At 40.5% G+C, this 72,089-nt stretch overlaps 1 protein-coding gene across 2 annotated transcripts; it reads right to left on the bottom strand.

Annotated features, from left to right (window-relative positions):
* Positions 1-12,915: 12,915 nt before the first annotated feature.
* On the bottom strand, positions 12,916-26,743 carry fzd4 (frizzled class receptor 4). 2 transcript variants are annotated; one of them, XM_031297220.2, is made up of 7 exons: positions 26,739-26,743; positions 22,885-23,185; positions 18,810-18,947; positions 18,217-18,603; positions 17,841-17,986; positions 16,922-17,169; positions 15,436-15,854 (listed from the first exon to the last, which is right to left on the bottom strand). In XM_031297220.2, the coding sequence occupies exons 2-7, from the start codon at positions 23,146-23,148 to the stop codon at positions 15,436-15,438; spliced, it is 1,602 nt and encodes a 533-aa protein (XP_031153080.1). In that variant the 5' UTR covers positions 23,149-23,185; positions 26,739-26,743. The 2 variants fall into 2 exon arrangements, with proteins under 2 accessions (XP_031153079.1, XP_031153080.1); XM_031297219.2 differs by lacking the exon at positions 26,739-26,743 and having other exon boundaries at positions 12,916-15,854; positions 22,885-23,148.
* Positions 26,744-72,089: the final 45,346 nt, after the last annotated feature.

Raw genomic sequence — 72,089 nt, 5'->3', positions numbered from 1 at the left:
CTTGTGTGTGTGTGTGTGTGTGTGTGTGTGTGTGTGTGTGTGTGTGTGTGTGTGTGGTTTTCCATTCAACTGCAAGTCTGTGTCTATATACTTCTCCTGTTACAATAATTTCTCTCAGACTCGGCTGTGTGGTTTTAATCATTGTAAATCCCCATGTGGAGAACATACCAGTGATGAACTAATGTTCACACTACCTGCTTGCTCTGCAGAATCCTGCAAAGACTTCCTAAATCCCCCAGTTTCATCCAGAACTATTCTTGCACAGAGAGAAGAGATAATATTTGCTTAACATTTGTGAGGTGAAGGATGAGGGCAGTTTCTACAGTGAACAGGGCAGTGCAGCCTTACGTAAAAAAAAAAAACGTAACGTAATGTTGAACCTAACAATATGAAGTGGCTGAGGGAATTTGGTGCATCATTTCTCTGGGGGGGGGGGGAAAGCCAGAGGTGGCAGCCAGTCCAGAACACATCTATTGTTCTGACACATTGTGGTTTATAAGTGCAATTAGTGCCAGAAGTCCTTGGGCTGCTGATTAACTCTGTAGTTGTTAAACGAGACCTGAAGGCATATGTTTTGGACATCAGCATGGATCATTGTAAAAAATGTGCAGCGCTGCCCACTGATCACCCTCTGGTGGTGACTCAGTCCAGACAGCAGGGAGGCTGCCCGCCAGGACCCAGGCTCAATCTTAGAAGTAATGAGCATTTACACATAATAATAATAACTTTATTTGTATAGCACCTTTTAAAAACAATAGTTTACAAAGTGTTTTGACAGTGGAAACAAAAGCACATACAAAGCAATACCCGTATATACACATCATTGAAATAAAAAATGAAAGCTTGGGCAGCCTCAAAGGACAGAAGAAATGTACTATTCAATAAACAAAATGAAAATGTCTGATGCTAAATGATTTCATCATCTATGCATTTCTGGTAGCAGACACTGTGATGCTGTATATCTGAAAGGTGCTAAACAAATTGTATAGACCTGGGGTCCGTTTCAGAAAGCAGGTTTAGTGAAAACTCTGAGTTTGTTAACCCTGAGATGAGGGAAACTCTGGGTTTTCTGTTTCAGAAAGAGAGGTTAATCAAACCTGAGAGAGAGGGGTAACTCCAGCCCGTTTCAGAAAGAGAGGTAACTTAACTTCAGAGTCAGTAACTATGGTAACTGAGTCTGTGAACCTAACCTGGTCGGGTTTATCTGCATGAATAAAAAAACGTATTGGTTTATGGCAGATTATGAAACGTTTTTTTTTGTCAAACATTACATGTCCTTTTGTCGACGATCCCGTTGATGAAAAGCTGTATTACTTCAGAGTTTACGTCGGGAGGTGATATTGAGTCCCGATTAGATGTATTTTCATTTCCACATAACCGATTTGAGAGGTATTTTCTTCACAGTCGATCATATACCTTATCCGTCCTCATATTACTAACATCCACCATCGCGGACATGCTTTTACCAGCAGATTCTTTGTGTCGTATTACGTTTTTTGCAAACGGTAGTTTTCTTTACAACATTGGTGATGCGGATCATATTAGTAAAGCCACTTTATGAAGAGCCGTCAGAAGAGTGAGACTCGCTCTGAAACGTTTTTTAAACGTTTTTGTAGTGTTCCCTGGACACAAACCAGAATTAAATGATTATAAATTATATTTCTGTTAATGATCATGGTACTGCAAGCTCAGAATGGGATTAGTAGTAGCTTACTTTTTCGCCCGCAGGATTGCACCTAAATGAAATTATAGGTGTAATACCATTCCAGTTTTCACCAGTAATATTATAGGTTACCTGTGATTAAATATGAAATTAATACACAGTCAATGCTTATGCATTGACTCGAGCAGCAATGTTCTACCACACCAATTCTCTCAGCCGCTATGTTCCTTTTTTTTTTAACGAAATACATGTTCAAACTCGCTGTATGTGTGCATGAGTATTTCCGCCGACCAGTTTGTTTGTGGTTGTTACCATGGTGAATCGTAGTATCATGGCTCCATTCATGTTGCGTTTTTATAGTGGTGGTGCACACGCTTAGCTCAGTGGTGTAGTGGTCCCTGGAGAAGTGGGTATACTCTCAGTTTTCCAGTAGTCCAGAAAAAAGCCCTGTTTTAGAAACAGTGACATGTAAGACTATGATTTAGTTTACCCAAAAATCTGTCATTTCTACTTGCTCACTATTATAAAATGATCATGACTTGATTAGGAGCAGTTTGTAGTTACTACTGGTCACACAAGCAGCCTGGATGAATGTAAAATGTATTTATCATGAGGCAAACATGGTGTTATCTCTTCTCCTCTAAATGTGCAGTCATATTGCCACTGGCAATTTGCCAGTAGTTTAAAATAATGATTGATTTGGAAACCACCTTAAAACTTACCTCAGAATTATGTCTTCCATCAACTGGGGTGGCACACCGCCGCTTGTGTTATTTCTTCAGCTGTTGTTTGGTCTGCTGCCGTTATCGTAGTCAAGTGGCACCTGAGGCTTTTTTTTGTTTTTTTTCACTGGCACCTGAGGTATTAGCGATATTTTCCTCGGCATGACCCGCCCTACTCTGCCTCTGATTGGCTCATCAGTCCTCATGCCTAAAGTTAACCAATCTAATCAGTGAAAGCAGCGAGTACCAGCCAATTAGAGGCAGAGGAGGGTGGGTCATGGCTTCACTATCCTTGAGGAAAAAATGGGCAATCTGGCTCACAGATATTACTGAATGGTGCGCATCAGGGGGGATTTAGAAGTGGGTATACGCAATGCTGACTGAAAAATAAGTAGGTATACGCCGTATACCAGCGTATACCCTGGACTACACCACTGGCTTAGCTCGGAGTCAACCTACTCCGAGTTGATTGAACCAACTCAAATCAGCTGTTCTGGAACCGAAAACTCAGTTTCCCATCTCAGGGTAAATCAAACCAGATATAAATCAATATATAATCTACTGACAAACACAAATGATTGTTAGAGCTGAAACAATTACGCTATTGTTCGATTGATTTAGTTGACTGACAGAAACTTCATCTGCAACAATTTTGATAATTGATTAATTCATTTTAGTAACTTTTTAAGCAAAGATGCCTAATATTCATTTTTTTCCAGCTTCTGATATGTGAATTTTTTGCTGTTTTTCTGGTTTCCTATGATGGTAAACTGAATCTTTTTGACATTTAAATATGTCAACTTCTGCTCTGCTAGATATGACATTTTATAGACCAAACAATTAATTGATTAATGAAAAGAAATCATTGGCAGTCTAATGGATAAAAAAAAAAAATTGTTAGCTGCAGCCCAGTGGTGGAATGTAACTAAGTACATTTACTCAAGTACTGTACTTAAGTACAAATTTAGTGGTATTAGTATTTAATGGGTATAACAATAATACAACGAATAACATACGCAATACGTTTGCTGATTGTTTGTCTGGCCATTTTTGCTGACTAAATTTAGTGCGTGTGCAATGCAAATTGCATGGCTGAGTTTCATATTTGCAGCAGCATCTGTCACTATGTATGTGGCTTTTTCCCTGATGCCCCCCTCCTCTATGACAGATGCTCTTATTTGGCAGTATGGCTCTTTGGCAATTCTCACACTCCCAAAACAAAACTGTTTAATTTACGGTCAACAGGAAAACAGCAGGTATGCATCCAGTGGTGTAGGATTTGGTGTGCCCCATTAGAGAATTATTGATTGTTCATTTAAAACATTGAATGTTTTGTCTATTTTATCCACCGCACTAACGCATACTGTATGTGCACATGCCTTCTGTAGGTAACACAATTAGGTTTCCAGTTTGTGCACTCCTCATCTTTTACAGCCGTAGGTCTGCAACTAAATGTAAACATAGCAGTCTCCTTCCTTTATGTTTTGCTCAAAACAAATCCATTCTTCCATTTCCTGCTGAATTGCGACCATACCTCAGCATCATTTCCACTGACAGTAAAAGAAGAGATTAGCCCTCACCTGGCCACACTGGCCCAGCTGGCTTCTGGCTGACAATGTAGCATATTTTGGTGCTTTTTCTAGCCTGCTAATAAGAATGTTACCAGCTGTGATATTTGCAGAAAGCTGCCAGCTACCGCTATTGTACCACAAATTTGATAAATCATGATCACAAGCAAGGGCACATGACCAAACAGAGACGAGGAGGGAGAAGCCCCAGTAATACACAAACAGATTTCAAGAATTAATGTTTTAAGAAAGGAAAGAATATACAGTTTGTCTATGTGAGAATCTACTGTAATCACCTATTAGGTGCTTTTGTGACGACACTATTGTGCTAGCATCAGCTGTCATTGTCATGATTTTAGATATATTTACTCAATTCTGTCATCAATAGAGATTTAAAGTTCTTATCAGTTAAAGCTGTTGGTTTTGATACCTGTCCTGGTGGTAACTGGCATTACTTTGAAACGCAAATTTGTGAAATCATCCATCAGCAGCGGAAACCAGCTTTTGTTCTCAATTCAGGCTTTGTGTCATCATCGTCATTATCGTTAGAAATACCCCGAGAGCAAAACATTTTCTCACCATGTGTGATGTACTGTAAACACATTATAATGCAACTACTTCATGCTTCCTAAGGCCAAAGCTGAATGGGTACACACACTTACACACACTCACATGTGCACAGTTATAATATTGTGGTGTGTGTACTTCATTTTATTTTATTTTTTTCTTCATTTTATCTCTGTGTAAAGCTTATCCAGGGAAGGGTTACAGCTAATGAACGAAGCGGTATTGATCATCTTGACAACGGCCCCACAGAGGTTGAATAGCTGGGTTTCCCTACCATTCAATCACAACTGAAGAAGTCTCTCGGATGAGAGACGAAAACGTCTTCGAAGCACCTTTAACCAAGTCCAGTTTCCCTGGATTGTAACCCTTCCGTATTTTTAATTTTATCCAGTTCTGTAGCTGTTTCAAATGAAAGCTGCCTCTAATACTTTCACTACATTTCCTGAGGCAGTTTTTCTGAGACTTATCAAAAATGGCCTTTTGGATATGTGCCACAGGTTAAAAATAAGTCTAACAAATGTCCCCAATCCTAAACCATTGTTTCACTCAGTATCCATGTGTTGAAGCTGATAATGTCACGTGGGATAACAATTAAGGATGGGCAATTCAATTTTTTATCAATCCCTTTACAAATCCCTGCTTGATAAATGTTTGGGTTTAAAAATCATATAAGGTTGATTTAGTCATTTTTCTCCAAACTAATTAAATCTCCAACCTTTTCATTAATGATTGCACTAGATAAAGTTCCTCGTAATAGTTTTAAGTAGGTTATCAACAATCTGTAATGGATTCTGTTGAGTATTAGTCCTTTTACGTAGAGCACAAACATAAACGAAATCTTTTTCCCTCCAGGCCTCTCTTCCTCCCCTGCTCTCCATCTCTTTCCTCGTATTCTGCCTGCATTTCTATTTCTTATCTGATGACTTTTGATTTGTTAGTGTGTGTGTGTGTGTGTGTGTGTATTTGTGTGTGTTTGTTTGTGTTTGCGTGTGTTTTTGTGTATGTATGTGTCTCACAGCTTGTGCACCTAATTTCCATATCGGTGTGACAGGGTGCACCCTGCTGAGGTGTGTTGGAGCAGTTCTAATACATAGGGCACAGTGAGTCCTGGATCATAGGCTTTAGCTAATTGTCTCATTGTTATTCAGGCTTCCAAAGTTTAAAAATGGCAGTGCAAAGTCACTGACCCATGAGGGAACAAAAACACACTTACACAACCACAAACACTGTCAAACATGAGATGGTAAATAACGTGCCAAAACAACATACAGACACACAGCTGTCTAGATGTTGCACAATGTTATAGGAGAGACACTGAGTGTCTCATTACATTTTGGGATTTAAAGTTTTACATCTATAAAGAGTCAGTCATCTAAGTAATAGGATATCTATAAATACTAAGTCGAAGCAACTGGTTTGTGTTATTAGCCACGCAACCGCCATGGCTCTAGGGATTAAATTTAGTTCAGACATTGTCACAAGAGGATGAATCCTACTGACTCTGGTAATCCTGTGACTTAACCTTTAGTCAGTTGCATTAGTTAACATTGCGAAATAGGGCATTTGTGTGGTGTCGGAATAATCAGAAAAAATTGGTTCCAGACTGGGAAAATTCCCACTGCATTAACATTGTGAGGTATGAGGTCTGCGCTCTCGGAGTACCCTTCTAGTTATTTGATGTTTTTTTGTGATTGTTGTTATTGTGATTCAGATTTTTATCACAATATATTTTCCCATTTTGATCGATATCGATATTTATCACACTATAATTTTTTTGCTGATACTGCCCGTTCAAAGTGCGTCCTGACTGAAGCCGGAAGAAACCAGAGGTTTAATTACACTTTAGCATATAGTTTATTAACATACAAAAAAAGCCTTTACAATATTCAGCACAATGTTTTTATTGAGGACTCACATGATTACACATTCACATTATGAGATGCCCCACTGCTCAACAGAGCAGTAGTGCCCTCTGCTGGCAAAAGAAAATATAGCCCTGTTTTCCTCGTACAGTCATGTTACTATTACGTTTTCCTTTTATGTGTCTGTGTCGTGGACCAAGCAGTCAAGGAAAACCGAACACAGGTTTAAAGTTCAAAAGGTTGGGTTTATTTCCCCCCAAACAAAGATTCACATGTAAATAACGCAAAGAGTTATAGGGCCCTTTTAAAAAAGGTCAACAAAACATAACTCTACTTAAAAATAAGATTAACATAATCAAAATGTTAACTCAATTAACAGATCTTTCAAATGAGACGTGAGGGACACTTATATACAAACTGACCAAACCAATAAACACACAAAGGGGAGGACAACATGAACAATTAAATTAAAATTTGCAGGAAGAAACCCTGATCCCCCCTTGCTGTCAGATCTTTTGGAAAGGTCCAGGACTGGGGCCTCTGCATAAAATCAGGCTCCACCCTCTGCCCTTTCTTTTGTTCACCAGGAAGAGAACTGCAGCCAGGTAACTCAAAGACAAATTAATTAATATAAAATTAAACTTAATTGCAACATGACAAACAATGTAAACTGTGTGAGCCAGTGTATTATCTATGTGTTAATAAAGTAATTATAAACCAAACAACCTAATGTCTTTTATGTATCGTTATGTGACTGCAACTTAAAGTAACTGAACATGTGGTGATGTTGGAGTGTGTACAACCTTAAACCTTCAATTGTGTGGCTGTGACCACCAAAATCCACAAGTGCCAACTAAATAAGTAGTCTGTTTTGGCTACATTTGTTTTTGATTTAGTAAACAACCTAAAACTACTTAAAAGCAACATTAAATGTAAACTCCTGCCAAGAAAGCATCTCAAATGTTTGTAGAGGTAGCACAAAACCAAAGTAAACAAGTACATGTGTCTTTCGCAATACAATAAGAAATAGCGCTCGTAATATTTTTGCTTCTTTTTGAATGTTTTTCATGTGGGCCAATGGCCGCAAAAGACCACACGAATGATTGTTTTGGTACAGCAGCTACAGCCCAGCTATTACTAGCGCTGTTAACAGCAGACAAACTAACGTTACTACTTTTAACTGTGTGTGAGGACTCGGGCCAGCATGAGCCTGCATTTTCATACTCTGTGGTCACTGGGATGGTACCTGTTCAGGTGACGTCGTGTAACCCTTTTTATCAGCAATGTCTTCAGCTTGAGAGGATAACGCAAATTCATATTCATGCCCACCATCACTTTCTTTGCCCTTGGCTCCGTTTTTGTTGTAGGAGGGCTACACTAAACACAGGAGGGGACCACACTTACACACAACACCGGCAACAGACAAATGCTCACAATAGGAAGTGGGCGTGCCCGGCAACCTGAAAAGCCAGACTCTTGACAGTTGTGTTATCGGGTAAATATGTCCAAAGCTTATCGTTATTGACCTGAATTTAATCGTGATCCCATTTCGAGATAGTTTTATCTCCCAGCCCTAATTCTTGTAACTTTTTATTTATTCCTTTTTTTATTGTGTAGTTGTTTCTGTCTTGCGGATTGTGTTTTTGTGAATGTTTCTTGTTCTTAGGTCTCTCTTGGAAAATAAATCTTAATCTCAATGAGACTACCTGATTAAATAAATTTTAGCATTTAGCTCAAAGCACCGCTGCACCTAAGTACAGCCTCACAGTGACACTAGCTTAAGACTCGTTTTACCTCTCATTCAAGTAGCATCTTGATTTCTCCTGATTAGTACAGAGTCCCAGGCATTTTAGCTTCATCTGGAATGTTCACATGCTGATGTCTTTTGAGGGGTAATAAGGTCACGCTGAAGAAACAAACAAAGCACAACAGAAAATCCAGTTGCATTTGAGTTTTTCTGTATTTACTATTATAGAAATAAAAATGGAGAATTAAAGAAAATATATGCACACATTTGATTTGTTTATAAGTGAAACAGACAGAAAATAAGGAAAAACCGAGAAACAGAATAAAAAAAATATTAAACTGGCCAACATTTAATAATCTTTTTTTTTTTTTTAAAGGTATCAAATGTGTAATGGCAAAGTAACAGCGACAAGTGAAAATGTTTCCATAAGGGCTCAGGGTTAGGTTGACGGCTGGCAGTCGGGAGTAGTGATAAGACCAACTGACTTGTTTCTGTTCAAACCACAAACAAGCAGAACATCGAGACCACATGGCATCAACAACCTGACCTACCAGAGCAGCCAGGTCTTTCTGTGCCTTCTATTTCTGTACTCTGAGCACAGACACACAGAGAAAACTAGTATGAAACAAACCCAGACAGGCTCTTGGAGATAGATTGTTTGCATGAGTCATTTCCAGTCATTTGGCTTGCCAACCTGGCTTTCTGATTGAGGAAAACAATGGAATAATTTATGTTCCGCTTGTTACTCTTCCCTCAATCTTTCTCCCTGACTTTTCTCCAAAACCACACAACACCGCCACTCTTATTTTCTTTCTCATTTCCCCCTTAATTCCCTTGTCTTTCCTTTCCTCCCCCATTCCCTCTGTCTCCCACCTAATTTTTTGTTGAAGCGACTGTATTGACCGGTTGACATTTCTAAAGTTGACAAATGTCGTGCTGAAATAACATGGAATCACTTAGCCTTTCTCCCACATGGTTCCACATTTATTCATTGTAACACATTTGCTTCACCTCCAACAGTACAGCCTCGATAGTCTATACACAAAAGATTGCACCCCCTGGTTGTTCTTTTATGTACCATAAGATAGATGAACATGCCCACACCCATAGTCCACCCACATGTATGCTACCTAAGACCTCTTTTCAGCACTGTGTGGGCATGTACAAACTGTGCATGATTGACATTCCCCTGTTGATTTTTTTGTACCTACAGGACCACTTACACAATAGTAAAAACAAATCTAAGATGTGGTGAAGTAGCATCACAGATAAATACTTATGTAGATACCTCAAAATTGTACCTAAGTACAGTACTTGAGTAAATATACTGGATTCCAAAATGCCAAACAATGATTTTGTCTTTTATCTAAAATACATTGTCAGTTGTTGAAATTATTTCGAATTGAGATTGAGTAGGTAAAATGGGGGTTTGTTATCACAGTGTTGTGATGATCTCAGTAAAAAAGGCTTCCTGGAAATTTGTTGGATTTATGTCTGTGGTCAATTAATATTTGAGCATACATCTAGGATAGAGGGTAACAAAACGGGGAGTCTGGACAAGGAGTGACATCTAGTGGTGACCAAGGGACAAGGTGCTGTTCTATTGTGGTGTAACTATGATATCAATAGCAGAGTTCACATATTAACATCAAATTGTCAAATGTGAAGTGCAGGTTCAGTACAATGTTGTTTTTTTCAGAGACAGTTTATGAGATAATACAGCTTTGTGAGGAATATATAGAGCAAATGTACTATGAAGACATTAAGCACATTTTGTTGCTTTCCTTACACCACAGACCAACACACATTAAAAGCATGTAGACAGGTATTTCTATGTAAAGCCAGAGAACTACCTGATTGGTCTAAATCAGCGTTTCTTAGCATTTCCTTGATGTTCAGTGCAGTTCCAATATTGTTCCACCATATCAAAACATAATATGCTTTTTAGGCAGTAACATTTACAGTTTTAGGCAGTAACATTTACAGATTGTTCTTTAACATTTCAATAATATGCATTTTTAATCTGACCTGACCTTAAACATACAGTGCATCTTTGTCTGCCATGAAATCAATCCAATCCTTCACACCCACTGCCATGTACTGTATATAGAGCTCTCTGTTTCAGCTTGATGGTGAATAATTCTCCAATCTCTCTTTTGGCCGAGCTTTTGGATTTCAGTCTCAACTCGTTAGCTTGTTTGGCCGGAGAACCCGGGATTTACAAATCCTTCTTGCACCAAATTGGCTCTCTAGCCAAGACGACTACGTCACCCAGAATCCCTAGTGGTGGCCAGTACTCAGAACTATTCATACAGCGTAGACGCTGAGCAGAATGGGGAAACGATTTCAACATTGCTGAGAGGGAACAGCTGCAGCATTCTGCTGTTGGAGGATGACAATTTTCCTTTTCACTCTTCCTCGCACTCAATCCCTCTCACTTTGTCCACTCTCTTTTTGTCTCCATATTTTCTTTCACTTCTTTCCTTTTTCCTGATTTTCTCTGTGTCAATATCCCCTGCTTTCTCTTCCAATGTCTTTCTTCCCTTCACACACACACACACACACACACACACACACTAACACACACAGACCTATACACACAATTACACACAAGGGAACCCAACTCTGAAAATACATTCCCAGGAATATTAGTCAAAGGAATTTGGACCCTTTGGAATTGGGCCCTTTCACATTTCAGCTTAGTAAAAAAATAACATGCTGTTAACGACCAGAGTGGAACAAAGTGTGTGGTACTGAGTGTGCATGTGTGTTTTTACAGTATCAACTGGTTATGTCCAAGTGTCACCGCAAGAGTGGATATCTAGAGGCTAAACTGTAAAATCTGTCATTTGTGAGTAAGAAAGTTAGAAGTGTAGTTTTCTGTTATTTTAAAGTTTGGAAAATCAGCATTTAGGGTGAGCTGTTGTCTGTTAAAGATTTGTACTTAATAACCAGATAAACGTTAAAAGTGCTGCCTAGAAAGAGAAGCCTGGAGATAAAATGACCTGTGGTATCCAGGGTTAGGGTTACACACACACACACACACACACACACACACACACACACACACACACACACACACACACACACACACCTCTTTCTGTCTGTGTTTGTGTGAATGTGCATGTCAGTTTGTTTGTGTGTGTGTGTGTGTGTGTGTGTGTGTGGAGCCACATCTGGAAACAATAGAGCAGTAGATGCTGTCACTTTCCCCTTACCTCAGGCTTTTGAGTGAGTTCTTAAACAAACACTCAATTCACTCACAGTAAATTACAGGAAGGCAATCTGAGCTGAAGACTTAGATATTTGGACTCTCTCTCTCTCTCTTTCTCTCTCTCTTGCCGACACACACACACACACACACACACACACACACACACACACACACACACACACACACACACACACACTCACACTCAAGTATGCCCAGAATTAATCTGTTTCTCTAGATTTCTCAAATTTTTCCCATGCACTGTTAAATTACAGCCTAGCGTGCATTAAGTGTAATTGTAAAAAACAAACAAATTACAACAAAATTCGAAGTGAGAGGTGTGTGTGCTTCTGTGAGTGTTTCAGTGTGTACTGTAAGTGAGCGTGTGTGTTGGGGGAGGTTGTAAGTTCATAGCTGATGAGATGTGATTGATGGTACAGTGATGTTTACACAGTATAATCACTCTGTTTCCACTGTGGATTCAAAACAAATTTAGTGGTTATGGAGCATTTCTCATCCTAAACTAAATTAACTGTTGAAGATGCAAGATAGATCAAAACAGAGTCGCTGCTGTATAGATGTGTAGAGTTAGTTAGTGCCTGATGAAACACACTTAATTTGTCTCATCAGACAAGAGGTGGCAGCATTGTTCAACCCATTAAGTGAATACAAATGAGAAAAAAAGGAGTTTCAGATGTAACATGGACCCAGAACACGACTTATTCATTCACTCATAACCTGTGGCTTTTAGAATATGACGACACACTGCAGCAGGATTACTCATTTACCTCTAATCTGTGATGCCTTCTCTGAATTTATGACTCTGGATGTTAATTCTATTTAGAGCTGAAGCAATTAGTCGATTAAGTAATTAATAGTCGGTTGACAGAGTTGATCAGCATCTGTTTTGATAAGCTGTTTTACTCGTTTTAATCGTTTTACATGCAAAGATACCAAACAAATGTGAGAATTTGCTGTTTTACTTTGTCTAATGTGACAGTTAACAGAACAGACATTTTAGAGATGTCACCCTGGGCTTTAGGAAATTGGAACAGACTTATTTTTTTGTATTCATTAAAAGTAAATCATGAAAAAATCTGCAGATTCATCCAAAAAAAAAAAAAAAATCATTAGTTGCAGCCCATATACATGCATACAAAAACCAAGCAGCAACTTCCAAGCGTGAAAAAGTGAAGCCAATGCGGAAGTGTCTTAAGATGCATTCTATCTAATTTCCAGCAGGGAGTTACTCCACTGGCTCCAAAAAGAAGTCGAATTACAAAAAAGTCTATAGGGAAATGACCCTATTTCTCACTTGATTTATTACCTCATTAAACATTTTCTTAATGAGTATGGTCTCAGTTGCTACTTTCAAGTCTTCTACATTACAGTGTGATGTTCATTTGTTAAATTATGGTCCCATTTATTTTAAAATATACAATAAAGTAGGGCATGCTTTAGGGTGTGGCCACACGTCAATCTGTCAATCAGGACAGAGGATTAGCAATGCTAACCATGACACTATGTACATTGAAGATTTTTACAGTCTATGACAAAAACACATAAAATTGCATCTGCATATTGGAAACCAAAAGGTTTTTATTCATCATCTTCTGATACAAAAGTGTTTTTAAATAACAAACAAGTTTTACATTTTTTTCACTTTTATACAAGGATAAATTAGCAATTTCTTTATAATACATTGATGACATCATCAAGACAATGAGTTTTCTACAAAAATGAACAGTCTGAACCTTAAAGGCTGCGATTAGTGATGGTAACTGAACGGGATTCTCAAAAAGCATTTACAAATCCGTATAACTAGTGGTTCTCAATCTTCATTAGGCTGTGGCACACACTCAACATGTTTCAAGCCACAACTGTTAAGTGATTGTTTGGAAAGGTCACCTGAAGCTTGACGCGGTCATACCAGAGTAGACCGCGAAAACGTTTCAGAGGAAAACTGCATTAGCTCAGAGAGGGAGGTAGTCTGAGGTTAATTTAATTCACTTTAACTCAATGTAATGTTTGTTTGACTTTGGAAATGTAATAAGTGTGCCCTGGTATGCTGGTTTGAGAAGCACTGGTTTTCAGGGTTCTAGGTTTAACCAAAAACCACCAAAGGATCTTTGAATGCACTAAGGGTCCTCTTACATTACATTTTAGAAAAAGGCAGCCCACGCTTTAAAGTTATTTTTTGTGCTATTCTAAACATCATGGTAAAAAATACCTATGACAGGCTGTGTGAGGCACTATCTGGTTTCAAATGACACACAGGGGAGCAAAGATCCAAACCATTCAAGCCCTTATACATTTAAACAGACCAGAATCAAATGTTTTTGACTCTACTAAAATGTACAAGGCATAATGTGACACACACCCCACATATTATACATTCAAAGACTCACTGAAACGCAAGAGCTTTGCTAGATAGATTGTCAGGCAAATACACAGTGCACAGGAGCAGTTGCGCAATTTGGTGAGTGCAGCAGTAGGACCCGGAATAACTTATTGTAAGTAGAGCTTATAGTACATTCTATAAGCAGCTATAGAGAGGAAATGCAAGATTACAATGTTGTAAGATGCCGATTATCAACAAAATGCATCGCTAGAAACAATGAATTGAAATCTTGTCTCTATCATCCATGAAATTCTGAAACGTAATGTACAATAATCTTTTCCAGGGACAACTTGATTGTCTGGGAAATGTGCCATGATGCAGTAGACAAGTTTAAAGAGAAACAGGCAGGCAGTGGGTCTATGAGAGCATCAGACACACAGACAGATATGCAGGCAGAACAGACACGCTAATTAATAGTGCCACTTTCATTGTGCTTCTGTGACGGCCTTTTTGAACTTAAAGGATTTAATAAGAAATACATACAAACTGACTCTTATTTAGTGATCATAACTGCTGGTGGATGAGATTCGTGGGAACTGATTCCTATGTGTGTATTCCTGCTGCATATATGTGCACATGCATTTGTCTGTGACAGTTCTGTTATTGCATACGGTGTCTTTTGTCAAGTGATTGTCTAATAACCTCTAATTCTTCAACATGCCTCGGGTCCGATGTTTTCATAATAAGCGCATAGTAAAAATAATCTCTCATTGTTTTTCTCTGTCAGCTCTTGCCTTCACAATATTTGTTAGAAAGGTGATTGTGAATTTAACCGCATTCAAGTTATTTATTCTGCAGTGTTCACAATGAAAACTGACCAAACTGTTTAAGGTTCTCTGCATATTAATATAATGTGTTAGAATTTTTTATTACATCACTGCCGTCCCTGGTAATGCACTTGTGACAAGCACAGACACTTCACATATTGTATAGAATTATAGTGCATTATTACAGCTTAGAGCTGGTTTCCCAAAACAATCTGAGAAATAAAATCACCTGCTCTTTTATATTGTACAAAGAGTAATCATTTACAAAAATATTTTATATGTTTTCATCAGATTTTAATTACTTTTGGTCTAGAATTTCATTAAAATTTTCCCGTGTGGACATAAAAACCAGTTGTCAGATGCTTTTGGGAAACGTCAGTCTACATCTGTATATTGTCTGCACCAGGACCCTCCAGTGTAAAATTCAAAACTTTAAAAGACCCTCAACGGTATGAGGGTTACTGTATCCAGCAGGTTCAGTCTCTTCTGCTGAGGGCTCTGGAGAAAAGAGAGGCAGAGAGGTAGACGTGGTGCTACACAGCTTATTGATGTGTCTGGTCTGCATATTGATGCTCCTTTTCCGTCTCTTTTTCTCCTTCATTTTTCACTTTCTCTATCTCTCTGGGCAAAGCAAGTCAAACAGAGGAAGAGAGGCTACTGTTGCTACTTATGCACGACCAAAATTCTCCACTTTTCTCCTCCTTAGCCCCTGTTAGAGGCAGTTAGAGGGGGTGAGGCATGCTTGCAGACTCTCAGCAAGCTTTTACGATGCCATTACATCCAGTGGCTTCCTTAAGAAACTCCTGCTAGTCCCTCTCGTCGCTTTTCTCAGTCCTCTCCATCTTTCCTTTGGCAGAGTGAGTTTTTGTAAGTGACAGAGAAGCAGGTAGAAGTCCATTCCTGTCCGTTCTCTCTCTCTCCTTCTTTTCACACCACCGTCTCGTTACCTTTTCCTGGTTTGATCCAGCCCTCGCCCGGTGCCCTCTTGCCCCCTCGGCTCGCCCTGCTATCCCTGAGCAGGCGGGCAGAGCAGCGCTGCCAGGTGTGGAGGGTTTTTGCTGACCAGATCCACATGCCTGATGTTATGCCTACGAGCAGTGACATAAAGATTCGAAGCATCTCTGATGCCACGTATGAGTCCCGGGTGCTGGCCCTGAACTCCCCCCAGTGAGAGAGCTGGTAGAGGTAACAGCCAATGACGGTGGATGCCGGAACGGTGTAGAGAACAGAAAACACTCCGATCTTCACCATTAAACGCTCCAGCTTGTCTGTTTTGGCACCGTCCTTTTGCAGATTGGAGCGGATCTTGAAAAGAGCCACTAGGCCAGCACAGATAAACAGAGTGCCTGAGGTTCAGAAAGGGAAACAATAGTCATATAAGGAGCATCAGATAGAGAAAACACAATGACAGCTCCATAAAGCAGTTAAAGCAATGAGGATTATGCATGTCAATGAATGAATATGGCGTCTTATGGCATCGAGAAACGGTTCCAACTTGGAATCGTTGCAAAAATTACGATTCCAATGCAATCGTTTTGTTTTGTGGAATTGTTTGGAAAATTTTGTTTTGAATCCAATCAGTGGCTCCAAATTTTACATGCGCAAGTTTTGGTTTCCATAGTTGCCACTAGAGATGTTCTATAGGCTCCGATACTGCCTAAAACGCTGGTATCGGTATCGGGAAGTACTGGAGTTTATGCACCGATCCGATACCATGTAAGAAAGCCCTAAAGAAAATCTACGTTAAAGTAGTTTATTTATGTTCTTTTTCCGTTATAACTATAACTATGACTGTCAAACTGGATAATAAAAGAAAGTTCTGTGGCATTCATGTTTCACAAAGAGTTTAACCTGAGCCAGACCGACAACAAAGATAGAAATAATATCACATCCATACAGATGATAGTATTCAGCTGTTAAAACATGGTAAAATATATGACACACTGGTATCGGATCGGTACTCGGTATCGGCCGATACGCAAGTTCAGGTATCGGAATCGGTATCGGGAAGCAAAAAAATGGTATTCGACCAGCTCTAGTTGCCACCATACTTCCAGGCTCTTGTTGTGTTGCAGCCATGGAGCACAGTAAGCGTCGCTCGCGCTGAGAACTGATTTTGTCCGCGAGACCGGTAAAACTGTAAATCACCAATGAATAAGAATAACATGTTCCTCTTAGCTGTGAAATAAGCATGTGACCCGTTTCAACTCCACCTGTTAAAAAATTGGAATCTAGAATCCATAAGAACTGTAATCGAAAGGAGGAATCGGAATTGGAATCAAAATTTTTAAAATCAAAACGATGTCCAACCCTACGCCTGAGTGCATAAAATATAGGCACAAGCAGTTTTACTAGAAAAAGAAAATCCCATTCATCGATCAACTGATTGCACTATCATCTTGTAAGGAATTACCTATTAGAAGGTATGTGGCCAGTGGTGCTACCACAAAGCCTGTGAGTGCCTCCTGCTGCTGGTTGCCAACATAGCACAGTCCAGTTAGGTCGTCTGCATCGACCAGTCGCATAATGAGGATGACTATAGTTTTAACGGCCGGGATGGCCCAGGCTGCTATGTGAAAGTAAGAGCTGTGCATTTCAATAGCCTCATGGCCCCACTTCAGTCCAGCAGCCAAGAACCAAGTGAGGGTCAGGATCACCCACCTGAAAAAGAGAGAGTGAGAGCAAGAAGAGTGAGAGAAGAGGCAAAACACTGCTCATATGTTCAGTTATCAGATTGTCTTTCTGATCTGGCATTCATTTTTCGTAGTGAATAGCAATCACATGTTTCCTGAAAACAAGGCTGAGGCACCATCGGGCTGCTGTTTACTGCTAGAGACTTGCTCGAAACTTAACTTTGCCCTCTATGTAACTTTTCCACAAGAATCCCTCCGTTGTAATTAGCTCATCATGAGATAGTAATGAGTTACATAACAGAGGGTTAAGATCATGTTTTCGGAGAGTGAGGTCCTTGGGCTTTTCAGTCTGCTGCTCTTCCAAAAGCAAAGAGTGAAGTCTAACAGGAAAACAAGGGCAAATGAGGGCAACGTGAAAAGGAAGAAAAGAGCTGTGACAGCAGTGTGCTTCCACTGCAACTGAAGTGCAGCATGCACTCAAAAGTGGAATTTTTACAAAAGCTGCCTTTGTATGTGGAAATGAATCCATCTAGTACAGAGGTTATGAGACAGGATAGTTAGACTTTAAAGAAAACAGGATGCATGTCTCGTGTTCCAACTGTTCCCCCAAAGTCCATTCACAACGGCTGATGACAATGGGACAAAGAGATGAAACACTGATATGATAAAAAGTGTGCGCCTGCGTTTGTTTGTACGAACCAGAGTGAGGAAGCCATGCCAAAGAAGTAGAGCAGGAGGAAGACTACGGCACAGCCGGTGCTCTTTAACCCTTCTTGTACTAGAATTGGTACTGCGGTGGCATCTATGTCACAGGAAACACGCTCCCTGCCCAGAGTCAAGCGTACCTGCAGGAAAGGACAGAAAGTGGCAGGGGAAAGAAAAAATAATTTTTTATTAATAAAAGAAAAATACATTAAGTATACCGTAATCTGTCATTCTCATTAAACCAGACTGAAAATGTGACTTTTCCATCTCCGTATACAAATATGCAAAATAATAAATATTCACAAAATATTTATTCTCCCCAAACAAATGAACTTCAACGGGACAGTGTAATACTGAATCTCCCACTTACCAGGTAGGCAACGCTGTACAGATTACAACACATAGATAGAAAGATGATGGGCCTCTCAGGGTAGGAGAAGCGCTGTGAATCCAACAAAAAGGTTAGGACGGTCAGAGTGGTCGACAGGAAGCACAGCACGGCCCACACCGCCATCCATGCGTCTGTGAAGACTTTGGCCCCTCGTCGGTAGAGCCCACTGTCGTAGCCACACTGGAGAGTACAGCTTTCGGTCTGTTTTAACCAAGTATACTGGTCAGGTTCAGATCCCAATGCCTGACACTCCTCCTGGTGGGGAGGATGGCGGACAGGCTGATAGGGCGGGTCCTCGTCCCCCGGGCCCTCCATGCACATGTGGTTGTGGTCGTTTTGAGGTGGGAAGAGGCTGCAGTTGAGCACCTGGAGAAAAGACATGATGGGAAATGGCATTTTGGTAGCTTATTATGGCTGTGATACATCCTGTTAATATGTTGTGCTCATTTACGTAAGACTTTTTCCTAAAAGAGAGCCCTTTGTCTTAAGACTTTGGTTTCAAATATACAATTTTTCCAATTCACTCAACCACATCCTAAAGTTATATACATGCACGTGATGATGTGACTCACCTCAGGCCATATAAAGCCAAACTCATGGAGCACCGGGAGGCATTTTCTCTTGACGGATAGACACATGCTACCACACGGACCAATAGGGATGGGAACCTTGTCTGTGCACATTGGCACATAGACTGAGCACAGGAAAAACTGGAGAAAAATAGAGATACAAGTTGAACATTTTGCTCTCAGTACGTTTTACAACATCATGCCACGTATGTATTATTTAATTAGATTTAATAGCATACAGTGAAGAGCGACTGCAGAGCAAAAGTTATTAAATGAGCTTAAACTGATGATACTGCAGATGTGTTGTGTGTATATATTCATATAAGAGCTTTTCTATTTTTATGGAGAGAAAAAAAGAACAAAAACATATTTAGGAGTGATGCAAGAGTGAAAAATGACTATATACCAAAACAAAAAAATTCTGGTGAAGGTGCAGTAAGAATGCAACAGTAATCCATTATTGTGTCATATTTCAGTACACTGCTTTGTAGGCTTTGATCCAGTGAAGTTAAAGCAAACTGTGAGGCAGAAGGTAAATCATCTAAAGAAGTGGAAAGTGATCTTTCTATATATTACAAAAGGATTACACCTTCTACTCCCACATGTGGATCCTCCATCTACTTGCATATATCACTCACTATCCTACTGCTTTCTCTGCCTTTACTTTCAATATATTGCATCACCTCTTCTAATGTTGGATCTCTTTTGGAAACTCCACGACTTGGGTCAAGTCTCTGCTCCAAGGTTGCATCGTAAACGGTAATAACGAGACCGAATAAGAACAAAAATTTTGGTTCCTCATTTCGGTGCCTGACTTTTTTTTTCAGAAGCATCGCTGCACTGGATGCTACGTTACCGTTAGCTATTAGCTGGATTAAACACAATGGTTAAAATGCTGACATCTTGCGTTAAGCGGTGTAAAGTGTGACTGTATTTCCCTGTAGAGGATTCCAACAACGGGACGTAACAGTCCGCAACTGCCGTTGTCGGAAAAACAACACAGACGGTGCGTTTACTTGAAACTCGCCAGCCTTGTGGTGCATTTTAAGTTATTGTTTTTGTCATTTACCAGCAATTTGCTGGTGCACCGTTTAGGCGCCGGCACCGTTTTAAAAGTATCGATTTAGCACCGGTATCGAAACCCAAACGATACCCAACCCTATTGCACACACAACTCAACGTCTTTAAAAACAATCTGTGGACTTGACAACACTGAGAGCATGTGCCATGTAATGCTCTATAATCCCCCCTAATCCAAGGCTCAGTTTTCTCTGTCCCATGGCAATGGTTTTGAAATAGATATCCATGTCAGGGTTATAAAGATAGTGAACAGTCTGAAGTCACATTTGACTCTTTGAGGGGGCAAAGATGTGAAGGATAAGTACTCTGGGGTATAAAAGGTTGCAATTTTAGGTGATTTCATGCCTTCACAGTAGGGATGCACAATATATCCTTTTTCTTTATCATCATTGCGATACCAACTGGCACAATAACCATATCGCGAACGGCTGCGAAATATCGCGAAAGACACTCAGAGATTTTTTTTGTTAGTTAAAAGAAAATATCAGAAACTGCATCAAAACTGCACTTTAAAATGTATCCGCCATTCTTTTTTTAGTGAACTGTCACTTGTTTTTAGTGTAGCCTTTCATATTCAATTTAGTGTTCAATTTGTTCAATAAAAGAATGTTAGAAATGATTTCCTTTCATTCAACAAGCAATACATTGTATTTTAGCAGAATACTAAAAGCAGCAGAAAGGCAGGACTAGTACACTTTAATATCTGTTTATTTATCACAAGTAATATCGTTATCGCGATATTCAACAACGTTATCGCATATTTTCCTCATATCGCGCAGTCCTACTTCACAGTGAATTGTGTTTGAAGCCGGAGTGTGAAAAAGCGTGATATGAAAATACACAGAAGTTTCTCTTCAGGTAAAGGAATCAAACACACTCCATGATTTTGGATGGGGAGATAGCTGACTTAAATACTTGTTAGAGTGGAGGGGTTGCTACCATTTTTCATTTCAGAAATACCAAAATATTTAACTGCCCATAATGATAACAAAATGTTTTGGGCTTGCAGCCTTGATTCAGTGATAGTGAAATCCAAGCTTGAAATCAGCCCTTGCACAGAGCCCAAATTAAATCCAAGAAGGATTGGGAAATAAATACACACAGAAACATTACAACTCTTTTTCTCTGAGAATTTATTTGCTAAGTAAACATAACAATTGTGAATCTGTGCACCACGTTAATCTTATACAATAAAATTTACAATGATGAATAATTTGTATAAGAATAAAAAAATTAGACTAGATTAGCTAATCATGTTTCTACATTTGCATTATGAGTCTAAACCATAATAGAATGACCCCCTCATTGTGTTACTAAAGTATGTGATGTCAAAATCAGTTCTGAGTCAGAGAGAACAACCTTTAAACTGAATTTGTTACACTGTTCTCTGATCAGTGTCTGGGTTGTGTAGCAGCTTTTTATCTGCAGATAGAACAGATTGGCTGATCTGAAGACGGTATTAAGTTCTTCCCTGCAAATAGAGAATCTTTCTTCTCAAACTGAACCACGCGTATTAGAGTTGTCCTGAGTAATTTGCTGTTCGATTAAATACAATTTTAAAAGTTAACAATATAACAAAGATGCCCTATGTGTGAGTGTGAGTGTGAGTGGAGGTTTTGTTTTGTGTGATTGTACTTGATTCAATTAAAAAAAAAAGTGTATAAAAGCAGAAAATATTAAACTAGCTACAATACCATTCTGGATATTTCTCACGGTGAATTATACCGACGACAGTAATATAACACATTCTGGGTGTTTCCCCCCCGACCGTTGGTAACCTGAGGCTGTCACTTGGCTGCTAAAAACTGCTCCGGTTACTTGTCAGGAAGCCTCCCATTAGAGCAAATGCTAGGAGATACGGTTTCCCCTTTCCTCTCTCTTTAGCGCGCCTGTGTGTGTTGAAGAGAAGGGGGGGGGGGGGGCGGCTAATTTTACAGAACAATTTTCAGTTGGAGGAGGACAGTTTTATGCTGCAGTTCCTCTTTGTTCTGTCTGACTGTCTCACACATGCACACAAATATCTCTTAAGCATTTATTAATTTGCCATGTCAACATATTTGTACCCCTATTCCCAAACAATCACTGAAAAAGAGAATTAAGTAATACAATTAGTAGGTAGAAAGCACACACATATCCAGACAGGATAGTGGACACTTTTTTAAATTAATAACACAAAGGAGCATCTGGGAAACTGTTTGTTTTCATGTCTATGTATTCAGATGTCTAGGTACTGTATGTTCATATGTATGTGTACATGTGTGAGAAATGGCATCTCCAAATAAAGAGATGTAATACATGTAAAGTCAGAAAAAGTGAACTCTGTTCATCTGCAATTTAATTTTTGCTGTGTCTAGTCTTACAATTGTAGTCTAAAGTAAAATCTTAAAGACGAGGAAGAGGACCAAACTAATTTTTTCTTACACGGTGCATGAGGCAAACAAGCAGCATTTGTCTTAGGACACTGAGGGTACCATTGTTAACAAGGAGAGAGTACAGTATATAGCACTGAAGACTCAGCTGTTGCTGTGTGGGGCATGAACTCAGAATGTCAACAGACAGAGGGGGCATTTTCATTGAAATTAGCATGACAGCCTGGCACAACAGAAAGGAAGGCAGGGACCCCTCCACTTATTTTTACTCTGTGGGCCAACCTTTATGATGCCCCTTATTATCACTGGCACCATCAGTCTGAACAGTTCACTATTGCTGGTTGCTCCTCTATGGTTGCTCCCTGTCATGTGCTCTGGGACCACACTGTGTTCCCCTCTCTCAACACACACACACACACACACACACACACACACACACACACACACACACACACACACACACACACACACACACACACACACACCAGACTATATAGACTCAGCCATGCCTTTTTTAAGTCCAGGATCAGTGTTCCTAAATTTGTGCACCAGCCTCAGTGCGTGCTTTTAATAACATGCTGTCTATTCTATTCTAATATCAGTATATATTTCTCACATTATCCCAGTACCTTAAGTTGACTGGAGCAGCCGTACTGTATGAGCGGTGTGAACGTGGTCAGCTGCAGCTCGGCGTCCGACTGCAGCACGTTGCCGACCAGATTGGGCATCTTGGTGACGTTGTAACCGAGACCCTGGCACATGCTGATTCGGATCGGGTCGCAGGTCATTTCCTCCACCTCATCGCCGAAAGCCTGCACCACGCAGAGCGGACCGACCAGCCCGGACAAGACGAGCAGTGCTGCCCCGCTGAACGACATCATCATCCCGGGCATGGTCACCGCGACACTGAGCGGCTGCCGCCTGTAAAGTCTGCACAGTTGATATCCCCCTCAACGAAAAAGTTACGTTGGGTCGCCCTGGAAACCGCTGCGGGTATAGTCCAGCAGGATTGGAGCGCGTGTAGTCCGTGCGTTTTTGGATGCTATAGTATCCAACTCAGAGCCATTCAGTAGAGTAAAATATCCAGTAAGCAGCCGTGAATCATTGCGTAATCTGTGCGTAATCAAAAGAGTTTTTTTTAAAAGTTTAAATAACGTCTGCAGTTTAAAAAAAGAAACCTACATTAGGATACATCCCGCAGTCCTTGCGTTGTTTCCCGTTAATAATTCCGTGTGGAGAAGCGCAACGATACAGAGCTCTGCTTTTGCGCCTACTGCCTGCAAGATCCAGCTCTAAACTTTATTGTGTCTGTGAGGAGAGACAGTTTTGCCCGTCCAGAGGGGAGCCGACCAATCCGTGCACGAGATTCTGGTTTCCCTGGCCAACCCCTGACCAGGAGGGCGGGATCTAAGAGAAAAATAGAAGAGCAAGCATCTCCTCCCCTCTCCCTCTTTCCCCTCTCATTCTTCATAATTTTCTCTTCTTCTGTCTTCTTGTTTCATTTCTTGTTTCATCCTATTCTGTTCTTTCCTCACTGTGTTCCCTCCTCTCCTCCTGCAAAGAAAATCAGCAAGCGTTCCCCAACTAATTCTGACTATATCCAGAACCTGTATTTAAACTGGCTGATGTGGCTTACATGTTTTTATTGGCCGTATTTTTAGAAAGTAAGCATCTGAAAAGTTGATTTTTCAGTTTGAGTGTGTTTTTATTTTATATTTAAAGTCCCTTAAGGTTTTTAAGCCTGTCTGGAACTTCACCACAGGTTCCACTCTCCCTCTTTAAAGGCCCGTCAGCTCTAAGTGCTCATGACATTGTAATTGAAAGTAGGGCCTTAAGTGATGCTGAAGCATTGGAAATCTGTTTTGCATTGCAATGAATGCACATACTTGACAGGTTTTTTGTTTGCTCATGGCACCCTGGGAGAAGACTTCTCTTTTACAGCATGAAACTAGCAGTGAAGAGTGTTGTTTTGGCTTTTCAGTGTTGTAAAAGGGTGGGTGAAAAAGTGTTTGGATTTGTTGCAAATATTTCAGAAAGAGGAAAGCTCAAGACATCTTTAATTTGTGTATTCTACCAAGTCATTTGTACAATTCTGAGGCTGTTAAAGCATGTCTTGTGTAATTAAACTCAATTTAAGAGCTGCACAGACCTTTCCAAATACCACACATACCTGAAACCGTATTCTAATGTCACTTTGCCCAGAGTTTAAATGGAACAAGATTCAAATACGATTCAACCAACAGAGACTTAAAGTAAGTGATGCTTTATTTTATTTTAGCTACCATATTTAACAACAGCATTATTTACTTAAGTTTCGAGTATTAACCTCAAAACAACTAAATTTGGGCGAGATCATTTGGTATTGACACACTTGACTCAGAAACACACGCACACATTCATGCACACAAACACAATGAGGAAGTGCAGCTGGGCCCCAAATATGTGCCTTTTTTTAAATCTCAAACCCATTTATCTTCTTCTGCACAACGCAGAGAAACACGAGGAACCAATACATAGGGATTTGTAGGCAGACAAGAAAAATGAGCAGGCTTGCAGAGAAACAAAGTATTTTGTCCATCGGTACTAATCCTTTCCTTAACTCTTATTTCTTCACCTGGCATGTTTGTGTCAGGTATTTCTAGGGAGTCGCTGTTGATAAGAGACTCACATCACAAGAAGGCTTAAAACATGAAAACATCAGCAGCAGTCTGGTTGGCTGGTCTCGTGCTGCTGCGTTTTCCCTCCTGGATTATACTGTGATGATTAGGTGAATCCGGTGTGACAATTGATTGGCAGCAGCAATGACCTCGCCACCCCCGACCCCCAGCACACACACTCTTCATTCTGCTCACACACACACACACACACACACACACACACACACACACATGTATGTATATATATATATATATATATATATATAGACGCACACACACACACCATCCCCCTCTGCTGCTCTTTGACTGAACCTGGGGTCAAGACCTGAAGTAATTAGCACTGAGCTGAAACAATAGAGTGTGCCCTGGAGCTGATGGTTATCAGGGGCGTGGTGTTTGTGTGTTGTGTGTGTGTTGTGTGTGTGTGTGCATGCAAAAGAAAGAAGTGAATGGATGGGAACATGAAATACAATACAACCAAATCACAGCTCAATCTCAATTTGAGCCAAGAGAAGAGAAAAACAAATTACCAGTGATAGTTTGTCCACTTTTACACACTTGAGCAAGTCAATTAATTGAGGCAGTTCATTTAACAGTAGATACAGAGAAGAAGAGTCAGACAAACAGAGTGATAAAGGAGGGTGAGGTAAGGATCTGCAGCAGCACATTATCAGCCCGATCCACCAGCACACTCCGTTACCTCTGTTTACTTTCACAGTAGAGTGTGAATAGCAGGAGTGAGCAGACAACGTGTTGGAATTGACAGACTAATGGCCATCACACTGAGTGGATAATGACCACAGTTACCCTTTAAGCCATTAAACCACTGAGTTAATAATCAAACAGGCCATTAAAATTGATGTTTAACTAAGTAGGCCTAAGGTAGGTAAGGTAAGCAAAGAAAGAGGGGACTGCTGGTTTTAAAACCGTTTGTACATTGGTACATCTAAGGTCACAGGTCATATGTGTACATGTCTTAAAAGATATGAATAAAACTGATATAAACTGGTTATGAATCCACAAGGAGTTTATTTTCTGGCCATTCTACTTCTATGCACAACTCTCTTTCTGACCAAAACAGCAATCAGCTGCAGGAGGAAATCCGGCTGCCAATATTCGAGTTAGTGCAAGCAGTACATACACATTTACAGTATGCTGATTAGTTAATTGGAGGTGACTATATATAAAAAAAATAGTTGTTGCAGAGGTGAGCACTGGACACAGTAAACATTCAATCAAAATGTATTAAAAACATGGTGTGGATAGTGGGAAGTGGGAAGTTAAGGAGGGTTTAGGAATGTCAACTGTGCATGTTAGTGATGGCAGCAATTGGACCAGCTACAATGACAATATGTAAATGTGTGCAGTATTTTAAAACTGTTCTACACATTTTTATGGATCTATCTCTGAGCCCCTTTTACACAAGGCGGGAATGTTGCGGCGTTATTCCGCTTCGCTGTTCTGTATAAAAGGTACAGACACAGAATGGGGGGACAGTTACGCCATTAAGGCTGCATTTCCACCAAGTCAGGCGTTGCAGCGGAAGCACTTATGCAGTAGAAATGAGAATTCTTTTTTAGAAATTGGTGGCTTCTAGGCCGAGAAAAGCCAGAAAATATGTTTTTGGCATAGGCAGTATATAATGGACCAACAGATCCCGTTGCTCTGGATGGAGCTGCGCAGCCTCCAACTGAGAGAGACGACGTAAATGTGACGTGAGCAACCTGGCTGAAAGTTGTAAGTCTTCTGGTAGCTGTGCCAAGAGAAATCTCAATCATTCCCAATCTTGCAGAGACGGAGAGCATAGGTATATGTAAGGAGATAACATAGGCACAGGCTATGTATTGCTAACTAAAATGCTAGTTAACATTAGTAATTAAACAGCTAATGTAATTCGAAACTGCCTGTGAGCTTCTCCTGTACTATACGGTAATTCCTCTACTATGTGACAGTAAGTCGCGTGGTTATGACACAATCGTTAGCCTATTTTTATAAAAACGTATACTACGGAGCCATAACGTGAGATACAAGGTAATGGAGCCTTTAAACATTGTCGTGTTTCTCTAGAAATAAACAATGGACAAATAAAGTCTTTAAACACTTCAGATGTCAAAGACGACAGTCCAACCCCCTATGGGCCGGTTAAAAACATGCGGAAGTAGCTCCTACTACTGGCTGTAGTCCATTGCCTCTGGTCAAAAAATCTTCCGATGACGCAAAAATCGTCATTTTCCGTCATCGGAAGATTTTTTCCAGACCCACAATACAGAGATCTCTCGTCTCAGGGGGACATGAGCACGGCCATTTGAAAATACTACCGTGTTTCTACTGATACAAAGCTTAATGCTAAATCGGTGAAGTATCCCTTTAAATATGGGTAGTGTGCTGTAGGCTGCAGCGGTGGGGACCGCAGGGGATGCCGGGAAAAAAAACTTAGCCGACTCTGGCGAAAAGTTGAAACAGATTCAACTTTTGAAGTTCAATGACTTTTTTGTCAATCAGACAAAACACAATGAAGTGGGGAACACAATGGAGACACAAATGGGCCACTTATATGACACTTAAACACGACCGTACAATCCTGTGCTAATCGCTGCAATGCCTGAGTCAGTGTGAATGCAGCCTGAGCTAGCAGTGGAGGCAGTCACAGAGCCAAATTGACGTAAAAAAGCAAAAGCAGCCGTAATGGCGGATGTTCTTTTCGGCAGTATTGCTGAACCTCTGTAAACAAGGCTTTTGTTAGAGCATAGAGGGCTGACACTTTCAGATTATTAAACTAGATCGTAAAATGTAACAGGACATGCAGTGTGACATTTGTGTGAGACTTTGTTTTGCAGTCCACTAAGGCTAATTTCCACTGCTGTAGGCCAAGCAAAAAAAATTGTCAGAGCTTTGTAATTATCTAATCCATACAGTTTCCTCCAACACAGCATTCATGTGATTCTTTCATCATGTTGATGCCAACAGAAAGGACTCAATGGTGTGGTTTTCCTTCCCAAATTACCCACCCTTGCTAACATGTTGATGGTTTAATGCTTAAGAGCCCTGCCTTTGGAAGGGCATGTGCCCTGGCTGGTCTTGGATCAAACCTCCCCACAGTCTTAACTTCGCTAATCCCTACTCTGCATCACTGCCACTTTTGTTACTTTAACAAAAATTATACAGTATGTGCAGAATTATAGGTACCACATGAGGTACACTGGCTGGGCAAATATAATTAGTGAACCCCAACTTTATTGTTTAATTCAGCTTTAGTCTTCAGTTATAAAGGGACAATTTTGGGGGGGTGAGGCTAGTTAATGAAATATTTGTTGTGTTTTAGGATTGAAATATCAGTCAATCCTGAAATAAGACTGTGTTGAAATGTTTATGCATTGATTTATGATTATTAATAATGCAGTCTAACTTGAGCCGACAGCTGTAATGCTCAGTGGTGCTAAAATCAGCTACAGTACTGATATGGTAAGGGACTGCATCTATCCTTAATGATTTAATACCTGCTGTTCAAAATTAATGTGGATTTTGGAACTAACTTTCTCTATTTTTGGCAGTGCTATGACTATATAATATCACATATTCATTTTGTTTGACTCATTTTTTTAATGAAATAATAAAAAACAAAATTGCAAGGAAAGTTGCTTTAGTCACATAAAAAAAAGAGTCTCCCGTTTAACTTTGGCATAAAGGGATAGTTCAGGTTTTTTGAAGGGGTTGTATAAGGTACCATAGTCAGTGTATTACCTACACTAGACGGCGCTCGGCACGCCCCCAGTTTGGAGAAGGAAGCAGAAGTCCCGACACGGAAGCTAAGTAATGTACTGCTGTGGATGGGGGCAACAGCTAAACGTATTTTAGCCACCTAAAAAAATGTGTTAACATATTGTGGTTTTATCTGGCCAATGTTAGCTTGCTTGCTCGCTAACCAGTCAGCTACCACCACAAATAGAATCGAACTAACTAACTAAATAAATAAGTGGGAAACACTGCAGCTATTTCATTAGTGACATGACATGAATAAACGTTACTAAACGTAATGTGAATTTAACTTTTAACTCGTCCGTGAACAGATACATTTCCATCTGCAATGGTCATAGTTTACCAATGAAGACAACTCCCATGATCCCACACATCTTCACAACATCATCAAAATGTCAGTGTTTCGATTGAGAGACCCATATTGAGACCCCTAGCAGCAGAATATTACATATTGTAAGTTTAAGGCCAACTTGGTCTTACTGTGGGAATGTAACCAGTCTAACCTTTCAGCTTGGCAGGCAGAGTGAAAGGCAGTACCCTGAGGACAGAAAGAGAGACACAAGTGTGTATCAGTCACCAGATAGCATCTTATGGCTCGATGCCCAATCCCTTAGTCCTTGAAGTGTGGTATTAATAGGCCTGCCAACTCTTTGGAATGGTGTAAGTGTGCAAATATTCTGGAAATGTGTGTCTAAAGCTGTGTGGTTTTATTTGCATGAATTTGGTATTTTTAAGCTTCTGTGTATGTGAATGCAGGTGTTTGTTGGGGGGGCAGCATGTGTGGGAGTAGGTGCTTATGTCATTATGGGGGTTGGGATAGTTTGATAGTAAAGAGTGTGTGTGTGTGTGTGTGTGTGTGTGTGTGCGTGCATGTGTGCGTGCGTGGGGCTACAGGTGATCTGTCCCCTCTGGGACTGCAGGCTCACATTACCCTGCTGTAGAGTATCCGCACACACTCATTACTCTCCCACTCTCACTCCATCTCAGACCTCTCTCATTACCACCCCCACCGTGCCTTTTTAAAGCAGTCAGTGAACAGGTAATCATGTAAGAACAGGGCCAGTCATCTGCTCCTCTTCTCTTTCTAACTGTAGTTTTGCAGCTTGCAGAGTCCAAATTGTAAACTGCAAGTAAGACATTCTTTACTAGCCATTCTGGGGCTCTATTTTTGTTCATGCAGGCATAAAGCTGTCTGCTACAAAAAAGGTTAGGGCCTAGAAATTGATGCCCTACTCTACCAAAGTAAGCCTCGTTGTTCAGCTTGTAAGATGCTTTAAGAAAGTTCTCTCATTGGATCACTGTCTCTACTTAAGTCTATTCATTTTTATTGTGACAGTTTCATCATAAATGCTTATGCCCTGTTCTATACATTGCTTCAACTTTAAACATACCAAGCAGCACCTCTGGCATTTCCAGTCCGTTACCCTTATTTAGCCTTTCATGAACTTTAAGTGTCCTATTTATTCATTTTTGAACTCGTTACCACATATTTTAGACTTTGGCAGCAATGTGTCATCCGTGAACCTCTTACTAACACCTATTTACCAGAAATAAGCTCCACCAACAGTCATAGGGTTTGATGTGAAATTCAGTAGTCACTATAGTGTCACTGTATGGGATTGTGAGTATTCTAATAGTTTCCCCACCTAGACATTTTTCCAGAATCTCAAGATGTGTGACAAGTCAATGTTAAAAGTGATAACAAGTTTATTGCTTAAGATGGATTAATATAAGCTACTATTACTGATGTAGTCTGCATTATTTTATGTTTTGTTCTGAACAAAACCCAGGAAAAGACACTTAATGCAGAGTTTCTTTTCAGAAAAGTACAGGGGCCATGTTCATTGTAAGGAAGTAACATGTCAACCAGTGCAACTGTATGGCTCTTTTACGTTTTAAATACTGTAGTTATCACATTTTTTATTGCATTACCATCGCCTTGTATAAAGTACTTGAAAGCAATACTTTAGTAAAAGTACACATATCTTACCAGAAAATTACTTTTGTAGAAGTTAAAGTCACCTTTTGGAATATTACTTGAGTAAAAGTCTTAGGCCAGCTGCACACTACCTGCGTGGCGTGAGCGTGGCGTTTCTGTTGCGTGTCAGTTGCGTGGCGGCTGTGTGACGTTTTGTATGTCTTTGCACACCAGAAACGTGTCTGACGCAGCGCTGCTGCTGCTAGCCTTGTCTGTACACATGTATGTTTCCCATTGATAAAATGAAATACCATGTTAAACATAAATATATACTGATTGAATTACAGCAAAGACAACGTCGGCAGTATTGACGGCAAAATAGGCTACAGAATATTTCGTTCTGTATTGACAGGTGCAATATTTGAAAATCGATAATTTTTTTTTTTTTTAATTACATTTATATCTGCATTTATGTCAAAACCTAGAGATTTTCAAACATCAAAATGTCATTTATTAAATGTATTTGTGTCAAAATGACATATAAACATCTTTTCCTATTCTATTTTGCCTGGAAACACTTCCAACACGCTTGCTTGTTGTGTGAAAATAGGCGTTGTCCTATTTCTAGCATGCACGTGTTTTCAGTGCGCCTGAGACGTGCGTGTCACGCAGGCAGTGTGCAAGCTCTAACCTGTTAACATGGGAGCCGAAATAAAAACGGACACGCCACGCAGCTGACATGCTCACCCCACACAGGTAGTGTGCAGCCGGCCTTAAGGTATCTGATATTTCCTGTACTTAAGTAACAAAAGAAATGTTCTGATATTAGGTGTACTTAATTATTAGAAGTAAAAGTAAATAAAAACTTTGATTATGAACCTTATCTTGGCTTCATTATAGTAAAGCATAATATTCAGGATTTCGACACCTTAAACATCAAATTCTGACATTAACAAAGAGAAAAACGGAAACGTACGAAAACATTTCTTGCAAATATGGCCACAAGTGTGTCATCTTCATCACCACCCCATTCACCACTGTCGTCGGTTGGTCATCGTCTGTTACGTTGGCAGCAGAGCCTGCAGCGGGTGCTTACATGACGCTATCAGTTATTCTGATTCCTCCTCTTCTTCTTTAGCTCTGGCCTATGGTTTGGCGCTTGGCAACAAACAGGTATTATGTCACCAACTGGAATGGAGGGTTAAGCCTGTTTTATGGTTCTGTGGAGGCTCCACGCAGAGCTTTCGCTGTAGCCTACGTAAGTGGCCTGATGTTTATACTTGTGCGCTGGTGTGTGCGTCGAGCCGGCATGTGTGTGTGTGTGGGGAGTGGGTGATAGAGCGAGGGAGAAGTGAGAGAGTGACGGTGTTTAGCTTTGGAGCGAGTACCGACTCTAGAGTCATAGTGAGAGAAACAAAGTGTCTCCCCTGTGCTTTAGCAGGAAAAGTTAACCCTCTCCTTGATTTCATGTTGTTTATGGAGAAGGAGAACCAGGAAATGAGTCAGGGGAAATGCAACGCTACCAAGCCACGGCCGAGCTACGTGCGTCGCTGCGACGTGTAGTTACATTTTTCGAGAGGTGCATGTCAGGCTACGGTGTAGGGTCCGGCGTAGACGCAGAGGGGTCTGCGGGGGTACGCCGTCGATTTGACGCAGAAGCATAAAACAGCCTTTATGGTGCAAAGATGCTTAGGGGAAATGTGAGTAAAAGCATACATTTTATTTAGGAAATGTAGTGGAGCAAAAGTAAATGTTTCCAGGAATATATTTAACGAAGTAAAGTACAGATACATGAAGATTACTACTTGAGTACAGTAACAAAGTATTTGTACTTTGTTACATTACAACACTGATTACCATCAAATTACATTACAAAACATCATATTAAGGCCTTATCCTCTGTCATGATACCACAAAGAATCACCAACAAAAGCCTTCCTGTTGAGTTAAGGCCTTGCTCTAATTGCGTTTTTGCTTTTGTCTCTCACTCTCTCTTTCTTTCTCTCAACCACGGACAGTGGATAGTAGTTCATAATGTGCACTAAATATTGGACAAGTGGATAATAATCATCTGGACTACTTGTTTTTATTTCATCTGCTCGTTTGCTTGGGGTTGTACACCACTACACGCATTATAAAAGCACATTTATGTATGGTCTCAGATAGAAGCCCTTTTAAGGAACATCTTGATGTCTTGACACTCAGTCTTTCTCTTTTTTTTTTAACAACAGGCTAATGAAAAAAAAAATCTCCCAAAATGGCTTGTCTGCATGGAGAATATCCCACATAAAAATGTCTTTATTAACTTCAGCATAATGAGATGAGCATCATTGGCAGGATACTACCATGCACAAGGAAGTGTATCGTCTATTCACTTTTAATTCTATAAGGCACTTTATTGAGCGGTGACTTTGGCCCAAGGCGGCTCGAACTGGCCTGTTTGGTGACAGGCAACAGAGTGCTGATAGATGGTTCCTGTCCGTGGCTGTAAATCGGCCTCTTGTTGGAAAGTTAACCCCTGTAACCCTGCTCGTCTGTAACAGCAGACTCCCCTCTCCCCTAGGGCAGCTGATGAGCTTTTCCCAGAAATCTGATGAGCAGGTGGTAGTGGTCCAGTTGGGAAGTGGACAGACGTGCTCGCCTCGAAGAAATTGTCCCCATTGCTGTATATGGCTGCGTGGGTGAGAATTTGGCTCACAGAAGTTAAATAGCAAAATAAAATCATCTCCCATTCATTGAACATCTGCACCGCCAGCTGAAGGCAGCTTCCTGTGATTATGGAAATGTCAGGACAGCAAGGTTTAAATGGATGAAAAAAAACATATCTGAGCGGAGCATATCAGCACAGAGGTCAACTAAGTAGGCTGCATGGGAAAACTAATTAGGTAGCCTTTGGGGCTGCTGAATGTGTTCTTTGTGCTGTGACTGTGTTTTTTTGTAGTCATTATTCAGAATTAGCCAGAAGGGAAATATATCATGTAAAAGCTCAATTACGATAAAGTTAGCATACATACACACACACACACACACACACACACACACACACACACACACACACACACACACACACACACACACACACATATTTATACCCATAGGGAGTAGTTTTCCTCCTCCTCCTGACCTTCTGCAGACACAGCTGTTTCTCCTCTCATCTGACTGGTGACTGGGACAGGTTTTATTAATGTGCTGAAACTAAGTAACCACATAATATGGATCTCTGTAGCCCTGCTCACCAACTGATTTATCTCCCGCTGCATTTGCCTGTGGGTGGGTGTGCATGCATTCACTGTATGTCTGAAGTGTGTTAAATATAAGAATACATGCCTTTTTGTAGGCACTAATGCAGTGGGGATTTGTTTCTGCAGTGAATTACTGTGGAGCCTTCAGTGTTGCCTGAGAGCGATTAGTGAAATTCCTCAACAAACATACATTTGTTTGACAAAGAAATGATTGGAAATGACATTTCCCCATTTAACCAATCTGTACTTCCAATCTGTTTTTAGAGTAGCAGAGATGCAAATGTACAGTAGCTGTGCTACGATTTGACAATTTTATAATTTTTTTATAGTGTGAGATTTTCTGGCACGTCTGACTGTTACAGTGTGCATATTTAACTAAGTGTGTTTCCATGATCCATGTTTTCATGTAGCCTACATCGCACAAAGCCAAAATACTGAACCTTTTCATGAAAGCATGTATAATTGACTAGTAGGATTACCACTTGACAGACAACTTCTGGGAACCGCTCTAGCTTGAGTTTGTGTATGTGTGTGTTTGCGTGTGTGTCCTTGGAACATAATTCATCCATGGACTCTGCAGGACCACATCATCCGATGAGAATGTAAAGGTCACACATTCATACACATTATGCATGTTATTAGGTGTGTGTGTGTGTGTGTGTGTGTGTGTGTGTGTGTGTGTGTGTGTGTTTGTGTTTAGTTCATGCATGTGTTGTTTTTGGCTTGAATATTGACATTTTTTAAATCCTGGCAAAATGGATTGAGGAAGTGATAAGAACGTGTATATGTCTGTGCGTTTTTTGACAATGAAGTGAAAATGTTCTATCAACTGCTGTGTTAAAAAAGTGACGGGCCGGCATCCAACATGCAGCTGTAAAGCGAGAGAGAAAGACAGAATGATTTACTGTGCATAGAGAAGGGAGGTGGGGAAAAGAGGGAGAGACTATTTTAGCAATGTAAAGTTGGAAAGAGGTGAGACTGCACACTCACAGAGAGACAAAAGGAAAGCAAAGGAAGATATTTATCAAATCTTCATGTGGTTTGACTTAACGAGTAACCATAACCTTCAAAAAGTCAAAAGTGAATCATTGTTTTCCTAATTGTGTTCTCTCTCTCTAGCAAGCTGCTTTCTACTGCAAACACACCATCATCCGTTTCTCCTTTGGTTTGTTATTCATAGACCTCTGTGCTGACTTCCTTGGCACCTGTCTCTTCCCCGTCTTGTTGCTCCACTCCCTAAAATAGAACTCATGTCTCCAGAGGAAAAGTAAACACGGACCCTGCTGTGGGATTACAGACCAACACTCACAGAACATACACACACACAAAAGGTTATCTCTATAGTAATATACTCAGTTCATTTTTTTTTTTTTTCAGGTGAGCTACCCAGGCACTCATACTCAGTTCATTTCTGACCACACAGAGGGCAAGTATGTGGCCTATCTGTAACTAATAGATTAAAGTGGCCATATTATGCTCATTTTCAGGTTCATAATTGTATTTTGAGGTTGTACCAGAGTAGGTTTACATGGTTTAATTTTCAAAAAACACCATACTTTTGTTCTACTGCACATTGCTGCAGCTCCTCCTTTCACACGCTGTCAGGTTTCTGTTTTAGCTACAGAGTGAGACCTCTTAACTTCTGTAACATCTCTGTTGTCAGTCGCACATGCGCAGTAGCTAGGTAAGGATTACATGAGCTAGCTCCAACTTCGGCCTGTACAAGGCAGGATTAGCCGGGAGACTTCTTCTAAACTAGGGCGCACTTCCAACTTTGCATGGAATACCTGCAGAACAGGGACATGTAAGTAGTTCTATACAATTTATTTTGTAGATTAGGGTGAATTTGTGTGTGTTGTAGCAGTGTTTTGCCAATGAGAATGAGCTAGCATGCTAGCGCTAGCATGCTAACGGTTATCCCCCTAGGCCCCTCGTCTCGGCTAGTGACGTAGAAAGCCGTGCAGATTTTGAACAGCTTACCTGGAGACTGAAGGGAGGACACATTCAGAAACCGTAACTCACTCAAAACAACATGGATGGGTTTTTTTCAAAGTTTGTATGCGTGTGGAAGTACCAGAGACACAAAATAACACCCCAAATCCCAGAAAAAGTGATTTTTTTCATAATATGGACACATTAATATAATGCTTTTGGAATGGGTGATAATTAGATATGCTGTGTCATTCTATAAAAAGATCCAGCTTGTTAGACAAACGTATTAAATCAACATAAAGTAAGCTATGCCCCATTTGACAACACTCAAAGAAGGTTAAAGAAATAGCTTTTAAAAGTATCTTTCATCTTGTCCCCCATCTGATGTTTTCCTTATCAACCATTATTGCGAAATTACATTTGTGGAATTACTTTAACTACTGGGGCACTAGTGTTTAATTAGTGTTTTTTTTATCATCGAAATGTGTCACTCCTTAAAAGCAAGAGATGCACCATCACAGGGCTATCAGGAGGACAAGGCCATCACTGAATAGGGCTGAAACATTTGGTTTAATAAGTGTGTTTGTATGCAGGCAGGCTGAGATGCCCTCCTGCAGGGCACACTGCCAATATCTGCTCCAGCCTTGGACCAGAAGCGCTGTGGAGTCCAAGTTTGCACTTAAACTATTCTCAATAAATAATTTTGCACCTCATTCAAAAGTGTTGAAGTGTTTCCTAGTTTAGGTAATGTTCTCTGCAATAAACTTGAAACATAGATGACAAAAAGTAAAAAAATGTATACATGAAGTTTGTTATTCCTTGTTGAAGGAACTCCTGAACCAAGTACATCATGATGTATAAGTATATTTGTTATCTACAAAGTAGAATCACATGATATTATTTGCAGAAGGATGTGATTATAATATGACCAGGAATTATACAAAAGTCACGAGAGTGGTGCATTAACAATTAAGCAGGTTAGGTTAGTGTTCACATTCAGCCCCTCAGGTCATGCCAGCCCAGACAAGCCTGCAGAGCTGTGTGGGGCTCCTGAGAACTGGACTGGCAGCCTGCATGGTGTCCTGTGACTTAATCACTGAAAACACTTACTGTTTGTGTTTGTGTGTGTGTGTGTGTGTGTGTGTGAGAAAGAAATACTGTGAGTAGAAACATAAAACCGCAAGAGAGACCAGTCCAAATATTTAAAGTGGGTGTTAAAATCTTTTTTTCCATCAGGGTGATTGTTTATGTTCACTAGATAACCTTTGTACTTTATTGTAAATGTCAAATTCACCAGATGTGGGTGTGTGTGTGTGTGTGTGTGTGTGTGTGTGTGTGTGTGTGTGTGTGTGTGTGTACAGTATACTCAGGTAGCATTTTGCCCACTGGCAACTTTGGTTAACTAAAGTTACTATTTTCATTATAAAAATAAGGAACATTTCAAACGCTTCTGAAAAAACACTTTCCCAAAAGGCAACAGGTCACAAAGGGCTTGCCACACACACACACACACACACACACACACACACACACACACACACGTACACACGTACACACGTCTATCTGGTTGACTCAGCCTCCAGCCTCAGTTTACTGCTCTCACATACACACACAAAATTTTTCATTCAAAAGTCAGATTCCTGTTTTCTTGCCGCTCATTCAAAGAGTCTGGATAAGAATAACCTCAAAACAACATGCATTGCACACACACACACACACACACACACACACACACACACACACACACACACACACACACACACACGCACACACACACACACACACACACACACACACACCACACACACACACACACACACACACACACACACACACACACCTGAAATAATACCATTACTTATGACTTCATCTTTTGATACTTTGACATAGTCGTACCTGGGAACACGATTTTAGTTTATTTAACATTTAGAGGATACACATCTCCTTTTCTTAACACACTTGACTTAGATGATAAAGTTTGTATAAATACTACATCTTTATAATAACGTTTCAGAGTGATGTGTGTGTCTGTTGTTTGTTTTTGATTAATATGCCTGTCTGAGTGTGTAATGACTGTGTGTACAGTATAAGCTTAGGGGGGTGTTTAGTTTTGATACCCGATGAGGGTTTACAGTCATACGTCATCCAGCATATGGTGTGTGAGTGTGTGCTGGGAAAATACTTTATACAAATGACTTATTCACGTTTGTTGCAGCAGTGGGCGCCTGCCGTAGCATTCTCATCATACCAGGCCTGCTCAGCCCAATTGTGGTTTGACTTGGGCTAAGTGTGTGTGTGTGTGTGTGTGTGTGTGTGTGTGTGTGTGTGTGTGTGTGTATGTGTATTCTTGTTTAACTACATTCATGGGGTCCAAAAACCCTAACCCTAACCCTAACCCCACAACTTTAAAGGGCTGTTTGAGGGTTAAGACTTGGTTTTAGGATTAGGGTTAGAATTATGTTATGGTTAGAGTGAGGGTAAGGGTTAAGGTTAGGGTAAGGGGATAGGGAATGCATTTTGTCAATGACGGGTCCCCTCAAAGATAGTGAAACGCACTGTGTGTGTGTGTGTGTGTGTGTGTGTGTGTGTGTGTGTGTGTGTGTGTGTGTGTGTGTGTGTGTGTGCGTGTGTATGTGTGTGTTTTCCATGTGTCCCATCTTTGTCTCACGACTACTAGATTTACAACAGACAGTGTTTTACAGACATAACCTACATGCACTCTGAACCATTCTACACACACACACACACACACACACATACACACACTGGAAGACAAATGGACCTTGCTGACACACAGACAGAGATGTGGACAAGCTGCTTTTCCGTTTGAATGCTCTGCCAAACCGCAAGCCACAATTACACTTGTCCCTGTCTGTTTGACTGCAGAAAAGATAGAGCGCTGTGTATTCACTGTGATGTGAGCTGCAGGATGATGATGTGAGACAGCATGGGTGCGACACTGTTGGGTTGTATTTGCACGCTATTCTTTAAAAGACATTGTATGGTTTAACAACTAACAAGGAGGTTTTGTTACAGTATTTTCTGTTTTAACCAACTATGCTGCTTGTGGTGCTGACATATTTTACAGATACATATTCCATCACAAATTTGATACAAGATAAAGTACTTTATAGACCAAAGTGATAAAATACAACCTATAACATGACTCAAGTCTGACATTTTTCCTTTTTTCCCCCATGCATGACAGTGAGGAGGCTCTATGGAATGTGTTACGAGGCATTTTTTTCACAGACATGGTTTATAGCGCTGTTGACTCCTACCAGCATTTCCTTCAATTGATTGCAAACATTTGATCTTTTTACAGGAACATTACACAGACGCAAAGCAATTTTGGATGGCTGGACAAAATTTACCGAACTAATTTACAGAACTTGTATCTCAAGTGGAATGAAAAGAAATGTGAGCAAATAGGGTCCAATAATTCATGCTGGATTTAAAAGATATTGCCCTGAATCTGGAAAAGAGTTTAGTATTTTATCCTCCAACCCATCATCATACTTTTTCCATTTTAGGTAGCTGCATAACGGTTTAAAAAAATAAGCAGTCTCTGACGTCACAACGCATGATGAGGACATGATGTTAAAGGACAATTCCGGTGCAAAACGAACCTAGGGGTTAATAACATATGTGTACCGAGTCGTTCGTTCTCTGGGATATGTTTTCATGCTAATCGAATGTGTCTCAAACCGGTGATTAGCTGCTAACGCTAGCTTTCGGGGCAGAGGGTAAATCGCTATTTTATACCACTAACAAGGCCCAAAATAGCACCACACTTCAACGGTAGCATAATGAGCAGTCCCTCCAGGATTTTGCTGCCTTTTTTTTGAGATTGTTGCGGCCCAAAATGCCTGATTTCGCGGGAGCTTTTGTAAAAAATTGCGATAAAAGTTGCGATGTCTTTTGTATGTTTGTTGCAATGAAGTTGCGGGAGACAGTGAAAGTTGCAAAAAAATTGCGATTTTTTTTTTTTTTTTATATATATATATATAGTTAAAAATAAAAAGGAAACTTGTTTTGGGGAGAATAAAACTACTCTGGGCTGGGGCTTTTCCTAGTAACCTTACCAAAAAGGCTCAGGATGCTGTACATTTTGGTATAATATGAAAATGGCTGGTGGATTTAAGACAAAAAATAATAATGTATTGAATAAATCAAATTTGAACATATGTGTCAGTGGCTTGTTGATCTTTACATTGTTAGTTAATTTCCTAACCTGGCCTGGGACACACATTCATATGGTTTGATAAAGTACTGACTTTAACTTATCATTGCAATTACAATAACGAGCGCAGCTGTCCTCAATTTAGGTCATTGTGTCATCTCATCTCCTTTTTTTCCTGCATCCACCGTGTGTGTTGTTTGTGTGTCTGTGTTTGTGTGTGTGTGCAAGTGTCAGTCGCGGGGGGAACAGAGCTGCAGCCCCGTCCGCTGCAGATAACCGACAGGATTGAAACGGCAGCAACTTTAGAGTGAAAAATCGTTATAGTTTACATTGATGTTAAAATGTATACAGGTTGGCAGGACGGTCTGAAATGTTTTGCACGGTCTTTCGCTGTACGTTTTGTTGGTAATGTGAGATGTTCGAGTCACATACCTTCAAGTCTTCATATCACAAACAAGGAAATGATCAACCCGTTCTCAATCCCGCTAGGTCATTGGCTCTCAGAGTGCACGTGGGACTGCTGGGATTGGTTGAAGTCGCGGGAAACTTCAGGTTATTGGTCAAATTTGCGGAATAGTTGCGGTGATTGGTCAAAATTGCGAGTCGCACCAAATTCGCGGTGATTGGTTGAATTCGCATGAATTGGCGCAATTGCGACATCGCGAAATCCTGGAGGGACTGAATGATGGTCCCTACATGTAATCCAAAGCATTGAGAACTTTGTAAGTGTACAAACAGTTTATTAAAAAGATAGATTATAAAGACAGTAGTGTTCATGTTAACATGAGGGTGCAACGAACGCCGTGCAACCAGTAACCAGTAACATAGATCAAACACAGAGTGCAAAATGAACACTAGGTTCACTAGGTTCATTTTGCGCCAGAATTGTCCTTTAACTTGCGTAAATAAGTTATTATGATGTGTGTCAGATTATTTCTATGATAAAAAAGATCTGGTTCCCACGTGATGATAACTAATATTCCCACGAGCTGATATCTTGGCCAATTGAAAAAAATGTGAAATATATAAACATGTATAAAAACACATCTTTACAGTTTACACATTAAAGCTATGCAAAATGTTTCCATCATGTGTCTCGAATGTAGTGACAAGTCAGGAATTATTATTCTCCCATTGACCCTCCCTCTCCTGTCTTTCTCTATTATTTCTTTTGCATTTTTTCTCAGGGTGTGTGACCCTTGACCCTAATGAGGTCACTAGTGGCAAGTCATCATCTTGTTTTCCTGGCTGCTGTCAGCAGCCCCCCTGAATTTAAATTGTTTTCCACATCCCTCCTTTTCCTTCCAAGGGGAAAAAGTTTTTTTCAACTATGTGCATTTCAGGATGTAAAGTTTTCAGTTTAAAAACTAGCTTTCCTCTATGCTCTATCATTCTTCCTCTCTCCTTTTTCTCCCAATTTTACTCTCCTTTTGTCCTTTTTCTACTTGTCTCTGCGTATTTTACATTTTCACCTCTCACATTTTCATTACCACCCCAACCCATTTGCTCATTTCTCACTCTTCTCTTATTATTCCTGTTCTTTCTTTTTCCTTAATTCTTTCTTTTTGTCTCTATGTCTCCCTGTGGTCCACTTTCTCCCTCCATCTCTGTTTTTTCTCTCTCTTCTCCGCTCTCCAAGGCCTAGTATAAGTGTATGTACCTGGCAGAGTTTTTTATTGTGCTGTCAGGGGGTTGGGGACGACTAATTTCACCCATAAAAGCAGCTCGGAACAAGAAAAAAGGGGCGGCAGATGAGGAGGAGGGCAAATTTATTGGAATGGGTTGTTTTTTTAAACTGTGAACAGCTATTATTTTCCCTCTCCTCTTTCTCTTTTCTTTCCATCCTGGCAGCGAAATAGTTTTGGCTCTGATAGTTGCAACTGAACACACTCACACTTTTGCACACACACAGAAACATTGACACATGCTTACGCATTAATACTGTAGAAATACTGAGGTGCGTGAATACATACGGAGATGCATATTTGGTTAGGCACACACACACACACACACACACACACACACACACACACACACACACACACTATTTGAGCGTGGTGGTGATTGTGGGCTGGTGTGTTTGTTTGTCTAGCTGAGTGCTACCGCTACCACAGACCATAGTGTATTTAGAAAGGCTGTAGCCATTTTGTCTGACTGCAATTTGGCATACGGCCTGCGATTCTCAACTCGAGACAAGGAGATGTATGTGTGCACGCATGTGTGTTTTCCATTTGCCTGGTTCCCATAACGTAGATCAGCCATAGGCTGAGCTTCCAAAGGAACTCCACACCCAAAAAAACAAGCTGATTAAAAGGAACAAGGTATTGTTAATTGTAAGAATGTATCTGATACGCCACGTCTTGATTTATATATGTCAGTTTAGTCCCATGAATCTTTCTATTCAAGGCTGGTACTCAACTATTAAGTGACTATGTGTCGAAACTGAAGGTAGATGGCCTTTCCAAGGGGTTTTACAAGATGAAAATATTTCAGACATTTTTAAAAACACACTCATGTAATAATCAATTTATCCAAAATGGTAAAATGTGTTCCAGCATGTTGCATCAGGAATGAAAATAATGCTATCCAACCATTATATTACTTTTTAAAGGTGTTTATATTTACCTGGAGGCCTGTTTTGAAGAAACACGGCTCTGTGTACCACCTACTATTGGCAACCACAAAAATCCATAATGAAGTGATTAGTGATAGAGAGAAAGAAAGCTGTAGATGTCAGTGCACAGTATGTATAGCCACCCAGAAGCAGGAGTGCTGTTCTCAATGAATGAGAGTGCATGCATGAGTGTGTGTTTGGGTGGGCATGGGGTTGTTTAGTGCAAATAAATTCTTTGTTTCTAGGCATACAAACAATCACATGCACTTTTCTGTGAGAGCATGCCTTTAGTTTTACTGATTATTAACTTGATAATGTTATGGTTTATTAGAATAACTGTACAGCTCTTTGGCTGGTGTGTGATAGTTTGTATAATGTACTTAATTAAATATGTGTTTGTTCATGAAGACACCTTCATGTTTAATTGTGCACAAGTTCAAGCCTGATGTGCTGTATGTGCTTCCAAATAACTGTTCACACTCCTTCGGACCCAGTTCCCTCTGGAGGGGAGTTCCTTTAATGCTAATGGTGTAGTAACGGTACAGTGAGTTTTTCTTTGGTTGAATTAGCTTGTTCTCTCTCACACTTTGCTGTAAAATATTTTAAGAAACAAACACTGCCTTTCTCTGCTTACCTTCTGAAACCCTCTTAGATCACATTCACACACTTTCTGTACTTACATAGTAATTCTTTGAAATATGAAAAGTAAAGCTTTATTTTATCCTACGGCAAATTACTTTGAAGCTTGCAAGGGCTAAGCCTACCGCTTCTGTGTTTCTGAATGTGTGTGTGTTTGGGGGTGGGGGTGAAAGAGGATATGTGTTGCTGCGTAGAGGTTTCAGGAAATGCCTGTCTATAGGAGCCTGATGTAGCTGTAGTTTTTTTTTATACTTAGTACACACACAGACACACACACACACACACACACACACACACACACACACACACACACACACACACATTGACAGGCCAGTGTTTTATGGTCACCAGTTGGCTCAACTTCATTTTCCTTTACATGTGCCACTTGTAAATGTGTGTGTAGCATTTTTTTACTTTTTCCGTGTGTGTGTGTGTGTGTGTGTGTGTGTGTGTGTGTGTGTGTGTGCGCCCGCGCCTATGAGGTCATTAGGAGCAATTAGCTGTGGCACTGCATAGCTAGTTAGGGGTTTGCTGATGGATTGGAAACATCCAGGCAAACACACTTCTTCAGATATATCCTCCTCTCTATAACAGTAACTCGGTGTGCTCCCAGACAAGTTGGTGTGTGTGTGTCTGTGAGTTTGGGTAAAAGTGTGCCTCATTTTGTGTGTCTTTGTATGGCTGTTGGGGGGTGTGTGTGTGTGTGTGTGTGTGTGTGTGTGTGTGTGTGTGTGTGTGTGTGCGCGCGCGCGTGTGTGTGCGCGCGTGTGTATGCGCGTGTGTGTGTGTGTGTGTGTGTGTGTGTGTGTGTGTGTGTGTGTGTGTGTGTGCGCGCGCGTGTGTGTGTGTGTGTGTGTGTGCGCGTGGTTATAAGTGGATTTGATTTGAAAGGTATGTCTTAGGCCCATTTGAATCATTAAGTGTGATTAGTGGAGAGGGAAGGAGGCCTCCTACCTTCTCTTTACCCACAGAGAGAAAATGTACTGTATTACCAGCTGTGTCAGGGCCATAAAATCTCTCTCTTGATTCTATCTAGTCTTCTCTATTTCAATTTTCTCTTGGTTTTTAACTTTCTCCCGATTTGTTTTTAAAATGTACACATTTTTCTTCAGTCTTTTTGATTCCTATAAGTTTGTGTTCCACACAGAAATGTGTAAAAATTGAATAAAAGAGTGATTTGATTAAGGGTCATAAAGGCTGCTACAATAATCCCTGGGCTCTGAGACCTGAATCACATGAGTATTTCATGCTTGCAACAGAAACAAAGACGTGCCAAAACCACTGCATTCTATGATCAACTATTTAAGGACTATATTACAGAATGAGACCGGGGCTATAGAGAGTTACTTATGTTCTTGACAGTGCTGACAATCTTAATTAGGTTATCCATATTTTTAAAAGGTTTGTCAAACTCTCTGGAGGCAATTTACAAAAAAACAGAAACAGATTTTAAGTAAATGCAAGGCCAATAAACTATATAAGAATAGGGAGAAAACTGTTTTCAATGTAAGACTTATGAAAAACGCTATTAGTGTGGTCTGTGTTTTTGTCTTTGTGCCTCTTCCTCAACCCAGTATCACGCCTAAGCGTGTAATACACCCGCTGGTCCATTGGGTTTGGCGTGTCAGTGTCACGTTTTGCCTCGCCGAGGCGTGAACATCTGTATCTGTGTTATCTGTATACGATCTTAAATATCTCAAGTTCAAGAGAATCAGTAGGTCTATGTTGAGCAAATTTCCCCTACTCGTTTTTGTGTAGGCTATTACACACCCAGAACATTATGGTAGCCATGTTGGCAAATCTGTCTAACAAGTGGAAGAGACACATGTATTTATTTGTAGCTTCCACAGAAGTTGGTTGTTATATTTTATATTACATTTCTGATACACCATAAAATGTTTTCCAAACAATGCAGAAGAAGTAGCTACCCCTCAGTTCTTCTTCTTTGCCTAATATCGTTGTACTTTTTCTCGACGATTGACAACCTAAAGCTCACTTGTTACATATTCAGCCATGAAGGACGGGAGAGTTTTTTAACATAATGTTTGTAGCTAATGTATTTGTTTCTCCCCTTGAGTTGTACTGACCTTCTCCTGTCAGTGTCACGTTAGTACACTGCCGTAAATCTACAGGCTGGGAAGTTGTCCAGCTGGCTCTCTTTTCGAGATGGGATGGGTTGTCACATAATGGCCCTCTGATACCTTCTTCTCAGACAAAGATAAAGAGAGACACTTTGCCACTCACTCAGACTTGCTCACTGATGAACACATGTCCTGTCCTTTGTCTTTACACTCATCTTGTACATCATTTTACAGTAAAAGCATGTCTGCAGCGGCACGTTTTAGCATTACACACACACACACACACACACACACACACACACACACACACACACACACACACACACACACACACACACACACACACACACACACACACACACACACACACACACACACACACACACACACACACACACACACAACTCTGACATAAACCACACGTACACACACAAACTCCACTACCAAATGCTACCAGCTCTCTACCAGGAAAGCAATTACACCCAAAAATGTCTAAAGTAAACACGAGTGTACATGTATATTATTGTGTATGTGGGTTTCTTGTTCTCACCTTTGGAGCCAAAGGGAGCATTACAGGGCCCCTCAAGCCCTGCAGGTCTTTGGCTACTTGCCTCCATCTCTCGTTTTTCACTCTCATTTATTCAAGACTTTAATTCCCTTGTTTCTCTTTCTGGAGTAGATTCCAGGTTGTTGTAATTCTTGTTTTATGTGTGTTGTCACTGTTCTTGCTTTGCTACTTGCATCTATGTCCTTTAGAAAAGATTTTGAAAACAAAATGTTCCTTCTAGGGGCCCAAGGACTGACTGGCTCTTTATTTCTTTCTTTCTTTGTTACTTTTAGTTTTTTTCTCGAGCTATAGGATGGTTCATTTTAGCCAGCTCATTTGGCTGCATTATGAAGTTTGCATCTTTTGGATGCCTTTTCTTATGGATTATCAAACTGTCATACAAATGCACTACAGTAGATGATGAAAATGCAAAAACTTAAATTAAGATGTTTTTTTTTCTGCATAGCTTTCCATCATCATATTTAAACTGAAACAAAAGTTTGAGTCTGATTATTGTTGTGTAATCTGAGTTTTGCTTCTTTGCTCTAAATTTGGATCATGTTTCACAAAAGCTAGTTGGGGGAGTTGTAAGTTATGGGGTCTTGCATTAATCAATAATGATAGGAGATGTTTCCTTTCCTCAGTAAGAGCTTTCTAGAAGGAGACCTTGAAGACCAGACCATCTCTTTCTGTGTTACAAAGGAGGTTGCAAAGTAAAAAAGTGTGCAACCCAATGCACTCCTTGTCTTTATTCCTCCTCTTCTTCTTCCTCTTCCTCTTCTTCTTCCCCCTCTTGTGTCAGACTTCACTTTTTTCCTCTCTTGCCTATTCCCTCCTGTGTGTTGTTTCTCTGCCTGGTGTTTGTTTTAGGTAACAGTCACCGCTTCTCAGCACTTATCCCACACCATACACCACAAGTAATAGTTGTTTTAAGATGTTATCTGGGTGCACTTAGGCCCATGTGCTTCTACAGTTTCTGTGTGGAAGTGTGTGTGTTTATGTGTCAACAGCCGCAGAAGTGCACTCCCAAATTAGTCTGTGGTTCGTCTGAGCTTTGGAAAATAGCTTTCTTAAGCAGTTGAAAGATGTGGTGGAATGGTGAAGAGAGTGTGTGTGTCTGTGTGTGCTAGCTTTCTATGTTAACCTGATCCTAAGCTCGTGTAAAACTGTGAACGCTGAGAAATCGGGCAAGCAATGAGGTCATACTGTGCTTTGGGCCAAATTCTCCTATCAATTACACACACACAAACATGTGTACACACACACACACACACATACACACACACACACACACACACACACACACACACACACACACACACACTCACAATCTCTGTCTTTTTCATTGTGCCCTCTCTCTCTCTCTCTCTCTCTCTCTCTCTCTCTCTCTCTCTCTCTCTCTCTCTATGAGCTGTTCGTTTCATCTTGTTTCATCTTTAAGGTTTATTGTTTTGGGATTTTGACTACAAAATAAAGTTTTGTTTGTAAAAGAACAGATCTCTTGAATTTTTTATGAATTTTCAACTGGATTTTATTTCCCCATGAATTCAGACTTGCTGTGTTTTGTGCTGCATAAAGAGTGTTATCAACATTTTGTCCTTTTGCAGTGAAAGCAGCTAACAGTATTCTTCCAGTAATAAAAAAAAAGAAATGGGGAGAAATTGCAAATAAGCTGCTAAATATGCACCAGAGTCCCTCAAAGTAATACAAAAGTCATAGTTTTAAAGGTCCTATTCTCAACCAGTTTCTTGTATTAATGATTGTTCTTAACAGATTCTCCACCTGGTTTTCATTATTCAAAGTGAACACTGATACATTACCAGATTTTTACAAATACAAACAAACCATAAATAATGAGCCCCATTTATCCTGCTTGCATCCTGCCATTCTGTGAATGTGTGTGACATTTAATGAGGAGTGTGAGTGATTGCATCTGTCAATAAGAGCAACTTTGTTTGTTTACTCATAAAGAGAAAAAGGAGGGGAGGGGTGAGTGGAAAATCTAAGTTTTATTGCATGTTAACCAGGTCCAAACAGATTTCTGCATTTTACAGCCCTGTAATGAAGGAGCAGTGCTGCTGCTCCTGCTGCTTGACTTGTTTTTGTGTGCATGAGAGAAGGACGGTGATTATAGAGAAATGGAGCTGTAATCGCGATAAAGCATGGGCACGGGCAGACGGGCTCAAGGAGAGAGAGAGAGTGTGTGTGTGTGTGTGTGTGTGTGTGTGTGTGTGTGTGTGTGTGTGTGTGTGTGTGTGTGTGTGAACATGTGTTTCAGCAGTATCTCATGGCTGCTTCATCTGGTCTTCATTTAGCTACAACTGTTTGGCTGCTTCTGTATCTTACTGTCTGCCTGTATGTGTGTGAGTGTGTGTGTTTAAGAAAAAGAGAGAACATAGCATGAATGTGCAATTTTTATTAATGAGAAAATAGAGTTCTGATGATTGAGAGGTACAAACAAGTATGAATTATGTAGATGTGTATACCGCAAGGCCATGCAGAAAGCTACAATGCACATCCTGCTGCTGAATTAACAAACATCTTGTCTGTTTTATGTCCATAATGCATTAGAGGTTGAACATGCTTGGGACACTATCAGTGTACATATGCAACACTACACTACGATCAAGCCTTTAACAAGCCTTAAAGCTTACACAAGTTGTTATGACGAACTTGAAGCAGTGTGTGTCCACCTGACGAATATAATACTATGTTCACACTCAACACTACGAGCATCAATAGCTCAAAACTGCTAAGAGTGGCCAGTAGGGATGTTAATGATTAACGGTTAAACTGTTAACCGACAATACACATTTTTTATTTAATACTATCAGTTAAACAATTTAAAACAATATTATTAAAATAAAACAAAAAAAGTTATTAAAAAACGTTTTTTGCATTGTAAAAGAAAATGATTCTATACAATCTATTTCTTAACTGCTAATTAAGTTTGCAGTAGCAAGTTGCGTTTTAAGCTCTTTTTTTCTGCTAAGTTCCTGGCTCTCTGCTGGACGTTGATCACAGCTGAGAGCTATGTGATACATGCCACTATATTGATGAGGACTGGCGGGTTTAATCAGCCATCCTACACACAGAGTATGCCATGCAGACACACAGGTGACAACTTCTCAGTGGATTCAGTGGAGGCTGGCTCGGACAGCTGCAGACATTTACTAGTCGCCAGACAGTGGCTGCATGTGTCCTCGACACATTTGTAGCTTCATGTCACCGACTTCCATTGAAAATCACTTGTAGCCTGTTTCTTTATCGCAACACAGCATAAGTCCAATATTTCTTTTAGTTCTGTTTTTGGTCTCCACCAATAAATATGTATTTTTAGCTACTAAATGCTTCATTTTCGTCACTAGCTAGTTGCTAGCGTACAGTAAGTTTATCTTTCGCTGTCAACAGCTGCCTGCTGCTGCCAAAAATGACGCTGATTAGAGCCATGAGAGTGAACCAAAACAGTAAAGTTGCGGACCAGAAAACCAAAACAATGAGGTGAAATTTGCTAAAACGCTCTGTAAACATGAGATGTGGGTGATACTTGATCTGTGGGGTCGTCACTACAAGCAGCCCCTTTCACACACAAGTAGTCATACGATCCATTGTATAGCTGCTTCAATAAGTAGCTGAGTCTAACTACTGTGAACTTGTTGTTAAGGCAAAGGTTTTAATCCCAGAGATGGGTTGTGTTTTTTACCTGTTCAAGTATGACGCTTCTTCTAATAACCCTAATTACCCTGGTTACGAATATCTGTGAGCTAGGATATGAATGTAGATTAGTGACACTGATATTTGGTAGCCTTGGGCATGCTCTCAAATTGACTGTTATGGTTTACAGGCTTACCAAAAAAAAAAAAACGAGACAGCTGGCAAACTTTAGTTCAATCTCAGCGGTAACAGGTTGCCTGGCTGTTTGGCACAAGCTGTGTTTTCTCTACACGTAAGCGTTGAAGAATGCACATTTGAATCCTGTTTGCTTGAATGCAATTGGTGTGGTGGTTAAACTGTGTGTGTCAGTGAATATTTTATGGGGTGTGTTAGAAGTTGGAGTGTGGGTAGAAAATGCTTATTCTTATTTCACCTTTACAAAGACACACACACACACACACACACACACACACACACACACACACACTTGCAGAACAGAGGACTGGTTCTCAGGCTCTGTAGTAATTTGGGGTCAGAGTTTGGGCCCCTCGTCAATCAGCAGGTCATTAGAGCTCTTTAATGACCCCCTCCTCCTCCTTCATTTTCTTCTGTCCTTTCCACTCCCCCCTCATCTCTTCGTCCCCTTGCTGCATGATGTCCTCCGAACCTTCTCATCTTCCACCCCTCCTCCTCCTCCTACTCTCAAGTCCCCCATTTCATTCATCTCACATTTTATTCTCTATCTTCTCTCTAAGAGTTAATCCACATATATTTTCTCCCACATTACTGTTGGCTCTCCTTTCCTCCCTACTTATTTTTTCTCCTCCCTCTGTTTCCATATCTTTCCTCCAGGGGAAGTGAACTGGCTCAGGGTGTAGGTCTGCACTATTTCACATGTCCAGGCATTCGATTCTCTGCATTCCCCCAGATAACAAAAGAAAAGAGTCTTTTTTATCTTTTTATCTCTTTTAGCTTCTCTGTTTTTCTTCCATCCATCTGACTTCCTCTCTGCCCTCTTCTCCTCCTCCCTCTTTCCCTTCTGGCTACTTCTTTTTCAAATCCTCCCTCCTTTCTTTCCCTCACAACCTCTCCCTCTTTCGTATCCTCTGTGCCTCACTCTGTCATTCCTCTTTGACAATGAATGATTTGTCAGCAGATCAGATCTGTTGTGTGTGTCAAACTGAGAGGTCTTTATCATTTGTCAAATGACATCACACACCAAGTGACCCCCAAAAAACTTGACACTTAAAGACACTTAAATATAGCACTAATTTGTAATGTGCACACACACAAATGTGATTTTGTCCTTGGTGTTTTATTTTCCTGATTTACTACTTTTAGGTTCTTCTAACAAATGTACTTGATTGTAAATGAATGGTTGTCAAGAGGTGTGGGGATCTAATACACAAAGTAATTTGATGCAAGCGAGAGAAGATTATGCTTAACATGATTTCTCCAAATAACTTTTTAACTCTTTTTGTTGTGCCAGATGGTACAGCCCAGTATCCCAGGGAATTAAGTTTATATTGAACAATTCTGCATCTCATGAATTATGTCCAATGCCAATGCTCAGTGCCAGTGCAGGAAGTAGTGTGCCCTTTATATAGCAAGGCAGAAAGTAAGTGTTTGGAGGTCGGGGTGGTGGATGGATATGGTATTGCTTCCGACTTTCATTTAGGGAGACTGGGAGATCACGACCTTAACCTAATCGTAACCACGTTTTTGTTGCCTAACCAAAACTGTATATAACCGTATTTATTTTCCATAACCACAATCTTTCTGTATTATATACTGTGCTATATTGTAGTTGTTATGTCCCGATATATATATATATATATATATATATATATATATATATATATATATATATATATATATAGTTGGCATTACAATATATGTTAAAACACTGTGTCATTACATTCTTTTTGATTACATTACTCTTTAGAGTAAAAACACTAGCATCAAACACCAATACAGAAATTACAAACTTTTAATCTTTACAGTTTCAATAATTTGAGTGACTTCACACTAATCAATATTTTTTCTAAAGAAGAAATTCTTTTACATGATTTTATTTTATTTAGGTATTTAGTTTACCTTATTTATTTAAGGTAAACAAGAAGGAATGGAAATTAGCAGTTAAAATATATATATATATATATATTTGTATTTTGTCTGTAGTAATTTGTAATAACTAGAACAAAAGTTACAAACTAAAGGTATGTAATAGTAACAAAGAATTGTGGGGCTAATCCTGCCTCTCTCCAGCATCAGGCCACACGTTTTCATCAACACATTGGATATCCTGGCTTGCCATGCACCTGCATCATCTATAAATACAAATGAATGTGGTGTTTTCATTGCTTCCACCTCCATTACTTTCTGAAATACATTAAGTATGCAGTTTTACTATAGTAAAGATAGTGTTTTCACATTTCTTCATAGCTGTGTATGTAACCTCAGACATACCTGGACATATTGACATCTTTGCTCTTTTACCCGTTCACTGCTTCTCTCGAACGGAACAGTGAATAACTGCTTCATTCTTATTTGGTGTTTTGTGTTATTTAAAAAAAAGGCTTTCTGAGCTTTCCTTATATACAGTATATGTTCACAAGTCTAAAACAAGACACTTGCTTAGGCTTTCAGCTGAAATTGTAATCAGCAGTGTTTGAAATGCACCAGGCTGAAATCCATTCTGTTTTGAATGTGTGGTTAACAGTTTAGACAGCAGTATGTTAGCAGTGTTGTGCAGGTTGTGGTTATAGCCATGGGATAATGTGAGTTTTGAAAACTGTGTTCAAGCAATGAAAAACAAACTTGAGTTTGGTCCACATGAACTGCTGCTGGGCAGACTGTAGTTGTAGTTGTCCAGTTGTGCCCACTTTATGAATGTCGTTTAGCAATCAAAAAAAAACTGTAAACGTATAATCCAGGGGTTTTGCAGAATCACCCAATATTAACTTTCTTGTCTGGCGATAGGCTTGGCTGGTAAGGTATAACTGATATCTTCTAGACTTGATGTTCAACAAATAGACTATTTTTGCCCTTGTCTGTTCCTCCCAGGCAGTACTAGTAGAATTAGAGCCATAGCAGAAGAAGGCAGGATCTACATGGAAACCTGTCTGGGAATCGCATTTCAGGGAACATTTAGCATAATGGACTTCAGTAAACAGTGTCAGTAATTGAGCGTCAAGTTTCTCGTCTGCTTTGGCGAGTAAGCTGGTCTAAATATTGCAGTGAACATGCTTTATGATATGCTCAATATAAGAGATCATTCTCAATTGAAAGAAGATTTTCAGTGTTACAAACTTTATATCCATTGTTATTATGTTATAAATCGGTTGGCACTGAGGACTGCACAGGCTGAATTATATATGTATGTTTTCTTCTTGTTGTATTGCTGCTGCAGACTGCCAATCAACCCCATGACTTTTTCAACAATTATAAAGATGGAGTACAATAAAAAAAAAAGACCAGTGTAAGTGTGTGTCCATGTGTGTGCTGAATAAGCACGGTTTGTATTCTAAAAGCCCCCCCCTCCGTCTCCACAGCATGTGGAAGTAATATCAGCCCAAATGTGTTCCTCATTAAAGCAGCGGCAGCAGCGCGTATGAACATGGTCAGGATACACAGACAAATTAGCCCATTTCCCCCAACAGAGACATGCACACTTAAATGCACACACTTTCATGCACGCATACACACATTCATGCATGGACACAAAAACACATGTTGGCACATTCATGTTTTTATGGGCATATGCCCGCCTAATACACACACTGCAAACAAGCTAAATAATCACCATTTTAACTGTGTGTTACTTTGTGATGTTACCTTATAGCAGACAAATTAATGAAGCTAGGCTGCAGAAATTTGTGACTGAATGTGTAGGAATGCACTGCATATTATGTTGATGTTTCTGTATGCATGTGTGTGGAGGGGTGTTTGTGAGTATGTGGTATGCTTGTATGAGCATGGTGTCATACAGAGCAAGCCACAGAGGACTTGGTCTAAAAAAGATTAGGAGAATCACACTGCTTTAGCTCTGCTTATTCCCTGCTGGGTGTGTGCATGAATGTGTGTGTGTGTGTGTGTGTGTGTGTGTGTGTGTGTGTGTGTGTGTGTGTGTGTGTGTGTGTGTGTGCATGAATGTGTGTGTATTTAAAGGGAAGGGTATGGCTTCCGGCGTCCTGATTAGACAAAGTCTCAGGAAACCCCCCTCTAGTCTCAGTCTCATTCACTTTGTCACACTTTTTCATAAACCTGCTAATAAATATAACATGATTTGTACTTTTGCGGAAAGAAAGTACAGTATGGATTTGAGAGAGAGAGAGAGAGAGAGAGAGAGAGAGAGAGAGATTTATAACTTTTATTAACTGTTTATGAAGGCTGGAATCTGAGTGACACTTGTTAAACATTGGCGGTATGGTAACATTTTATGGTTTTCACATAAATTGAAGATATTTTGGCTGATTTGTCGAGACAGTTACCATATATACCATATATATGCACATACCATACCATATATGTGCTTTATTAGCATTAAACCTGGCACCAGCTCAAACACACACTCACTCACTCACTCACTCACTCACTCACTCACTTACTCACTGCTGGTCCTGTCACATTCACTGTCAATTCTGGTTCTGACCTAATCAGTGTGAGTGATGTTTGTTTGGACATTTTATGTGTGTGTGTGTGTGTGTGTGTGTGTGTGTGTGTGTGTGTGTGTGTGTGTGTGTGTGTGTGTGTGTGTGTGTGTGTGTGTGTTTTACTGGCAGGGTGTTCAGGGGTTAGATGTAATTTTGGCCAGAGCTGCTAAAACAGAAAGACTTTATAGGGGGGAAAACTGTGAAAATGAAGAATAAAGGGCTGGGGTATACACACTTTAAATATAGGGGTAAGAGGTCACATTTTCTCTCCTGGAAGTCATTAATTGTGTTGCACTTGGCTGTTCACATGAAAAATGACTTTTGTAAAGAATGAAAAAAGAGAGCAACAAGAAGTTTAAACCCTGGCTCTTTTCTCACCTCCATACAGCTGAGCTGGCCAATCGCAGCGTAATCGTCAGTTTCAGAAAAGTTACGGAAATGTTTGGACACTGACCGACCTAATGCGACATCAGAAATAAATATGTTGAGGGAGGGAGTTACCAAAGCAATTCAACCATCTGACAAGTAATTCTCATGGAGTATACTGACCCCTTAAAGGGATTCGACAAACTACACAACAAAATGAACAACTGGTCAGAAACAGAACAAAATGATCAGGTCAGATAGAGGGGTAAAAGTCTGCACACACAAATGACAATGTCAAATATGAAATTTGAAATTGGCGAATGTAATTTTTTTAAATACATATAAATGGAGACAGAAAAAAAACACAACATTATCAATCAAAGAAAACGACAATGTAAAGAAAGTGAACTGATACTCGCTGAATTAAGCAACAAGTGCTCATTTTAATGTCATGGTTGTTTTACAAAGCTAACAGGTTAAAACTGCTTCAACAAAGACAGACTGTAAGAACGAAATGCAAAAAATTAAGATAGAATTAGAGAACGATTGAGACCAAAAGCCTGTGCTACAAACTGGCGGTGTGTAGTTTGAAAGGCGTGGGCTTTTACACGGCATGCGTTAGTGTCTAACAAAAAGATGCTTTTAGTTGTATTAGTCAGGATATCTCTGCATCTGCTGCTTTTATTTTGATGATTCTTTTTCAAATTCGGTCTCCTGCAAGTCCCCCAACTTTATGGAAATCAGTGCAATGCTGCTGTATCGGTGATAAGATGCTTTTATAAAGTATTGATTGATTGCTTATTTTCCCAAGGTTGACCGTTTTGCACACATTTTTATTGTTTCCATGAGGATGCTTAGTATCCATCAACACAGTCTCACCCCTATTCGTCACATTGTATCTACCCATGGGGGGGACACATGTCATCAAATACAAAGTCCTGAATGTCTCTCTTTCCCTTTGCATTACCATCCTCTACAGTTGCGTTCCACAGACCTACAACATCTACAAAGTTGACCGTTACCCTAGAAAAACTTCCAACTTCATTCCATCAAGTTGACATTACTTTGCAAATGTAGAATCAACTATTAGAAGATGATAGGAAAAGCATATGTGAGTATTGATCTAATTTGGATTGGGTTGTAACAATGGGATATGTATTGCAGACACAGTGAATGGGTTTGGGGAAAGAGAGCACTATAACGCTCCTCTGAGAGCGCTTTGTCCCATATAGACAAACCTACACACATGCACACACAGTTAGTAGGGGGTTAATGGTGAGAGCAGGAGCTCTGGGGTTTACATTCAGTCTGCCTGGTTTCCTACATTTAATCACATTTGGGAAACATGCCAAAGTCCCTCTTTCCTTTCTCCTATCTCTCTCTATCTCTCTCTGTATCTTTTGCTTTTTTGCCTCCGTTTCTCCCTCACTTCCCTCTGTTTTGGCTGATAAACTGTATTCACTATCTGGAAAAAGCTCGTTAAAATCTCAATTTCTGAATTCCTCCTCCTATTGGCCTTATTTTACCCCCTTCCATCTCCCCTTTGGTATTAAATACAATGCTGAACTCGTAGCAGTGATTCCTTACCCTACCTTCTCCTATAGCCTTCTTGTGTCTGTATAGTGGGAGGGGGGTGGATTGTGTGTGTGTGTGTGTGTGTGTGTGTGTGTGTGTGTGTGTGTGTGTGTGTGTGTGTGTATATGTGTATCTGTGTGAACAGAACACATATCTTTATGACCCTTATGGTCACTGTTTAAGAAGACCGATAAGATAGACAAGTTCACAGGCAAAACAAATAGAAGGCAAGGAATGGTAGATATGACGGTATGGTGACAGGTTTTATAGCCGCGTCTGGCTGACCGAGTTAATGATCAAACAGATGCTGGAGCTGAGTCTCACTCACTCACTCTTGGTCTCCCTCTCTCTCTAACGAGACAGGGGCACTCAGCCTAGACTAATGTTTCCTTTCTCCTTCTTTTGTCTTCCCTATTTCTTTTTATGAGTCTGTTAGCTGCTTAATTAGTGGCTTAAGAGAAAGAGAGTTGAAGGGAGGGAGGACAAGAAAGAGAGTAAGAGAGAGGGATCACGGTGATCATCAACTGACAGCTATTAAACGTGTCACTGCTCCACCCTTTCTTTTCCTGTCCCCCTCCTTTCGTCTATCCTTTCTCACATGTTTTTCCTATGCGTCTCTGTGACATTTGCTGGGTTTATATAAACACAAGGAACCATGTTATTAGGAAATTCAAGTTAAGGCAGGAAATCAGTTGCTTTGCAACAACCTGGTTTCTGTGAAAACCAACTTTGACATGCAGCTGTTCAGCAATCTGACCTATCCTATTACGTATTTTTTAAGCTAACTGGCATACGTTTATAAAATGATATATGACACTGCAGGCTTTTTTTCTGGAAAGTTTTGGTTTAGATTCAGTTTCAGTCAGCGGTGTTGTGTTCATAGTAGTACAGCTATAAGTAATGATCTTTTATTTGATCCCTACCAGATGCTGTCACAGCGATACTTCCCTATTTTAAGACCTTTCCTTGTCTAAAGACATTGTCATGCACATGCACTCTTGTATACACCTTGTTCGACACCTGAATAAGCAGTGTATATAGGCAAAGCATCAGGTTTCTCCAGCAGTGTGTCAACCAGCAGTGTGTCAACCAGATTAAGAAAAAGCTTTCAGAAGTAGCCAACAATAATCTATTTACTTAAAGCTTTAGTGCTTGATTAATAAACGTCCGTTATATTCAAGCCGTTGCCAAATGAGTTGATACAAAGCTAATTAAGACTATCAGCTCCACAAAACTCTCTGTATTTCTCAGTATGACTATGTTCAGAAGATTGTGTCGTCCAGTGACTTTCCCGCGCAGAAATTCGAGTGAAGATAATTACCTCTTCTGAAGAGTCCATCATGTTTTTTTAATCCTCCATGTCCTCCTTGGCTACTAGCAACTACGTGGAGGAGGGGTGGGGGGTGGTGCGCGATCACAGAAGGCTGTAACATGTGGACGCGCCGACCGTGTTGTTGTCATTACTTAGAATTCCTCATGGGGGAGGCAGAAACTACGCTAGCTTTAAATGTTTGTCCCCTCTTGAGCTTATTATTATTATTATTATTATTATTATTATTATTATTATTATTTAAGAGACTTCCATTCATTCAAACATGCAGAAATCTACAGTATGTGATATCACAAAGATGTACAGACATAGAATCCTAAATTACACTAGCAGTCTGCTCCCATTCACATACCTATAAATGCCCTCTCTAATAAATCCAAACATAATTATTGATAGCTCGTCATTTAAGAATGCTTTGAAACATTGAGAAACTAATGCCAACTTTTCAGTTTATAGCAGTTTAATTTGTCCTGTCCATGTTATAAGAGTCACTGAGTCATATGACAGCTTAACATGATTATAATTGGGCTAAAGTTGCTCCACAGGTTGCCATCTGAGTCAGGCTGATTATGGCTGGGGAGCGTTGGGGCACTTGACTGTAGTCTGGCACTGGAGGATGAAATGTGAGCCAGCTTTGGCCCGTATATGCCTGCCAGATCTATGTAGGGTTTGGGGATGTGGAATTAGAGAAATCTGGGTTGAGAATTGTCTCAGGTTAGCAACACTCATTTTTGCTTTGGATGTAGCTCGGCATTTCAAATCAGATCAGTGTACAGGGTGGGGAATCCATGCCAAGTCTGGCATGCCTTTCATCACAAGCTAGCTTTTGAGTGGATCGCTGTGGCATTGAAACAAAAAATGTATCAGCGTAACTCAGTTTTTCACATAAGGTGGGTTTTCTTAAAAGTACAGGCACAAGGGAGGCTGTGTGTCGGCTGCAGGTGTGTCCACATCAGTGCTGAGTACTGAATTTACTTAATGAGCCTAACAAAGAACGTTATCTGCTTCTATGGTCAGAGATTAAGAACCTGGATGACAAGCCAGTGCATAAAAGTGATTTGAGAGTGATTTTATTTTGGGGAAGCTATACACTCATGCTCCAGTCTGTTCCATTCACTCTTTCTCCATACTTCATCCTCTCATCTCTTTCTCCCCCTATTTTTCCGCTCTGCAGGATACCAATTGGCCAGACCACCTGTTGCTGTTGGCGACGGGGCCCTGACAGGAGAATGTGATTGGACGGCAAGGTCGTTAACCTCGGCATACAGCAAGTGGTGAACCCTGGCAGGAGGGGTGATGAGGACACACACCATCTTAATGAACACACACACACATAGTACACACATACACCCCCACCCTCACAAATACCCCCACAAACCAAAACTATACACACCACACCACACAGACACACACTCACACTCACACTCACACACACACACACACACACACACACACACACACACACACACACACACACATTTAAAGGCACTCTCCTCCACCTCCTGTCCCCCTCCCCTCCTCCTCTGAAGGAACGTTTAGTAAAACAGCGATCGGCTCTATTGAGGACCAGTCTCTTTTCTCCTCTTCTCTTTGTCCGTAGCTGATTAGCAATTTGTCTGGAGATGAATTAGTTAGCTGGTTTCATAGGAGAGGCTGAATGGAATAAAGGCCTAAAAGCCAAAGAATTAGAGAGCTAGTTAAGAGAGAGGGAGAAGGACAGAAAGATGATGGGGAGTTAAAGAAAGGGAGAGGCACAGAGTGAAGGAGAGAGAGAGAGAGAGAGAGTGAATAAGAGTGCTGATTGAAATGGTGGATATAGCTTTCTAAAGGTTTAGAGCATGGACGGAGTGCTTCAGGCAATTAAAACGGCTCGCTGCTCCTCTGGTCCTATTGTCATGGGTGGAGGGCTTTTGCATACCTCAAAACTCTAATGATGTTTTCTGTGGCTCCATAGGGCTCACTTCCACTGGGGCTGAAAGCAAGTGTTTTAATCTTAAAGCTTTGCAGCAAATTATTTAGGGACCTCTTGAAGTTGTTACATGTCAGAGCTAAAATAATATGATAGATTCAAAAGTACAGGCTTTAGATTTAAGGTATTAGTTGGCCTTAAAGTCTAACTTTGTTGATAACAGCAACTGATAGAATAATAAAACCTAGACAATGTAATATTTACAAATAAGATAAATAAATCCCTGCATCTTTACTAAATATGTGGTCCCAAGCTTGGTTACATAGTGATACTGTAGCTGGCTAGCCAGCCGGAAACAAACTAGCCTAGTGCTAGTCAATCATAATAGCTTGCTGAACTTTCTAATTTCCCTGTATCCATCCATCCATCTTCGTCCGCTTATCCGGTCTCGGGTCGCGGGGGTAGCAGCTCCAGCAGGGGACCCCAAACTTCCCTTTCCCGAGCCACATTAACCAGCTCCGACTGGGGGATCCCAAGGCGTTCCCAGGCCAGGTTAGAGATATAATCCCTCCACCTAGTCCTGGGTCTTCCCCGAGGCCTCCTCCCAGCTGGACGTGCCTGGAACACCTCCCTAGGGAGGCGCCCAGGGGGCATCCTTACCAGATGCCCGAACCACCTCAACTGGCTCCTTTCGACGCGAAGGAGCAGCGGCTCTACTCCGAGCTCCTCACGGATGACTGAGCTTCTCACCCTATCTCTAAGGGAGACGCCAGCCACCCTCCTGAGAAAACCCATTTCGGCCGCTTGTACCCTGGATCTCGTTCTTTCGGTCATGACCCAACCTTCATGACCATAGGTGAGGGTAGGAACGAAAACTGACCGGTAGATCGAGAGCTTTGCCTTCTGGCTCAGCTCTCTTTTCGTCACAACGGTGCAATAAATTGAATGTAATACCGCACCCGCTGCGCCGATTCTCCAACCAATCTCCCGCTCCATTGTTCCCTCACTCGCGAATAAGACTCCAAGGTACTTGAACTCCTTCACTTGGGGTAAGGACTCATTCCCTACCTAATTTCCCTGTATAGGGCTGTTTATTCCCCCATGATTTTTTGCTCTCAGGATTGTACATCAATTAATTGAGTAAAGAGTTATTGAAGGGCCATAAAAGTCACCTTGCAAGCTTGCTGTCAGTTGGCATTCATTCATCACTGTCAGTTAACAAGACATTTAGTTGGGTCGCTAATGGGATAATAAATTCACACAGAGATGTATTCATACCATCAACTCCTATCTTGTAACTGTCTACAAAACATTTTTCTTTTGTGGACCAGTTTAAACTGCGACATAGGAAGTTAAATAAAGTCAAACTCATAACAATATGCACAGATTTACAGCACTTTGACCCCATTATTGAATCCACTGAGTTTCCATTGGAATTAATTGATTTTTGAATTTTACCATTTCAAATGTTGGTGTGACCAGGCCTTTTATGCCGTTTTACAGAGAAAGTAAATAGCATTGATCCTATCCCAATATCTACTGTTGGATATGATGTTCAAGGTTTGGAATCTTCATTCATATTTACTCTTTTAGAGGTTACATCACATGTCACAGGAGTCACACACACACACGCACGCACGCACGCACGCGCACACACACACACACACACACACACACACACACACACACACACACACACACACACACACACACACACACACACACACACACACTTCCGCTGGGGATGTCCCTTATTCTGTTATGTTGGCACGGTTGACAATATAAACCTTTCTGACAGACAATGGCTGTATATGATATGATATCCTCTGTCTTTGTTTCACTCCCATACACTCTCTCACACAGACATCACACACATACACACACACACACACACACACACACACACACACACACACACACACACACACATTTCCGCTGGGATGCCATCTTTTCCTTTGTTTTGTGACAATACAAACCTTCCTAAGAGACAATCGCTTAAAGGCGGGACATTACACCATGACACACAAACACAAACAGTTGCATGCACAGGTAGATAATATAACACCATACAGTACTCATGCATCAGCATACAAGTAGTCTTGATATTGCTCACCTTTATCTGAGCATTGCATGCTTTTAAATGGGCTGCAGGCATTTCCCGGATGTGCAATCACGTGCATATAACTAAAACACATATCACCCTCTCTGTGCTGGGTCTGACTTTAAGTGTTAAGTGTTGAAACTCTAAATACATGTTTCTCCATCGTGGAATTTGATTTTTTTCCCTCTCTATTGCTCTGTGTCTGTGTCTACATAGGAGTGGTAATAATTACACAGGTACATTTTTCAGATGTCTGCCAGTGGACCACCTCATTGGGGTTGTCAGCACATACAAGGCCTGAAAATGTACAGTGAGAGAGAAGGGGGAGAAGCAGGAGGAGAGTGAAATTAGATGGGTGCAGTGTGAGGGGAGGTAGTATGAAGGGATCAAGGTCGTAGAAAGATGGAGAGGTGAGATTGATGACTGAGAGACAGCAGAGGAAGATGGAGGGAGATGGAAGATAAGAAGACAGGTGGTAAAGGGAGATGGAAAGAGAGAGAGAGAGAGAGAGAGAGAGAGAGAGAGAGAGAGAGAGAGAGGAGGAGAAGGATAGAAAGAAAGAAAGAAAGAAAGAAAGAAGATAGACAAAGAGGCAAGGTAGTTTAATGGAAAAGCACTTCTGTCATCAAGGCTAAAGCCCAAGAAATATCATACACATCCCTCATTGTCTATGGATTAAGCAAACACACACACGCACACAAATGTGTTCAGCAACCCAAACAGTCAAGTCCACACTGTAGCACACATGGAAAAGTTCTCATGGTCAAATTACGATGATATGTCCCTATTTTAGCCAACCTCTGCCCTCTGCCTCCGAGGCATGTTTCCCAAAGTTTCCTAAGTCAACTTGGCGCACAGAATTATAGCAAACAAGAATATCTTAAACAATCAGTATTTGTGATTCAAGACTCTTTAATGATTAACTATGTGTGAGATGAGATGTTACTATCTCAACTCATGCAGAGAGATGTAATTCATTCAGCCTCTAGATTTTAAAGTTCAAAGTCATGATTCATCTGTAGCCCAATACACTGAACTGAAGAACGCATATACACTCTGTCAAAACACAGTCAGGCAGAAAAATAGTTGGGCAAGCACCCAGAATCCCACAGAACTAGACAGCAGCAGACAGATGGAGCTTTTTATGTCACTGCCCCCCCAGTTTCATCTACATTAAAAGATTGTTGGTGGTACAGTACTCGTGATTTTTTTCCTTCGGTCTGTGTTTTGGCATTTCTTGAGAGAAGAGCTAGATCTTCTTCTTCCCAAACCAGGGCTCTTCTTACACCAAAAATGATCATATCCCCATGTTAAGACATGGACATTTGTTACATCACTGTCCACACTGCGGTGGGTCACATATTAGCTAGTTTTGCATTGCTATCTCCACACCACTGTGTCAGCAATGAAGTATGGTCTGACTACACCACCTACAGTATCTATTCTGGGATAGGGGGAAAGATGATCTGGCTTGTTTGAATTCCTTTAAACCAATCACAACCATTCTGAGCCCTGATAGCGGAGATAGCGAGAGGGGAGGGAAATCCAGTGCGTCTTTCATGCACCGTGACCGGATGTCAGGTTTTATCCCAGCAATATACATCTGTTGAGCCAGACTACTTATTAGCTTATTTAATTTTTTACAGAGCAGTCTCTTATACATGTGAATCCACCCCTGACCTGACCAGAGCCAGGATAGCTGTTTCCTGCTTCCAGTCTTTCAGCTCAGCTAAGCTAACCAGCTGCTGGTTGTAGTTTCATATTTACTGTACAAACAGAGTGGTATCAATCTTCTCATCTAACTCTTGGCAAGAAAGCGAATAAGCGTATTTCTCAAAATGTCAAACTACTCCTTGAAGGAAATGTGGAACCACATTGCTGTGCAGTGGGATCAGCAGGGTAGTCTGCCAAACATCTACTTTGCTTTTCGCATGATTGTTGGAGTGTGGCACTTTTGACCATTTTCAGATTGTATCTTTAAATAATACTGGGCTGAAAGTCCTCTGGGGCTTGCGTTTGTACACAACAGACCATGTGGAGGCCTTCATCCTTAGTATGTTTCTTGTTGAGGTAGCAGGATGCAGTGCTGCGTTGTCTAGGTTGTTTTGAAGTTGAGCTTTTAGCCTTCCCATCCTTAGTTAAAGGGGTGCCTGGAGGGGTGGCCTATTTCTATGTGACTGCTACACATTCATTATGATATTGTGTCGGCATCACAGTATTGGCTATGTAGGACAATAACAGATATTTGCCAACTACTGTCATAGAATGTATTGAAGGGATAAACCCCTAGAATTGGCTTCTCACTTACTCCATGTTCTGTAATTAAGCAACAAAGTAAAGCAAGGCAAGGTGTTGGGGGACAAAGCGAAATAAAAGGGCAGTGCTTTTTCTCGCTCTTCTTGTGTGTTTCTGCGTGTGTGCCCACTGTGTCTTTGCTGTATGAAGAGCAGTCAGATCAGATAATCTCTTTCACTGGCTCCTCTCCTGTTACTCACATTATCATCCATTATCCCTCCATCTCTCCTCTCCTCCTTTCAGTCCCTTTGTCATCTCTGGCCGACTCCCCCTGTCTGCCCGTCTGACTCCCTGTCTAAGAAAAAACTCTCACATTCTGCTGCACAATAATATCTCCCATGTGCACTCCTTCTCGGTCTCTTTTATATGCACACCTTTTTACTATCTTGTTTTGTTTCTTTCTTTTGCTTACACACACTCACACACACACACACACACACACACACACACACACACACACACACAGACACAGACACACACACACACACACAAACTCCTTTTCTGTCCGTCTTGCTTCTCTGTAGGAAACAATGCACAGGAATGGGTGTGGAGGGAGGTAAAGTTGCTTTTCAGAGATGTCAGGGACATCCTGTTACACACACACTGACACACACAAAAAGGATGTTGGCTGGACAATGGATAGGTCTCAGGAGTGTTAGTGTGGAAAGGGGCCCTTCCATACCTTGCTTTCCACTCCCTACACAATATCCCCTGCTCAATACTTAGTGTTTCTTTCTAGCCTGCTATACAGTATATTTAGTTTTATAGCACATGTAGTGTTTCGATAACACATACTCCCATAGATAAGATATTTAAATGACTGTAACATGCCTTAATGTCTGTCTGACCTTGTTTAAGGCAGCAGAACAGCAGAGCTCTTCTACACACTAATGTGCGGGTTTGTCTTTGAATATAGGGCAGGTGTATGAGTGTGTCAATGAGTATTTGTGTGCTTTGCATGGGGAAGCAAAGCAAGGACTGAGTCAGAAGTGCAACCATGGGGTGAAGAGTTCAGACAGAGAACGAGGAAAAAACAAAGGGGGAAAGAAAAAAGAAAAAAATCAGAATTAATGCTTCTGGTTATTTCAAATAAACTAGTTGGTACAATGCATTGTCCAACCATATCAGACGCTTCAGCCAGGTCATTCATAACTTTTAGAAACGGGTAAATCAAAGTGCAGCAAGAAGATGTCCACTGAAGAGAGGGATGGCTTTATTAAAAGGGAAGGAGTTGCTATCAAGGGAAGAGTGAGGCTCATATCTGAAGAACTGCAACAAATAGTTAAACATAAATAAACCTCAATATCATTTAATTCATTTATCATTTATCAAGCAAAAAGCCTATTATTTACAGGTTAAAACGGCTCAGTTATGAGAATTTGCTGCTTTATATGTAAGTTATAAGTATTAAAACAAAACTCAGATCTACATCCACTGCTACATTACTCAGGAGCTAAAAATGCAGACAAATGTCACCAATGTTTTTCTCTAACCCATTCAGAAGTTGAACAGCTAAGAAGTTGGGGGTAATAGCTGAGTGAAAGCAACATTCAACAATATAGAATGAGCATACCTGGACCATTTTTTAATTTTTTTTACATATGGTACACTGGGTAATTGGTGTAGATGTATGTGTAGATGTATTGTTTGTTAGCTTTAGAAGGAAATATGCTCATGCACCCTCTCAACTCTGCAGTCACAATGCTCCATGCTGCGTTTCCCCCCCCATGGTTCACATTTGGCCCTGTATTTGCTCGAGGCACCGAGACAAGAGTGGAAACTCCAGGTGAAAGTCATCCCAGCACATAATTACCAAAACACATGATTATGAGGTTTTGTTGGCTTTATTTAAAACTTCCCCTATGTCCAAGGGTGCGACATGGAAATGAATCGAGCCGGCAAGCGAGATATGAGGAGAATGCAGAATGAAAAGGAGGGGAGGAGCGGTAGAGAGAGAAGGAGCAATGCCAGGTGCTATTGTCCTGTCTGTCAGTTGTTGGAGGGACATAACAAAGAAAACTGGTGGGCTGTGGCATATCACATGTCTGTCCCACTCTGTCTGACTCTTTGCTTTGTTATTCACTCACACACTCAGTAAATTCACTCTGGGAGATGTTTGACTCCTTTGCATTTTCCTGTCTCCCAACGCTCCCCCCCCCTATATTTGTCATTCTTGATCTTTTGCCCCAATGATCTCCCCTACTACCTCCCTTGTTTACCCCCTCCAGATCCAAACTCCCTCCTTAGAAGCAGGTTGGGTTGGAGGGATAAGGCAGGCCTATAGGTGCAGGAAGAAAAGAATGGCGGGAGGGGGAGGAGGGGACCCCTGACTATCCCCCAGGTATGGAGGTCACTGCAAGGCCAGAACACCCCACACCTGTCCCTTGGCGCCAGGGAGGGGTGCATAGAGAGGAATGAAGGGAGTGACACACCTGTCCCCAGGGGAACTCACTCACCATTGGATGAATGAGGGACGAGCTGAAAAGAGAAGAGGGATAGACTGTTGAGAAACACACTTGTTCCCTGACCTTTAAGGAGATAGGGAAGGATATGTGTATCTTTTTTGTAATAGTGGAGACAAAGAGCATAGTACATGCAGTAGAACACACAAATGATGTGTCATGGGAAATTTCTAGCAAGATTTTACTATGAGCAATCTTTCATGTCAAAATATTCTGAATACTTATGAGGGTAAACATCTTTTTGCCAGTGTTGTTCCACTGACCATCCAGCTGCTACTGCACCATCCAATTGCGAGATGGCCTTGTGTCATCAGCAGGCCACCCAGCTATACACCATGGAAAGCTTTATAAGATGAAATGTTTAGACAAATGAGTCCATTGTTATAGTAAGAAATCAGTGTATGGAGAGTCATACACTGGATTACTGATAATTGCCATGACATAACTATGAAACATTCTCTGTCAGCTTTCGGAGATGTGTACCGGCTAAACGGCCTGTGGACAGGGCTTATTTGAATGGTTTGGCTTTCACAAATGCCAACTCATACAAGGGTTAGAGTTCTTCTCTTCTCCTTTCCTTTTTCTGTGCTATAGTCTGTAAAAATCTTTGTGGGAGAATTTTCCCCTGTAAAGTTAAGGGAACATTTGTTGCTTCCAGAAACAGTCTAATAAAAACAGGCCTCTGCCTCGCTTTCTGTCGTCTCCTGCTTTCGCTCACTTTCTCTCCCTCTCTTTCTGTCTCTCTTTCTGCCCAACTATTGCTTTTTCAGCTTGTCATCGCTTTTAACAAGGTTGAACATTCTGCCTCTTATTCCAAAATGCAGAGATCCAGTGTCAAAAATGTAGACTTAATTTCAAAGATGATAGAAGAAGATGAACTAAAACCAACTAACTTCACATAGGTGTATGTTGCGTACAACATGTGATCTCCGAGAGTGTATTGAGGCCATGTGTCAGAAGTGAACTTTCCTTAGTAACTGTAAGTACATCACTCTGGGCAACATGTGTTTACGTAGTCAAAGGATATTAAGGAGGCAATGTTTTCAAAGTCATGTCACTTCATTGTGTTGTATGGGTGCACACTAATTATCTATGGTTTGAATGTATTTTCTGTTATGCATATTGCTGTCATACTTTATTAAGCATTTAATCCTTTTATAGCTGTTTCATGTTTCACCTGCCTTCCCATGTTCTGTATTGATATATTTGATGGAGAATTTACTGGCCAATGAACAATATTTTAACATTAGCCACTTAGATAGCCCTCCTAATCAGTAATGTTGACCAATGTGTATTGCCCCTATAAAAGATATAACAAAGATTACAAAAATGGAGGGACATTTTTTTTTATATAATGTGAGCTGTATAAGAATTACTACTTTTTCTAACTGGTCTTTCTTTGAGGATCAGAGGACGTCTTTGTCATGTTAATCCAGTGAGTCCTGGCACTCTATTAGCAGGCCTGGATCAGACATACACACAGGGACACCTACCTCCGAATTGATTAGTCGGGCCTCTTGTTCAGCCGGCATTACATGTGTTTGATGAGAAAAGCTCCCGTATTGTAGAGAGACTTTTGTGTGTATGTGTCCTCTTTCTGTGACGGACACAGAGCCCTCTTGTGGTACGTCTATCTCTGAAACTCTGTCCTAAATTTCCTAGAAGCTTCCTCAATGTCAGTGCCTAAGCAAAAGTCATAAAACTTCCAAGCTGCACACAACATATTGTGTAATGTTTTTTATTTTATTTCTTCAAGGGTGAGATGAAAAGAAGGCTGATCTACTTACAGACATATTCAACCCATTTAAAATGACCGAAAACTCCATGTGTGCAGGATATAAAGACATTTCCATTTTTTTGTCCCTTTTTAAAAGGATATAGTTCAAGTTTCAGAAACTCTGTACACAACATGGGATACTTAAAAACGTGTTCAACCAACATTTGGCTACCCATGCCAGACTGTTGGACAAATACCTTATTTCATGCACACACAACCCAGGTCCACCACTAAGTGTTACAAAACCTTATTTAATTCTTTGTATGCGGTCTCCTTCTGGGCTCCTAACAATTAAGTTTACCAGAGCTCTACTACAGATATATATATAGTCCTCTAGTAACCCTAGTAACTAATCCTCTAGTTACTATAGTAACTTGTGTTTACCCTCTCATACTCCATCTAAGTACTGTCAGACCTGTGTTAAACCCAGGGAGGGAGGGAGGGAGCAGATTTGAGATAAAGTTGTTTGTTGATTTTGACATGACAGAAGAGGTTTTTCGTGGTCATATTATTTAAAGTGCAATTCTTTTTTTATATAAAGGACAAAGAGCCCTGCACAGAAGATAATACAAATATAAACATAATAATAACTTTTATTTATATAGCAACTTTCAAGAAACCCAGGGACACTTTATAGAATTACTGTGGCTAAACTAATGGAGGTTGTAGGCTGTGGTGAACAAGTGGTGTTTCAGGAGTTTTTTTTAAAATGTCCAGGAATACACAATACAATACAAGATGGTTATCCCACACTGTCTGCAAAACTGTTTGATGGCTACCTCAGCTATTTGTTGACAGGATACAGTCTGGCTTTAACCTTTGACTCCTGCCACTGGCCAGCTAAAACCTTTTGACCTCATACTTTGTTTTTTCTTTTGATTTTTTTCCACTTCCTCTCCCCTTGTTTTGCAATGGCATAGTGAGAGAGATTTTCCAGATGGTGACTGGAGAACATATTGTATGTATTTTATTGCTCTACATACCATACATCCATTTTGGCAAAAGAGAACCTAATGTCTGTGTATACAGCAGTGAAACTCTCTTTAAGTTGTAAGTCTTTGTCCTTTTGCCCTGTTTCTGTTTTCTCTTCCATTTTTGAAGCTGTTCATCAATTTCTGCTGTAACTGTCAAAGTCTGTTCCTCACTCAGTGGTTGCTCTGTCCAAGAGGATTGATAGTTGCATAACACTAATTTCTTGTAATTGTGTCAATCTTCCGAGGTTTCTTCACACAATGTTGATCATATGGTTGTACTTTTTGTTTCTTTAAGTGTGGGCAGTATGAGCACGAGTTTCTTAAAGGTCCCATGACATGGTGCTCTTTTGATGCTTTTATATAGGCCTTAGTGGTCCCCTAATACTGTATCTGAAGTCTCTTTCCCGAAATTCAGCCTTGGTGCAGAATTACAGCCACTAGAGCCAGTCCCACAATGAGCTTTCCTTAGTATGTGCCATTTCTGTGTCTGTAGCTATTGAGGAGGGGGGGGGCAAGGTGGAGGGTGGGGGTGTGGCCTTGACCAACTGCCACTTTGCTCGTTTGAAAGCCATGATGTCTCTCTCTTTCTCATGGGCGGGCCAAATTCTCTGGGCGGGCAAAGCAGAGAAAGGGGAGGTAACCTTGCTCCTTATGACCTCATAAGGAGCAAGATTCCAGATCGGCCCATCTGAGCTTTAATTTTCTCAAAGGAATGGAGCAGGATACTCAGGGCTCGGTTTACACCTATAGACAGGCTGGGGGAACGCATATTAATGTTAAAAAACCTCATAAAGTGAAATTTACATGCCATGGGACCTTTAATCTAAGATAAAACTAATCCAAGTTCATTTCGCATCTCATCACCACTTAAAGCCCTTTGTTCACCCACAGTCATATGTATCCCGGGCAGTCGGCTATATATATGTGTGTGTGTGTGTGTGTGTGTGTGTGTGTGTGTTATAAAAGACACTGACTGCACTTAGGCTACGTTCAGACTGCAGGTCAAAGTGACCCAAAGGTACATCAATTTACACTTAATTAGTCCTTATTTAAATCATTATGTTTTAAAAGTTGGAACATGCACTCATAGCCAAATCCAGAGCTATTTAACTAGGCATAATAAATGTGCAGTGTTCTTTTAAGGATTCACTGTGCCACATTTATGTTTAACATTAAAACATGATTTATAAAATCAGACTGAGCCTATATGACAGTTCTCTCAAGTTGCTGTAGCTGTAATAATGGATATAATCAGTAATGGCTGTAATTCATCATTTGTATTATCTTATAATACATCCAAGGGCTGTATGCTGTAAAGCCTGTAACATGGATGTAATGTCATTAACGTCTCTGTTCCCAAACTGCTGGCTATTGGCTAGTAGCTACCGGTAGCTAGTAGCACAACATAATAATTACATCTCCTTGGTTCTCTTAATACATCCATGGGTTTATTTTGATAAGCAGTTAAACAGGGTGCCGCATGTGACGTTGTATTACTCTTTTGCACATGCGGGTCACTTTCAGGCCGTGCCTAGTTCATACTTAAGTCTGATGCGTGCCACATTTAGAGAAATAATGTGAACAGTCAGTCAAAAAAATCGGATCTGGCAATAAATCAGAATTGAGCATTAAGGCCTGTAGTCTGAACGTAGCCTTAGTCTGCACTTATCTCACAGAGAGACTCCTTGGCCCCTCTCTGTTACCTATGCTAAGTGCATGTGTGGGCACGTGGTGGTGGTGTGGTGTACGGTTCATATTCAACACCTTATAGCTAAACTTTGACCTAAGTGACAGATTGTTCTGCCAGTTTTGGTTTAGTGGCACCATGGTGGTGACCCCCACTAGTGCAGACATGCTCACACATTTTCAAAGTTAATCTACATTTTCAAACGCACTTTGGTTATCTAATGATCGCCGTGTCATCTGTCTACACAGGATGTGTTTAGGCACAGTATTATTAAGTGTAGGTAATCTCTGTTTTGGCAGCGTTCAGAGCCAAATAAAAATAACTGTAGTTGTGAACATAAAATGGAAGAAAATAGACTTTTGACTTTTAGCCATTGACGCACGTACAGCAGGAGTAAAACACGAGCTGTTACGCAATCTGTGTGGACAGCTGGATTGATTAAAATAGATGTGTCTGTTCCGTCAGACACACGCAAGACAAACAAGTTAAAAATGCCTTGTGTGGACAAACTGTAATTTTAGAACAAATTATTTGCTTCAACCCAGACCACAACATCAATTGACATATTTCGTAAAAGGTTGAAAAGTTCACCCCAGTTTGTCAGAGAAATATGATAGAAAATGTGACTGTTTCTTATCTACCCTCCCCTCCAATAGATACAATCTCCCAAGTGTACAGGGTCAATCTGTCTTTATCTTATTTATACTAGGCCTATATGTGTGTATGTATTAGTGTGTGGGTGTGTGTGTGTGAAGGCCATGACAGGAATTTGCAGCATGAATGTGGGAGTATGTCTTAATAAAAAAACATTAAATTACAGAGCTGAAATGGCTTGTGTGTGTGTGTGTGTGTGTGTGTGTGGGTGTATTAGTGTTCCAATTATTTCTGCTGGGAATGATTAGGCTGCTAGTGGGTCTACAATAATCCAGGGGCTATAGGTTACCCCTCCATACTCCCTGTCCTACACATGCACGCGCACACACTCGCACGCATGCACACACAAACACACACACACACACACACACACATATGCAAGCATTCCTTTCCCCAATAACTCAAAGTTTCGTGTCTCAAACTACAAAGTCAACTACTCGCTTCTACTCTCAAGAACTAAGAAAAACAAAAGCAAAAGGACAAGAGTGGCTACTGTTTCCATAGTGACTAATCCTCAGGCCTCACTGTGGCATACAGTGGGGGGTGGTGATCAGCACAGGGGTCAGTGGGCACGTCAGCTGGTCCTGGTCCTGTTTGGGGTGAGGCTTTGGGAGAGGATGATTGAAGGAAATGAAAGCAGAGGGAGAGAGACAAAAGTGAGGGGGCATATTCCTCACTGTACCTCCTGTAGTGAATACAAAATACGTACTTTGGGATGGGATAGGGAGAAGGGAAATTTTAACTGTCAGCCGGAGCCGATTTATGTTTGACCTCCATCTTTATGTCTTTCCATCTACAATATGTCCAATTTATTTTCTCTCATTTC

Source organism: Sander lucioperca, chromosome 5 (assembly GCF_008315115.2).
Source record: "Sander lucioperca isolate FBNREF2018 chromosome 5, SLUC_FBN_1.2, whole genome shotgun sequence".
Lineage (NCBI taxonomy): Eukaryota > Metazoa > Chordata > Actinopteri > Perciformes > Percidae > Sander > Sander lucioperca.
This window is presented reverse-complemented; position numbering and strand designations above follow the sequence as displayed.

Bases quoted from the DNA above. Each gene is read 5' to 3' on its own strand.
- fzd4 (XM_031297220.2), bottom strand. From the start codon at position 23,148: ATGCCCGGGATGATGATGTCGTTCAGCGGGGCAGCACTGCTCGTCTTG. The intron at 18,948-22,884 runs GTACTGGGATAA...ATTTTTCTCCAG, and splicing joins GCTGCTCCAGTCAACTTAAG to TTTTTCCTGTGCTCAGTCTA. The intron at 17,170-17,840 runs GTTCGTACAAAC...TCTCTTTTTCAG, and splicing joins GGCATGGCTTCCTCACTCTG to GTGGGTGATCCTGACCCTCA.